General features: G+C 45.5%; 2 protein-coding genes across 7 annotated transcripts in view; both read left to right on the top strand.

Moving 5' to 3' along the window:
* The first annotated feature begins 15,780 nt into the window (after positions 1–15,780).
* bnc1 (basonuclin zinc finger protein 1) lies at positions 15,781–49,042 on the top strand. Of its 3 annotated transcripts, none has more exons than XM_084925992.1 (5): positions 15,781–15,914; positions 39,236–39,338; positions 41,416–41,651; positions 43,839–45,883; positions 46,899–49,042. In XM_084925992.1, the coding sequence occupies exons 3-5, from the start codon at positions 41,442–41,444 to the stop codon at positions 47,701–47,703; spliced, it is 3,060 nt and encodes a 1,019-aa protein (XP_084782118.1). In that variant the 5' UTR covers positions 15,781–15,914; positions 39,236–39,338; positions 41,416–41,441; the 3' UTR covers positions 47,704–49,042. The 3 variants fall into 3 exon arrangements, with proteins under 3 accessions (XP_084782118.1, XP_084782100.1, XP_084782110.1); XM_084925974.1 differs by lacking the exon at positions 15,781–15,914 and adding an exon at positions 31,208–31,617; XM_084925984.1 differs by lacking the exon at positions 15,781–15,914 and adding an exon at positions 31,625–33,651.
* Positions 49,043–67,327: 18,285 nt separating this feature from the next.
* The window catches only part of sh3gl3a (SH3-domain GRB2-like 3a), a 29,745-nt gene continuing 25,278 nt past the window's right edge, over positions 67,328–71,794 (top strand). For all 4 annotated transcript variants that reach the window (XM_084926045.1, XM_084926062.1, XM_084926054.1 and 1 more), the window contains exon 1: positions 67,328–67,554. In XM_084926045.1, coding sequence (XP_084782171.1) covers positions 67,510–67,554 — 45 coding nt within the window. In that variant the 5' untranslated portion in view covers positions 67,328–67,509. The remainder of the gene's footprint in view (positions 67,555–71,794) is intronic.

Here is a 71,794-nt window from a genome sequence, read left to right on the forward strand (position 1 = left end):
GCTGGGAAGAAACTGGTTTTGGTGTGCTAGTAAAAGCCGATGCACCACACATCATGGTGACGCATTGTATTTTGCACAGGCATGCGTTGGCAACAAAAACCTTGCTCCCAAAAATGGCAGAAGTATTAAAAACCGTGGTGGAATGTGTGAACTATGTGTGAAATAGTGCTCTGAGGCTCCGCATCTTCAGTGAGCTGTGTAAAGAAATGGGCTCTGAATTCGAGGTACTTCTGTACCATTCTAATGTTCGGTGGTTATCCCGGGGACACGCGTTTTAGCCATGCGTGTGGAATTAGCCCTGTTTTTGCAAGAGCACCAACACTGTCATGCAGATTGCTTCAAAAATCTTGAGTTCATTCTCATTTTAGCGTACATGGCTGATATATTCGCAGCTCTCAATCATCTCAATCAGCAGATGCAGGGTGGTGGAGTCAATATCATAGAAGCGGAAGAACACCTGAAGGCTTTTCAAAAAAAGCTGTATGGAAACAACGGACAGAGAACAACAACTTTGCAAACGTCCCCCTTCTGGACAACTGTGTAAGTAAGATCGAAGATGTGTCTGGAATCGGAGATATTTCTGTATCCACAGAACTGAAGCAAACAATTGCAACGCACTTAGATGAGCTTGCAAAGTCTCTCGACAGATATTTTCCTACAACAGTCATATCCAGCATGGGTGAGACAGCCGTTCACGTTTGCTGTTGAGACAGCAGATGTCAATGATGAATACCTTGACGAAATCATTGAAATTCAGCAGAACCAGGTTCAACAGCAACTCTTCAGAACAACAACACTCTCAACATTTTGGTGTCGTCAAATGGACGAGTATCCAGTTATTGCTAAGAAAGCTCTGGATTTTTTTATACCATTTGTTACAACATATCTTTGCGAGCAATCCTTTTCGAGGATGCTGGACATAAAAACGAAGAAAAGGAACAGACTTTGCTGTGAAAATGACATGAGAGTGGCACTTGCCAAGGTGAAGCCACGCATATCTGAACTGGTCTCTCAAAGGCAACAGCAGAAGTCACACTGATTTGCAGGTATGTAATTTGTTGTAAGTTCATGCATTGTGTTGGTTTTCTTCTTTGAACAAGGTGATGTTCATGCACGGCTCATTTTGTGCACCAGTGAAAAAAATCCTCTTTTATTTTTCACTAAAGAGGGGTTCGGCCAATGCGCATATGAAACAGGTGGGGTTCGGTACCTCCAACAAAGTTAAGAACCACGGCTTTATCTTCTCATAGAATTTGCTGGACATCGCCCCCTGCTGGCCATTAGAGGAATCGCAGCCCAGAGGTTGGTTATGTTACTTGCTCCCAACTGCTTAAATTCTTAGCTAGAATATTCACACTATTTTGATTATTTTTCCAGTTATTCAAATAAGTTTGAAATAATTAAACTGCTAAAAACAAATCTGTTTACATAACTTTTATACTGCAGTTACATTTCAAAACGTCGGACGCCTTCTGACTTTCTCTGTGTGTGATTGTTTTACATGTTAATGCAGCTCATATCACGGCCATTATCTCTGCTTTGTGGGTGCGGTGGCTGTGTTGCACCAGTTAAAGCTTCAGTATTGATTATTGTTATTATTGTTTTTATTGTTATTGATCCCTGCTGAAGTCCTGAAACCTGAAAAATGTCCCGCTGAAATGCAAAGACTGCACATCTCTGAGACTTGAGGAGGTTTCGCCCCAAAAGCAGAGCAGGTACTCACAGTGCCATTGTGTAAATAGATTTATGTAACCCTGAACATGAGTAATACAAGCACACACACACACACACACTGTAGGATTTTCACAGCAGTGTTCGAGATGTGGTGCTTTCATACTGATGAGTCAAATTTAACCCATAAAATTCACCTCAGCAAACTGGATCTGTGTGTTTGCAGGTGCAGCCTACTCTACTTTTATCTGGTGTTTTTCTGCTATTTTAGATTCAGCGTTCATCCTGAGATCAAACGCTCACACGAGCGTAGTCATACCGGGTTACAACGTCATCCTTTTTATGTCGCTCATCATTTTAGATGATGAAAACTCTGGAAACTTTAGTCTTAGTCATGAGGAGCCCTGTAAGCTTTATGAAATTAAAGTTCATCTTTATTCAAGGTCAAATGTGAGACCAGGTAAAAATCCAGCTGAGGCTGCAGGCTGAGGCCTCCAAGACTCTTCTGCTGTGTTAAAATAAATGTTTGCCGTCGTGTTCGTGTGCAATCAAACCGCTGATTCACTCCTCAGTTTTACTGTAACCGTGAATCAGCAGATTCCTTCATGGATGAGGACGATGTGAGCGCTCACATTTTAAGCACATGAATAGCAGGGTGCAGAATACAGGGCGTGACACGGGTGGATGATGGGGATGGGGTGAGATGGAGGCAGACGATCTCTAAAGGAAGCAGCAAAAAGAAGAGGAAGCTATAAAAGCGTGCAGGTGTTATGAAGGAGGAAATCATCCACAGAGACGTAAACAGTTCGTGTCTCAGGCTGTAAACGTGTTTATTTGAAGTTTTAACAAGCGAGTCTATGGGGACTGACTCACTGCTGGAGCCTCTGCTGGACGTTGGAGGAACTGCAGTTTGTGGTACTTTCTTTATGTTTCTTTCTTTTGGTTTATTTCTTGTAAATCCAGGTTTTCTGAGTTCAAAGGTCTCTGGCGTTTCCTCCATTAACACGTGTAGTACATAAGACAGTATGGGAACAATTATGTCCATGATGGAGCTGGCGGTCTGCACGAACGTGGTTAAAAAGCAAGTTTATCTCCGGCCTTAGTGTGCATCATCATCGTCATCAGCAGCAGCAGCAGCAGCAGCTCTCCCAGATGGACCTTCACAAAATGGGTATTGATTAACTCTTCTCAGAGTGGTGGTGATAATGTGACAAGCAGCAGTCATTTCCCACTGAAACATCACTTTGGTCCTCCAGTGAAGCCTTTATCATGAGAGTATCAGAGGCTTACTGGAAGCGTCTTCCGGCACTGGGGACCCGTCAGGCCAATGAGCCAGTGGATCAAATGACACTGTGGAAACCGTCTTAATGAGTCTGTCGTGGCTCCAGGAAGTGACCGTGACATGTCTTGATTGGAATAAGTGTAAGAAAGAAGCCGAGGGCCTGCGATGAACTTCAGGCTCACAGAAACGTAATGGACGTTTGCACGCAGGATGCATTCAACAAATACGATTTGTCGTGTTTATTAAGAACTATTGATCCTGCAGACAGACCGACAGTGAGTTTCTGAGATTGACCATTAAAATAAAAGGCACATAATATAAAATATTTCAAAATAAGATCATATAATTATATGTGCTGTGTTCAGATCGGAGCATTCAACTAATTCTGCTATTGAAAAAACCCTGTGGAAAGACCAAATTAAATAAAAATGTCTCTGTAATAGATTTTTGAAGTTTTCCGTTTTGAAAAATCAAACGAACATAAAAGCTACAACGCCAAAAACGCTGGTATCAAACGAAGCGTTTTCACCACCTTGTGTTTTTGTCTCTTTATTTTGAATTCATCACTCAGTTTACTTCCTGTTTTATTGTAAAGGTTAGTTCTCCATGTTTATCTTATTTATATTTAAACTGATAATATCCATCAGTGCACTGCAGTTCTGTTTCTGCACTACAAATACTACTGCTCTTATTGTTATATGTATTATGAATTCTTATTTATAAAGTCGTTCTGAATCAGACTGTGAGCAGAAGACACAAATAATGAACGCTGTGCTGTTGGATAATATAAAAATACACATCTGTAAACTAAATATGTATTTTATCTAAATAATGAAATACAGTTTAATAAATTACAATAACGAGCTGAATCACTAAGGTGCAGGCTGAAGCGTTGTGAGAGGCAACATTTTCACGGCTGCTTTCAAACAAGCAAACAGAAACTCGTCCTGGTTCTGCCAGATGGATTTGCAGCAGGTCAGGGGATCAAGGATGGAGATAACAATGTGCTATGAAGTGAAAGAAGTGAGTAGAGAATGTGGAAGGAGAACTGAGAGGCTGATGAATCTTCATTTTGAGTGAGCAGGATTGTTGATGGACGAGAGGGACAGCTCATTTCTGATGATGCGCCTCAGAGAGGAGGATCACGGGGCGCAGGGACGTTTCCATCGCTGCAGGCTATTTTCTGTCATTTCCTGTTGAGACAAAAGGTTCCAAACTTGTCGTGCAGAGCAAGGATGTGCTCAAACCACGTTTACTGAAAAAACTTTGGTCTCTGTTGGATGTTATCGCCTTAATTTCTATTAAATATCCCATTTATGGATGTGAAAGGGAGATTTTAATCTCTGGGGACTTCCTGGCTGGATAAAATAAAATGCTGCCAAATCTTTGCAAACGGTTACAAATTGTCCTGTTGTGCTTCTCGGTGAGCACGCTCAAACCACCAACAAGTCAAAGCAAATGAAGTATTTAGAAATCTGTCAAAGCATCCCTTCATATCCCAGCTCATTTGATATAATCACGCTCGGGGAGCCACCCTGCTGCAGACGGAGACAGTGCCACATCAGCACAGCATTCGTGTGTGCGTGTGTGCGCATCTCTGCATGTACATGCATGCGTCTCAGGTCTCTGTGTGTGCGTCTGTGCGCTCTAAATGCTGATTGATGTATCTCTGGCTTTGTCAGCCCTTTGGCATAGGTGGAACAGGTGTGACTCTGCCACAGAGCGCAGCTCAGACAAGCCATATCACGGCACAATGAGGTCATTGTGCAACACGCACATTCCTGCACAAGGCCCTCGGACTTTTACAGGCTGGAGGTAGCCATCTGTGTGTGTGTGTGTGTGTGTGTGTGTGTGTGTGTGTGTGTGTGTGTGTGTGTGTCGCTCCAGGTGAGGGGGATTTGGACGAGATTTGGTGTATGAAAGAGATGCGTGCTCACCAGCTGCATGTCCCTGCACACTCAAGGAAACCTCCGAGGCTCACACACACACACACACACACACACACACACACAAAGACAAGCCAAGTGACGATTCCTGAGTGTTGCAAAATCAGCGTCTTGTCTGAGAGAGTGGGCGTCGGGTTAAGTGGGGCTGGCTGGGTTTTTTCCGACCGTGTCACTGCTGTTCCCCATGCAGACCCCGGTCCATTAGAGCAGTATGGACGCTACTACGGCGATGAAGTCATCCGGAGTGACTCAGGCGGCTCAGTCAGTGGCATCTGTGTTTGTTTGGCTGACACTTCACAGTCCCGAGACATAGTGAACTCAACTCTTCCTCATATCCCCCCCACCGTCTGCCTGTCTGCATTTTTCCTGCATTCATCCTGGAGAAGGAGCACCATTTCTGAGGAGGTGGGCGACGTGAGCGGCGTCTGATGCAGGGCACTCTGTCTGAGTTCAGACATTTTTATAGATGTTGTTCAAGGAACTCTGAGCGATATTCCACAGAAATAGTTTGGAGGCGGCTTTCCCACTCCATGAAGGTCGTCACATTCATGCCTGTGCTGATGGTGTGGAGCCTCTGGTGGTTTAAAATGAGCCTGATGCTGAAACCCCAAAACATGCAGTTCCACTAATGCCCACTAGTCTTCAGCTAGTGGGTGGCATGACGGTGGCTCTGTCCATCTTTGATATATGGCTTGTGGTGGTGGCCGTTTATTAAAGCAGCAGAGATCAAGCTGATGAAACCTGTGTAGGTGTGACGCTGGATTTGAAAAACCTAATTACAGGAAGTACAACCAGAACGCCACGCCGTCACACCTGTGTTTGAGGAACACCTCAATCTATGACATGTGATCGGAGATCCCGTGGTGGCGGCTGTGTTTGCGTCAGTGTCAACAAGCAAAGCCGGAGTAATGAGCGCTTTTCTCCTGGGCAGAATAGCGGGATGTGTGTGTAAAACAGGGTACGGTTTAACCAGCCTCGACTTGCTGTGTGGTGACATGTCTGCACCGCACTGACTGGGAGGATCTGCTGTGTGTGTGTGGATCAGTGGGTGTAAGGCTGGAGGCTGACTGCTGGGCTATGCTTGAAAGACTTCTGGCATGTGCTGGTGCCTGCATTTTTCACCCTTGACTGGAAGCATATGCTGCTGCACAATCGAGACAGTGTTAGACGGGCTTGGCGTGAGGGACCCAGGCGGCTTCCTCCACATCTGGCAGCGCTTGGCCCTCCTTCCAGGTGAGTCACGTCCCACGGGAGGGTGGCTCCGCTGCGGTCCTCGGCCCCTCGGTGCCCAGGCATCTGGAGGTGTCTGGATCTGTCCCACAGTCACAGCTATCTCCACATGCTTTTCCAATTTCATCACCCCAACCTCCCCCTCCTCGTCCTCCTCCCCCACCACGGCCCCCAGCCACTCACTGACCCCTACTGTTCCCCGATTAGCTCCACCTCCAAACTTCAGGTGACACGGTTTTCCAATAGAAGATCTAAAGGGGCAACACATACAGGAAGTGTAGAGACAAGTAGGCAAAGAAAGCACAGCTCTGCTTTATTAGAACTTCAGTCCTTTCTCAAAGTTCAATAATTATTATATTACGTATTAAAATCAAGCTGCTTGTTGTTTAGACTTGGAGATGTGCTTAATTCCTTGAAATCTTACATTTCCATATAAATCAATGTGACCTTCATATTTCTCAGAATTTTCTCATTGTGAGTTAATTGAATAAATAAAAGAAAAATGCATGAAATGAAAATATGATTGTAGGCGATGGAGAAAGAACCTGAACTATAGAGATGCATAAAGAGATGGTTTGATCCTAAATACTATCAAATATTGTGGTTTTAATCATTACCACTTCATGAAGTATTCAAGTATAGTAGTATATTCGTATTAAATGTAAATATGATTGTTGGGTTTTTCTCTGTATGTATTATTCTAGAGTCTACCTTACAATATAAAGCACCTTGAGGCGCCTGTTGTTGTGATTTGGCGCTGTATGAATAAAACTGAATTGAATTGCTTTGCGGTAAATCCCTGCCCTCCCTCCTGAAGTAAGAATAAAACTGAACATGGATCAGAACGTCTTGATGTTAGTGGATGAGATCCAATATATGTTGTTGACACAGCACTGGATAAGGTTTTTATTGTGAAATGTGTAGAACGTACAAGTTTGCAGTATGTGGTGAGAACATTATAAGCAGTCGTGTGCATTGTTAATGTGACGTATCCAGTAGAGCTCAGGTGGTGTCGGAAGATGAAACAGAAGTAAAATGAAAGTGAATTCAAGAGAAAAATTAAAAGTAATAAAGAAATAGAAACTATAAAACCTCCAGGATTGTAAACTTGACTCATACTTAAACATTACTGTAACAGTGAAGGGAAAGCTTACATATTTATAGGTGAAAATTCTGGATTGATAGTTTCTGCCTGTCATGAACCATCCTGCCGGGTTGTTCACGAATGACGCTGCGCCATCGACCTTTCCTCTCTGACAGAAGCTTTCCTGTGCCCACAGCCAGCACATGAGCCTCTGTCGGAGATCCCCATGGCTCTATCGTTAGCCCCCTCGTTTTTTGAAATCGTTCATAGACGATGTGCTGCTTTATGTCCCTCTGTAATCCAACAGCCTTGATCTGACTAGAAAACGCAGAACGCCATGGCTCAGTTTGAAACGTGAAACTGATGATCACACAACCTGATAAACCTTCTGATGGTTTATGTGTTGGGGTTGAGCTTTATGTGTGTCACCTGATAGCCAGCTAACTATAATATATAAGATCATTTAAAATGAAAAACACATCTGAAAATAATGAATAATAGTTTGTTTCTTTTGAGCCCTGTGCCTTTGTTCCATGAGTCAGTCAAACACACGTTATTAAATATCTGTTTGGATATAATGTTATTGTTATTATTACTTGATTAAATGGACCCTATTCTATGCATTAATTCCACAGAATTAAGCTGAATAAAAGATAAAGAGGGACGACTTTGCAATCTTTCGAAATGTAAGAATTTGAGTTAGTTGTTGTTTTAAAGATGGATTTATTGGAGAGGCTCCGTGGTGGGGGTGCAAAAGGTCCAGATTTTAGTCCTCCTCGGCCTAAATGATAGACTGTGTGGAGAAGCAGAAGAGGATGGCTGGACGTATGGATATGAAATGCTGGCTGTCCCACAGCTCCCTGAGTCAATCTCCAGTCTGATTTATCAGCCGTCGGTCTCAGCAAACACGGTCTGGGAGTTACTGACACTGATGTCTGTTTGGAGCGTTGTCCAGTCCTGTTCCTTTAACTCTTAAATTAGCTCTATTACGAGGTCCCTTATGCCTTTTATTTCCTCTCTCTGATTATTAAATCCTTTCTCTCTGGATTGCATGAATTCATTTTTCTCTATCAAACTTTTCCCATTGAGATCAGAATGAAACCTTCATCACTGTCGTTTAAATTGCTTCCTAAAATGTTTTTTTTAAAGATCTTGATGATAACTTTGGGTTTTTAAAGCAGGACTGAAGGTACGGCGTGTATCATTGGACTTGTTTGGTGTTGTTTCCACTGAACGCTTCTCCCTGAAAGTAAATAAGAAAGTCACGCATGAAGAAGCGTGAGCATGCGTGCAAAAAGGAGGTAATAGGAGGTGGAGGGGGAACAGCTTCACCCCCGACCCTTAAACAGGAATGTCACAGGCAGCCGAGGTAATTATGTCCCCTAGCCTGATGGCGGTCGGGCGGTGGGGGTAGGTAGGGGGGCAGCTGTGTGTGCTTGCTGGTCTGAGGAGGAAGGGGGGGTCTGCTGATGTGTCAGAGCGGATTGATCATGACACAAACAGATGTATGTTGGTGGAAAACACGTCGATGTCCGTGTGGAGTGCGTCTATCTGATCATTAAAGAGACGAAAATAAACATCTTGCTCTGATTAACGGCGGCCGTCCCGGCGGACTCGTCAGCCGTGCCGTTACACGTGTGTGTGTACAGATCCTGGTTTTACATAAATGTGTTCCTGTTCGGAAACGGGTGAGCCATGTCACAGCTGTAGTGTGTGTGTGTGTGTGTGTGTGTGTGTGTCAGCCTGTGGGCCAATCATGTGGGCTGTTTTTCTTTTCTTAGGCATCTAAACAGAAAATGAATGTTTGTTTTTTGCTGTTAAAAAATATAAATTGCACGCAGAATCTCTGTCTTTCACTCTTATACACACACACACACACACACACACACACACACACACACACACACACACACAGAGTCTCCATAGAAAGGAATGCTGCTGGAGTCTCACATTTCACTAAAGAAGCAGAAAAGAGTGAGCGAGTGCCATCGAAATAGAGGAAAAGGGGGGGGAAAAGATCAAGTGGAGGCTCGTTTGAGTCCATGAGGTTTTGTGTGTGTGTGTGTGTGTGTGTGTGTGTGTGTGTGTGTGTGTCAGCTGAACATCATTTTAAAGCTGTAGTCCATGTGCGTCTGAATGCCATTATAGGACAAGCATCTGGAGGGCTAATGAAGCCGGTCTTTGATTCACTGTCACACACAGGGGTGAGCCTTGATTGGCAGAGGGGATGCCACAGTGTGTATGCGTGTGTGTGTGTGTGTGTGTGTGTGTGTGTGTGTGTGTGTGTGTGTGTGACGGTCTTTCTTCTTCACTGTCTTGTGCCATCTCTGAGGCGACCCGGTTTCTGGGTCCTGTGAGAGACCGTCGGCGTCTAATGGAGGGAGACTGGACGTGTAGCAACAGTAAACAATCCGGCGCGCCCTCCTGGGATTACCGCTGTCTCTTTGTCTGCACGTGTCGAGGCTGTGGAGCACGTTCAAGCTGACTTTTACTGAGAAAAAATAAGTGAAAATTGGCTGTGTCGAGTCCCGCGAACGCCTCCTGATATGGGTCTTGTTTACTGATAAGTTTATGTGAAGTCTTCAGTCCTACAACGGCAGCTTTCCTAATGAGGCACCTCTCCTCTCTTATGTTGAAATGATAGCCTCAGAGAAGATTTTCCGTGCTCGCACCGCGCGAGCATCGATCAGTCCGGGCTTGTAAAACAGCTTCCACAATCCAATTTTCCACCTTGCTGTATTCATTTCAAATTGCCTTACTGATGCCATCTTAGGTCAAGCAAACACCTATGATTCAGAGCTGTACAAATATTTTTACCTGACTGTGTCTGCTGTGTGTTTTGATAACTAAACTGAAACACTATCAGTCAGTTACTGTCCTCACAGAGCAAATGACAGGATCTGACACAATGCGGTCAAACGCTGATTGTTATTGTGATCATTTATATTTGGTGTTCTCGGGTCTTCTGAGGCAGCGAGAGCAGAAACAGGAGGAGGTGGGTTGCAAAGTGGCTTGCAAAGCAAAACAACTATAGGCTAAAGCAGCTTACATAGTGAACTCTGTGATGTTAGATACATGACAGCTACACTTTTATAGGAAATCTTCGCAGATTCAGCGTATCAAATCAAAACCATCTGACAAAGAAGCTGAAGAGTTACATCTTCTAGTTTAGATGGTTTAATCTAAGCTAGGCTTGTTTAGCATGTGGTTAAAATGTAACCTAACCATTGGCTGGAGAAAATTCAGAAGATAATGTTCAACTGACAAGAACCAGCAGCAGCTGTGAATCGTCCATTCAGCTAAAGATTGATCTGTCCACAGATGAATGTCATGGATGAAAACAAACATATCTAAAGCCTTTTATCTAAATCAGGACTGTCTGACATGTAGAGGATAAATGTGGCAGATATTTGAACCACGTTTTATTCGTGTCTGCCTCTGAGCTCGACACATGATGTGACGTCAGAATTGGCTGCGTCACCTGCAACACAGGTTAAACACAGTTTAAAGCGAGTCCACCAACACATCCCCACATTGATTCTTTAGCATCTCAGGGTGAATGTCATCCGTTCTTGATCTGGTGTTTGGATGAGGAACTTCCTGGTAGGACCTTGCCAACAGGGAGCTTCTAAACAACCCCAGCAATCTCTGCCAGTGTAATTCATACATTTCTCTGGAGTCTTCAGTCTCGTCTCTTCCAAATAGGACACTGTATTTGGCTTAGGAGCTTGTCAGAGTGCTCCCTCCACCTCCTGACAATGTCCCCAGCCCCCAGAACATGGCTTGAACCCAGCCCTCCTTTCCTTACTGAGTTGCTGAATGGCTTGCCAGAACGTCTTTGAGGCCTGCTGAAAGTCCTCCCAAACCTGAGGTTTTGTTTCCACAACAGCGGACAGGTATTGGCCTTCCAATACCTGTCCGCTGCTTCAGGAGACCGCTGGGCCAAACAAGCCTGGAAAGCTTCCTTCTTCAGCTTGATGGCCTCCCTCACCATTGGAGTCAACCAGAGGGTCCTCAGGTTGCCACCAGCAATGGAGGTTTTAAACACTGTGAGGTTAAAGAGCTCTGAAAGCCTCTTCTGGGAGCAATTTTCCATGGGAGACCCTACCAGATCCCAGGATCACAGGAACACATCAAAGTGGTAAATCATCAGAGGGAGATGTTGCATCAAAAATATAAAATAACTGACTCACAGTGAAAGTGGGAAAAAAGAACTCCGTCAGTAGATGTGAGATATCCGCACCATGATGAAACTAAACTCCAGCGGTTCTGATATTGATTTATTTGACATGGTATTCACAGTTTTTATAATAAACCGAGCGTAAGCCACCATTTCTGAACGCCGACCGTAACCGTCCCTGTCTCGGCCCCAGCAGACGGGACGAATGGTTCCATCGTCTCTTTGTGCCTTGGCAAGGCCACCGTTGCATGTTAGGGAGCCCTCAGGTGCTGCTGGGATCAGTGTCAAGACTCTGCTGCTACAAGTCCCAACACAGCCCTGACACAGCCGTGCCACAACACAGAGCCTGAGGTGATCTGTTTCTGTGCCTGTGCTTCCACACGCAGACTTTAAAGCTTTAACTGGAATCATCATCCCCCCTCGCAGCCAGGGAGACATGAGATGGATCACGACGCGTCGACGATCAGCAGCCCCGACCCCAAGAGAATCGGTAGCAGGTCTAAACATAATGTATGACGTTTAATTGAAATAAAATTGTGTGTATTGAATGTAATTTGTTCAAAAGTGACTCTGTCCGTCCCTCCAAACCACGAGCTGTTTTCACTGGCGTATTCACAAGCCCCCCCCCCCGTCGTCGTTGGCTGAGATTACAAAACTACACACACCCTCTAGATGTCGAGCTTCCAGGGAAGTTAATGACGCGTTACATTCTTCATATGCACGGCTTTATGTACAAAAGCCACAAGAAACTACCGGAAAATGATTTACAGCCTACTGGCATCGTCTTTACAAACCTGACAGCAGCACATTACATAAAGGACTAGATGTTTTATTGCTTTTATACATTGTGCACGTTTCACATGGTGAGACTTATACGCCACAGACTCAGCAGTTACTCGTAAGCTAAAAAGCAGCAGCAAAAAAAACACATTGTTTGGTTTTTGCTGACAGCTCCTCAAATATGGGTAAGTTTTAGAAAAAGACAAAGGCCAGGATTATCCTCGCGCAGGGGACGGGGAGAAGCGCCTCTACCTGAGCTGAGCGCTCGTAACTTTAGGCGTTTTATTTACCGAAGCCTCTCTGACTTATTTAAAAAATGCATCGGCTGCAGCACCATCGGCTTATGAACTCCACATTTGGTAGCCTCCATTTCTCTCGTGCTACCTCTGCCTACCCCCTTCTGCAGATGTGGACCCCGCTGGCCTTTGTACAATATGATAGCGTCATTGAAAGGAAACACGAGTTTCCTTTGAGGATTTTGCTCACGGTCATTGCAACGTCAGATATCAAACACTGGATTTTGAGCTCAGCATTTAAAAACATCAAGTTTATCTTTCTGGTATTTCCTTTATATACAGATAAATAATCTGGTGTACAATCATTCCACCCTGGAAAAGAACAGAGTCATCATTAAAATTAAAGAGCATATGTAGTTTTTGGGGTCTAATAAAAAGCATGAGGCACGTGTTAAATGTTGACGTGTTAGTGCGAGGTGTAATCAAAGCCATCAGGTTAAACAAACTTGGATATCGTTTGTGGTTCAGTGTGAGGAACTATTTTTGCCAAGTGCGTATTTCCCGGCTCGTGTCTGCCGCTGGCTAAAAGAGGGCGATGTTCTCTCTCATAGGTCAGAGCCAGAAGCAGCAGATCAGAGATGAGCAGAGGCAGGGGGGGGAGATGTAGTGGCGTGTTTGTTTGGACCAGACTTTGAGGAAAGTGGAAAGTCCAGTGGTGGTTAATTGGTGTGTTTAGGTCTGAGGTCATGAGGATGGCAACGGGAACACACCGCTCGGCCCTGAGCGGCAGATGGATATACAGCCACCGCAGAGATGCCGGTCGCTCTAATCACAGCTAAACACTGTGAAGACACGCACAGGCCCTCTCTTCTTCTTCTCCTCCTTCACTCCCTCCTCTTTCCCCGCCGTCCTCCCCCCTCTCTGAGCTCTCGCTGTGCCCAAAGCCCAGGGGAGGTCACAATGTGTCACAGCAGCAAAGGCCTCCATATGAACCTGTTGGTACGCCCCCCCTCCACCACCCCACCTCTCCTACCTCCAAAAACTCCCTGGAGACTTGCATGACCTCCGGGGCGGGGGATCAAGCGAGAGCAGGAGTGATGATGAAATGAGGATTATTTTTTCCAGAAGCCTTTGAGTTCATCCTTGAGCTGCTTTTAAATCTGTGCTGATATGTGAGACAAACTCAGAGGTGTCCCTGACGTCCAGCTGGCCTGCTGGCCGAGGCGTCGCCGGCCGGTCGCCCCCGCGTGACTGTGCATTTTTATCTTTGTCTTGTAATAATGTGTGTCAGACTGGGGTTGTTCCAATATGTCAGCCTGATTCACATCATAAAAATCCCGTCTATGTCTTCCACCTCTGTTATCACAGACACTATAAGTGTTTCCTGAGACGTGAGGCTCACACACGATTGGCTGTCCCGGGGTTTTTGTTTAATAAAGCCAATAACCGATTGAATAATTGAGGAAAAGTGCAAATATGCCAAACGCCCTGACCCCAGAGATGCACGTCAGCTTAAAGTATTAAACTGCCCGTTTTTTGCACACACCTGTATGTGACACATTGTTTGCCCTTAAACATGTTGCCCTGCCTCTCAGCAGCACCAAACACACTGGAGAGTCCACACATGAGCGCTAATCGCGGTACGAGCCGAATAACTGTGGTCTCTCTCTGTGGAGCTGCTGCGGCCTCGCACAGCCTCGTGTTCAGGTCTGACACAACACTGGACGTCATTATGAATCAGTGTAACGATGATGGAGCAGATACACCCTCAGAGTTGTTGCCAGCTGCTCTGATTTAATCAGTGACTGAAGCAGGAGACGTGTTGGAGTCGTCTTCTTCCATGTTGCAGACAGCTAGCAGCTACAACCGCCTCTGTCACCATCCACCTGTGAGAGGCCACGCCCCAAACTTTAAACACATGGGCTGCTGTTATAAAGGGTGAAGCTAGCAGCTTTTGTATCAGGCTGTAAACATGTTACTCTGAGTTCTCAGCTGCATAAACGGCTGCATATTAATAAAACACTATAAGTGCACACTGCCAATGCATGCAGAGCCATCCTCACCACATTCATTAACAAACTTGCTGGCAGCTCTGACGGATGGGCGGGGTCACTTGGAAACAAACAGCAGCCTACCAGAGGTGAGCCAGCTGAACAAGGCCCGCCCTCCGTGAAGGTTTGTGTGCATGCGACTGAAGCCACTCATTGTTAGTCCCCAGCCACAGTCTGATGTGATGACACTGGGAGAAAGCTTATGAAAGGTGCTGCTCCTGATTAAATTATTCCCTTTGTGATGTGCTCTCCAACCAGCCGCCTGCTAACAGCGTGTGGGAGTGTGTGACTGCTAATTTAGTTTCCACTGAGATCACATGGCTATCAGAAGTGGGGACAGAGATGTACATAACGCTTCCCCCTTCAAAAGCACCGATCTCCTCTTTGAAGGCAGCAGCACGTAAGGCTGCTGATCCACCGCAGTGGTCAGGGCCGATGTGATGGCACCAGCGGCCCACAGGGACCGTCTCAGTACCACACAGGGTTCCACTGATGGTCCCAAACAGCTACAATGCAAAATGAAGAAAATTTCTCTGTGACAGGCCCCAATTATTTTCTCAAAGTAGTAATTTTACCATTTGTGCTATTGCTTTCATACTGGCTGCTCTTTGTTTCAGGAAACCATGGAACGGAAACTTGGTCTCCAATACAACAGAGGAGAACGTGTGTGATGTTACCAAAGGGCCATTTTCATGCAAACTGTATAAAAACCAGGATGTTTTGGGAATTAAACCAACCAAACTGTGACATCGCCAAAGAAAACATTGTGAACAGGACAGTCCCACATTGGGACTCGGCTGAACTTTGTTTTTATGCAACTTCCAGGAAGGTGGATGCAAACATAACTTTTGGGAGACAGAGCTGCCACTTTGGCCCTGATGATTCTACAATATCAAACATCACCTCCTGTTGGACAAGTTGGACATTTTAATATGGGAGTCTATGGGGACTGAATTAGTGCTGGAACCTCTGCTGGGTGTTAATGGAACTGGTGGTGTTTGGTGTTTTATTTGTCAACAGGTTTTGACGCTCAGTTTCACATCATCAAAAACTGAAACAGCACAATTATGAGGTCAAACATGGTAACATGGCAAAAATATGGTTAAAAAAAAATACTAATTTGCATGCAGCGAATAAGAAGTTCACATCCCACTGTATAGTAAAGTGTACTAAAAACAATATTTAATATTTTTATGATGATTGTAAGAACTCATCATGATATGTGACAATTAAATATATTGTGGTATTTTATTTTTATAGCCCCAAGATACCTCAGAAACTATGGCCACCTGTAGTGAGTGCACACAGAGGCTGTCACTCAACTGCTTACTTCTGCTGTCAATGCCAGGTGAGGAGCATCCATGTGTTTTTACTCTCGAGGAGGCTGTAAAACTTTCTGAAAAGAGTCGATAAGTCAGTGAAGCTCACTTCTCACGGATAACAGCTAGACTGAGGTGAGTTGTTAAGGATATACTCAACTTTTCTGTCTGTTAATGCTGTTATCTCATATTATCTGCCGTTAGCCTTTGTTAGCTGCTGCTAGCTAGCTATGGTTGCTCTTAGCCTCTGTTAGCTGCTGCTAGCTATTGTTGCTGTTAGCCTCTGTTTGCTGCTGCTAGCTATTGTTGCTGTTAGCTTCTGTTTGCTGCTGCTAGCTATTGTTGCTGTTAGCCTCTGTTTGCTGCCGCTAGCTATTGGCGCTTGCCCTTAGCCCTCTGTTAGCTCCTGCTAGCTATTGGCAGTTGCTATTAGCCTCTGTTAGCTGCTGCTAGCTGTTGTTGCTGTTAGCCTCTGTTTGCTGCTGCTAGCTATTGGCGGTTGCTCTTAGGCTCTGTTAGCTGCTGCTAGCTATTGGCAGTTGCTGTTAGCCTTTGTTAGCTGCTACTAGCTATTGCTGCTGTTAGCCTCTGTTTGCTGCTGCTAGCTATTGGCGCTTGCCCTTAGCCCTCTGTTAGCTGATGCTAGCTATTGGCTGATGCTGTTAGCCTCTATTAGCTGCATTACCTACCTACTTTTTTTTAGGTGGATGCTAAATTGTTAGACAAAGACATTTTCTCTGTATTACTGTAGGGTCTTTACGTTACAATGTGAAGCACTTTGAGGCAACTGTTGTTGTGATGAGAATATAATCAATCTGTTTATCAGCAGGAAAGCGTAAAGTTTGCTTATACGGTTGCTTATAACCAGCTAATCAATGTAAATTTATGAGCACAACATTTTTTTTCTATTAAAAAAGCTGAACAAAATGACTACCTGCACCTTTAAAGAGAAATATTTGAAGGAATGTTGATGGTGCTGAGTCACTAACAACTCAGGGTTAGGCAGGTTCTGGACAACCACACAATGAAAACCAACTTCAATGCCAAAATCTTGAAATGTTTTCATCTGGATCTCCCATATCAGTGAATACAGTGTGCTGCTTTCCCACTTTAGTCCTTTGAGGGATGAAAGAGTAGCAGATGTCCCTGTATGATTCACTGCGCCCATGAATTTTCTCGGGAAGTATTTCGCCAGCGTGGTGGATGGGAATATGAGTGTTTGTGTTAGGGAGCGTAAGCAAGCTGGGACGAAGTTCAAAGGTCAAACAACGATGAAGGTTGTAGTCACAGAACTCTCACACACTGACTCACATTTTCACTCGCAGTGTATCTGCTTAGCTTCTGTCATCTGCCTACACAACCAGCTGATGCTGACAGCAAAGAGGACAGAATAGTAGTGACTAATGCAGAATAGTACCTGTGAGGCTGTTCAGAGATTGTTCAGGTCAAAGGTCAGAGAGGTCAGAGGCTCCTCTAAACAGCGGCAGGCCTGGAGCTGGCTCTGATTTTGCTTACAGGCACTAAAGTGAGAAAGACCCTCTGTCTGAAAAGCATTTTGAAGGCAGATCGCCTGTTAAAGGACCAGAGATGACTTTAAAGTGAATATTTGTCAGCTTGGAAACCCAAGAGCTGAATGACAAAGGTGAAAAGGCCAATATTTAGTTCAGTTTTGTTTATATGGCACCAAATCAGAGCAAGGCGCTTTATATTGCAAGCTAAAGACCCGACTGTTTATCATGAAGAACTCCACACAGAGTCCCGTCCAGAGGGCGGAGTCAAACTCTTCTTCTGCTGTGAGGCAACATGCTAACCACCACGCACCGTGCTGCCCACCTCTGTATACATATTAATATAAATATGCACAATAGGAATATAACGATTATGAACTTGATGTCTACAACGTTATTGTAGCCTGAGTAATAAAGTGTATTACGGTAACACATTGATTGAGTGGTGAGCGGGGCAAGGGGGCATTGTTGAGTAATAATCTCAGTCCCTGTAAATCTAAATGTCTGTCTGCTCAGACCTGGTTCATACAGACTGTTCTGCTTACTTGCACTCAGCCACAGTCTTGACCTCCATAGAATAAAGTCTGTCTACCCACCAAACTGGTCTGCTTCCATCTGACATCCTGAATCCTGTCTGTGTCGTCCCTCAGAACCACTGAGGGTTAAAAACAGTCCAGTCCACAGTGTGGCTGTTACGATAAAGTCAAACAGGAAAACAGGATCTGTGAAGTTTAGGATGGTTAGCTAGTGTTAGGCTAACATGGACACTTTACCAGACCTGAAACCAGACTGAGACCATAAACTGGAGGCCAGAGGAGTCGCCCCCTGCTGGCCTTTGTAAAGAATGCAGGTTTAAGGCACTTTACAGTTACAATTTTTAATCACTCCTTTAAATCGAACACCATCAGACGTGTCTTTATCCTGTCTTCCTTCTCTCATCCCAACCGGTCGCAGCAGATGGCCCCGCCCCTCCCTGAGCCTGGTTCTGCCGGAGGTTTCTCCTTCCCACTGTCGCCAAAGTGCTTGCTCATAGAGGGTCATATGATTGTTGGGTTTTTCTCTGTATGCATTATTGTAGGGTCGACCTTACAGTATGAAGCGCTTTGAGACGACTGTTGTTGTGATTTTGTCAATGAAACTGAATTGAACTGAACTAAAAGTTTTAACAACCTCAGGTTGCCTAGGCTACAGTGGCTCGCCTTTCTAAGTAATCATTATTTCAGATTTGGATTTGGTGGTATTACAAAACAAAAGTGCAATTCATCTAATTACCACAAACTAATTACCACACAGATGGAGTGAGCCAAGAGTTTTCCCACAGACTTCCAGATCGCCCCCTGCAGTCCGTCAGAAACAATACAGGTGTGAAGCTGCATCCACCTTTAACAGAGTGACCAACCTCAAACGTGGTTGGTCAGTACCAAGAAAGCTTCCAGCCACAAAGACCTTAGATACTTATATGCAGATATATTTGTACACATTAGCAGTGCAGTATTATCTGTAGCTTATATAAGTTGTAAAATCGCCGTCTTTCTGTGCATCAGCGTGCCTTACCACTTTTTCCTAACAGCAAACAATGCGTGGAACTCACTAATGAAAAAGTTGAATAATTCAGGAAAAATGATCATGTGCAGTTTTCGTGTCACCATTGGATCCCAAACAAAAGCTAGTAAGCTTTTGTTTTGTCTGTACTGTAGGTCACCGGATCTGCCCGACCTCACCACATGTGTGTCCTATAATCATTTCCTGTTTCTGGAGTTTCTCAAGTCCCTGCTTAGTACGGCTCAACGTGCCAACTATTACTACAGTTCTGGCTATTTACCACACGAGGTTCAAATGTTTGGCAAGCCACTTGTCCTGCCAGCTGTGCGTAACTCTGCTCTTTCTGCTTATGCAAACTTCATTTCCAAACAGCAGCTGTACTGAGACAGGAAGTGTGAATGCTGTGAGACGATGAACATAAATGGCAGCACTTGATAGGAAACCTAAACAAATGTGTCACATGTGAGGAAACCTTCACACGTAAAAATGGTATCAGGAGTTTACTGTCAGTAAAACGTAACCCGTCATCACAGTGACAGCGAGTGCTTCCAAATTTGCCTGTTTTTAGTCTCTCGATGACAGAAGTCGTCATTCTGGACATTTATGGAGCCTTTAGATGTCGTCCACTTATTTCAAACTTTTTTCTTCTTCTCTTCAGTTGATGTTCTGTTGGAGTTGGACAGCAAGCTGCTCAGATGTGTGAGCGACTGTCACTAAATAATAACTGGTAATAATTACGTTACGTTGTTTTCACATGTTGGTTACATTTAGATTGTGTGGACATTTACAGCGTCTTCCTGTTTCTACTGTCTTCTACTGTCTTTCCCTTATTATGGATACCGTTAGCCGTGATGCTCCTGACGGTTGTTTGACTAAATCATCATTTCAGTTTTGCGTTTGGAGCTAATCTGTGCAGGAACTCTCTAACTGCGGCTCCAGGAGCGTTTGTGCCCCTGGCTGGGAATAACCGGCTCACAAAGCTCCAACATTGATGTTTATTGTATAGATTGCAGACATCTGGGAAGAGTCCAGAACAGCTTCCAGTTGTGCCTCATCATCATCACCCTTGGAGCCCCCCACCCCCTCACATACCCATCATTCCTGACTCATGAAATATTGTCAATATGCATTCCTAAGTTACAACTGACTTCCTACTACCACGGGAAGCTTAGGCTGAAATTTGTCCAACGGTTTGCAGCCGACACCCACTTCCTGTTCTTCCTTCTCGTCCGATTTAGCCTTCAAAGTTTGGCTCAATTAACAGAAGCTTGTCAAACCTGGTAAGTGGAGATACTTGGCATGGGCTGAAATGGTGAAAAAGGTGAGGCGTCAGCGCTCGCTTGGCGTTTCTTCTCCATGTTGAGGAGCCGCAGGTTGGGTCTTGCACCCCGGCCCTGCAACTATCCTTTTTTTTCCTGGCCTGGTGAATGTGTCTCTGTGTCCTCCGTCCCCCTGCTGAGAGATTCCAGAGGCACCTCTCTTGGCCTCTCAGGGCTTCTGGGTCACTCGTTTGTCATTATGACCTTTGACCCCTGTAGTCCAGTGTGCCGGGAGGAATGTCGGAGATGTTTACCTTGGCTGAGACTGATGGTGTCCAGGTGGCTCTCTCTATCCCTCTCCTTGTATTTTCTCCTCTCTCTGCCGTCGGCTGCTGAGTGATGTGAAGGTAGAGCGCTGCCCGGCGTGATTCCCGTCACGGGCGACCCACCTGCCTGGATCTCTAGCTGAGCTCAGGCACATTTGTGGACGGACTCTTTAGGTTTGTGTCAGAAAGTATCGGGATGGTCTTGACTGGAAGGTAATGAGAGAGAGCGAGCTATTGATTGACCCCGTGTCTGGGTTTGGTCGGAGAACGCACTCGTCCAGAGCTCCACTTCCCAGAGTTCGCCATCAGACAGCCAGCTGAGTGGCGTGGCTAGACAGAGAGGGCATTCAGTAATAGGTAATGGACCCCCACTTCCAGCCCCCCCGCCCTCCACTTCACCGTAGTGCCATCTATCACTCTCGCACCGGACCTTCCCAGTGGCTCCTTGCTGGGTCCTCATCTACTGGAAACTCTTGGAAAGTTTCCTGCCCCCAGGCCCCCCCCCCGCTCCCCCTCCAGCCCCTCTAAAGAGCCCATTAAACAGTGTTGTAATGCAAACAGTGAGTCCGAAGAGAGCGAGGGCCAGGTGTCGGGTGCGGAGGGGATGAGCGTCTAATGCAGCCATTACGAGTGGCGGCTAGGGTGGGTGGATTATCATAAAAGCGTCTCCCCTCCCTCTAATGTGGACATGTCTGATCAATACCAGACTCCAGGGAGGGGGGGTGGAGGGATGGATGGACGGATGGATGAAGGATGAGAGGAGAGGGAGCAGCTTTATTTATTAGCTCTGTCGCCACAGCGCGGGATGGCAGCGATGGGAGGAGAGAGCACGAGCAGCGCCGCGCTGTTTTTAGTCATCTGATGCCATATCTGGGTCATGTGACAACTTGAATTGAAAGTGCAAACCAAAGCAAGCTATTCATTTATTAATGAGCATGAAATGATTTAAATCCCTGTGTTATGAGACTGCAGCTAAACTGATGATGCTGAATTCAGGCCCCGCGGTTCGACACGTAATTAAGAAATCGCAGCTTCATTCTGGGCTAAAACTATAAATGCTCCCATTTATTTGCATGTAATTGGTAAACAGAACAACAAACGACAGCTGTGAATATGCACTACAATTGTTATTAGTTATTATTGCTGTTTTCCACAGTTCATCATAAGAACGTATTAAACATTATATGTAAATATAATGTTGGCACACTGTGGGCCACAATCAGGTTGCAAAGCAGACGCATCTCATTGTTACTCAGTCAGACCAAAGTCTGATGATTTTGACTCAAAAAGAAAAACAATCACGCCCAACATGTAAAGTAATTTCATTACATGTAATTTTATTACATAGAAAACTGTAAAACTGGTCAAATTGATTTTACATAATTAGAATCTATTCAGTTTGCATCCAGCATGTTGTCCTTGTGCTGAGGGTGTCGGGGCTCGGACGTGTCTTTGCTGTTGATCTCCAGCTCGCAGCCCAGTGAAGGTTACACCTGCAGCTGGAATCAGACTCAGCACCTCCCATTCTGAGGTTTTGATGTCGATATGTACAATGCAATTTAAGCTCGTCAGGTTAAAACATTTGGAATTGTTGTGGAGGAGTGGCAGGTTTTTGATCAATGGTGTCGATAAATTGGGCACGGTGTCACACTGTGTGGTGTATGTAGCCCACGTTTTATCTTAAGTGGGCCGGAAGGTTTTGTTAATTTAAAGTTTTTTTTATTTATTTATTTTACTGATAAAAGCAGACATTTCTATAGTAGAATAAAAAGAAGTTTTCTGTCATTTAATTGTTTTACTTTGGTGTAGACGGCCATGGGGGAGGACTTGTAATGGTAAATGGCCTGTATTTGTATAGTGCTTTACTAGTCCCTAAGGACGCCACATCTGAAGCGTTTCTCCCGCAAAACGCTGCGTCCAGATGAACAGAATCAACTTTTGGAGATTTACTTTCCTGGATGATGGAGAATGCATCAAGATGCAGCTTTTGGTGTTTTTCATTGTTAGCTTAGACCGCGATGTTCTTGCTACAGTGCAACGTTCTGCTGCGAACATGAACAGACTAAAGTTGCCTCTCAAATGTTAACAGAGAGTCAGAGGCACTGACCTCCAAAGCAGGATGAGTTGACCTCCAAACTCAACTCGTCCTCCACATTGTGAGGATGCACTGGAGACCCACCCCAAATTCCCACAGGAAACAAAGGACACGTCACAAACGCCTTGGTACACAGCTCCAACTGTTCACCGTCTGTGCCCTGATCAGTCACATGTGCGTTACATGAACGAGGTCGTTGGTTTTCACGGTGCAGCTGATTTGAGATTGCTTTCAAATGGGTGTAGTCAAAGCTGACGACGTTTGGTGTTGGATTCTGGGTAAATTAACAGACTCATCCATTTTCAGACTTCCTATAAAAGAATTGATCTTCCAGTCTATGAATGTCAGTGATCTCCAGCCTCACGAGCACCATTTGACATCAAGTGTTACCTGCGATTATTTCACTGAAGAACACGTGCATGTCTGGAGGACGGCTGCTTGTCTCGTTGCTTTACAGCAGACTGTTTAATGGCTTTACCTGCAGGTGTGTCCCACATGTCTTCTGCGGGGATGTCCTCACATCATTTCAGTGGCAGTGTGAGCAGACAGCCAGCTGGTTCGCATCAGTTTTCCTCATACGAGCGTGACAGGTTTCCAGAAACAGCCTTCCCTCGGCAGCTCTCATCTACACCCAGCAACTGAGATGGATCCGTGTTGGAAGGCGTCCCGAACGCTGGGTGGAAACGAATGTTTAGCAATGATGGCTGTTTAACGGCTGCACAGAAAGTTGGACTGACAGATGGATGGCAGTTGCAGCTGAAGTGGGAATGCAGGATGAGTGTGTGGTTTCCAGCACTGACAGTTGTTGTACAACAGCAGATCAGAAGTGCTTCCTATTGAACTTCCCACAGATGATGAGTCCCAGATTGTGTATAAAGGAAGCCTGTTTGCATCTCGGCGATTGTTCTCAGTGCTGCTGCTGTAATTTTTAAAACGTGTTTATGCTCGCCGAGCTGCCAAAATCAACTCGATATTTAGCCCACTCGCTGTCCGGTGGTGCCACCAGCTCGATCGTAAGCTTTCCAAGATTAGAAATGGGTGAAAAAATAACAACCGTGTGCCTCAGAAAGCCTCCAGGGCAGCTCCAGCGCTCAAGTCTCCGCTGGGAGCGATGATCACCATTGTTCCAAACACACCTCCTCATTCGGTGCTGTGATGATGATGATGGTGAGCACTACCTTGACATGTCCAGAAGGGTTCACCGGGCTGGGATACAGTGAGCGAGAAGGCCTGAGCATCTGATTCCCATTATCTTCATCTTCATCCCAGCGTTCAGTGAGTCTTAATGCTCTGTGGATGGAAGCATTTCATCCTGCAGAGATCAGGCCTCTCCCTGAAGCTCGACTGCCCCAAAAGCAGAAAAACGAGGCTGTTAGGTCAGTGCAACCATGGGAGCAGATGAATGCAGGGACAGCGAGCTGCTCCACCATGCATCACTGTGTCACGAGAAAAGCAAGATGTGCGGCGTGTTCTTTACTTCAGCTCTGCGTCACGTCGCTGTTCAGCCTCGTGCTTCGGCGCAGTCAAACTGTTGAAATTTTTTATTTTATCATTTTGTTTTATATGTAAATATCACAAAGGATTAGATTTAACATTTATTAAAACGATAAACAGGTTGAATGAATATTTTTGATTGTTATTATGACATAAATGAGTTTAATATTTGATCTGTTTTTCACATATATATATTTGTAATGTTTGGTAACAGGTTATAAACCAGCTGCAGTATCAGTATTTACTCAGACACAGCAGTGAAGGAGCAGGGCTCCATCTGTTAGCGACACGCTCAATCCGTCACTGGATAAACGAAATCATGTCACAGAGCAGTGAGCTGGTGTCGGTAACAGGGCTGCGTGTATGTCGTCAGAGACAACTCTTAGTGCAGAATTACTGTTTAAAAAACATGCTGATGTTAAATAAATTGGTTTAAGGTTTTAGAGGAAGGCATCAACAAAATCACCTAAAATGGATTTATAATTTCAACAGTTAAATTTCACAAAGACGAGAGGAAAGTGCAGCGTTTGAAGGGGCTTGGGAGCTATTTTATATATTAAACGATATTTTGTAACCACTTTTAAATTTTAGATTTACATTTTGTCTGTGGGTGGGTGTAATTTACACAATACATGTTGTGTTTAAGTGTTTTGTGTATGAATCATTTTCAGATGAACAGGTGGAGCAGAAAATGTGCTTGAAAAAGTCCTTGCAGAAGAGCTCATTCAGTAGAAACACTTTGAGAAGGACGGCAGAGCTGTCAGTGGCACAAACTGTGCATGTGAGGTGATTCTGCATTAATGTTCATCAGGAGCTCCGTCCTCAGCTCAGTGTGAATAAACAGTATTGAATCATCAACAGTCAGAATTTTGAGAGCTGTTTTCCAGTTTCAGCCTGAGATCTGTTTGTGGAGCCAAAATCGTACCTCAAACCCATCAGCCGCCCGCTGAGGATCATTTTGGAACTTATTAGCATGGAACAGGAAGTCTTGGCACAGATATCCGCCGGCTAAACCGGAAGTCTGTCAAGCGCCGAGGCTAATTCAGCGACAAGCTAATGGGCTGCAAGATTGAGTGACCACAAACAAAACAGATTTAAAATTGCTCAATTTTATCTGCATAGCCAAGTAATGCTCACAGTGAAAGGCCTGCACACACCGGAAAGTCTGTCCGAATATTTTGTGTTGAAAATATTTTTCAGACTTTTTCTTTAATCAAGCCCAATTTTACCTTCTTTTTTTTTTTGCATGTGAATAACCGGATCTGACCAATCAGACCACTGCGTTTGGAAATAAGTGTACTGGATATACTATGATTTAAGCTCACACACAGAGTTCATCATTTTTTCTTGAATTCTTTGACTGTGGTGTACGTATATATGCATATATACCACATGACAAGTTTGCATCTGAAATTTCTGAATTTCACGTTGTTTATTTGCAACGCGCTTGTTGTGTGAAGGCCTTTATTCTAGTTTGACTGCAGATTATTTTAAATGCAGCGCTTATAGAAAAAATCCTGCCATCCAAATTTTAAATTGTAATAAGGATTCAAATTTGCATTATTAAGGGCGTGGCCTCTTTGACTGACAGGTGGATGGTGACACAGGCGGCTGTAGCTGCTAGCTTCGCCTGAGCTGGACCTCTGCACCGTGTTTGTGCTGTTGGAGCCTTTTGGAGCATTTTAATGACATCATGTGACCAATAATATGGCTGCTGTGAGGTCACTGTACTAACAGACCGTCCAAGGAGGCGGAGCTCCAGTTTTGATGAAATTGTGGGTGTTATTAATTGTCACGCCACCCTCTTGTACAAATAAAGGGACTTCTTGCAGCAGAAGTGGTTCAAACGTATCTGAGTGGGTGATGTCACAGTGGCCATGCTCATGTTTTATACACAGAGTTTGATCCTTTCTCAAACACGTTGTGTGCTTCAATATTTTACTCCATGAGGAAACGGGTGACGTCAGTGTGAAACACAGGAGCTGAAATATGTGCATGATTTTAATTAGTGACGGAGGAAACGGCGACGGGGACACACGGTCGGCTGAAAACGTGAAATTGGTCATCTGTGCACAGAGCTCTGTACCATCAGCATCGCTTCCATGTATATTTACATCCCCATCCTCCACACTTTACTCACAAACTAAAGAGAGAAGAATATATTAATAGTAAGCACTAATACTCTGTGGTCTTGTGTTAACGTTTCGAGTGCACTCAGTAGCTGGTGCTGCTTTCACTGCTGCTGTTTTATATAAAACCAATCTGTATGAAAGCCCCGCGCCTCCCACACACGTGAACAGCTCTGACCTCCCCTCATGCTGCATGGCGAAAGTGCTCTCCTCACTTTTTTCTTGTTACAGTGTTTTCCATCGCCTTCACACACACACACACACACACACACACACACACTGCTTCTCCACATCTGCAGCTGTAAGCAGATCACTCCAACATCTTCCATCTCCTCTCGCTTTAAAGCAGCTTTCTGCCTCTGTAATCCCGTGTGATTTACAGTCACCCCGTGAGCGTGTCTGTGCTGAATAATGCCACCGAACGACGGGCAGACCTCGGCCCGTTTGGCGTGGTGGTGGCCGGAGCCTGGTACGGGGAGTGTGCAGAGCACGGTGAGGTAATAGCTCCCCTCTTGGCCTTTCTTACTGTCAACTAAAGTGAGGAAAGGCAGGCCGACACTTGGATGACACACATGGCATGTATGCAAACACACACTGCTTGCTGTGTTGGGGCAGGTTCTGCGTGATATGGTAGTCGAGATGAGAGATAAGACAGCACACTTGGAAACAACGCTAACCAAGGACGAGCTCCAAGTGCATCTAAAGAGGGATATCAGTGCTGATTCAGCCGTGCAGTGATCCAGTTCTGCCGTCTCTCTGCTGTAATGGGACTAAACAGCGTTCACTGCGTGTTCCTCTAAGCACCAAAGAACCTTCAGCAGTAATGTCTTTGTTTAGAAATCATGACCCGTATACTCTCTGCTGTCTACACCCACCAAAGCAAGGAAGTGTGCAGCTAAAATTACTGCAGTTTTATGTAGAAGGCATCCTTCAGCGTCTGCGCCGTCGTGCTTTCTTAAAACTATCGTGCACGCATTTACTCTTCAGCGTGCAGCGCGGGGGTATTTCTGCCCAAATCTTTAATCCGACCGAGTCGTTTTCACTGCTTAAGCCAGGAAATAAAAGAAACAGATTTCAAAAGTTCCCTTTGACTTCTTTTGGTCTCCTGCTGCTGAGTTTGTCGCCCTTCACGGGGGGACTAGCATCTGATAGCACCACAGCTGTGACTCTGAGCCTCTCGCCGTGGAGCGATGCACATCTCTGGACTTTGCTGTGTTTATGATGTTTGGTTTTTTGGCCGTTGCACGCCACGTGGACGTTCACTTTCACCACATTCAAAGAGAAGGCAGACATCTTTACAGCTGATGGTGTAACGATGCTACGGGCCATAGGGAAGCCTTTTATGTAATGGCACAGTCATGGAAACAACAGGACGTTGTTGGAGTCCTAAAACATGTTGTAGGTTACCAGCTCCTTCTCTTTGCATTCATGTCCTGAGTCCATGTGAGATTTAGACTTTTTCCAGTTCGGCTTCATGTACGTCAGTAAATCCCCCGCCGGTGAACATGAAGCTTGTTGGACTTATTGCCTCTATTCTTCACGCAAAATTATAAAAGTGGCTCCAGTTTGTGGGGATTTTGTTGAAAAATATAAATATCACAAACTTTTTTCTTTCCTTTTGTGCAAAAATGCAAAATCAGCTCTTTGTTCATGGAACAGGAGTGATGCTATTTTCATGATTAGCCTGCAGAAACAACCAAAATGTGCACAGCTTTCAGGGTAAATGTTCATTTCATATTTGATTTACTTGCTCCGCTCATATTTTCGTTACTTTTGACTCAAATTAATATTTAAAAAGTGATCATCAGCCACCCTGCTCCCCGAGCCTGGTTCTCCTGGACGTTTCTTCTTGTTAAAAGGGAGTTTTTCCTCACCACTGTCACCAGGTGCCTTGTAATATTAAGCACTTTGGCTGCTGTAGTGATTTAAATTGAGCTGAACTCTCCTGCTGTTCCTGTAAATCAAAGACTGCCCTATTTCAGACGCTGTTTACACAAAAACAGGACGTTTGGACGCCTTCCCGGGGTCAGAGCAGCTGTGATTTTCTCTTTCAAAATCAAATCATTTGTCAGCCCCTCAGATTAATTATCTAATGTTCAGCCGGAGCTGCATTTCCCTCTTTGATGGGAGGCAAAACACTCAAAAGAAAGCGACTCCTGGAATCCCTCCTGGTGCCTCGTGTCGCGTTAAACAAAGGCCGGTGAGTGTGTGATCGGGTTTTTTGCAGGGTTTTTCTTGGCTCCAGCATGTAAAGAAAATGTAAAGGAGGGTGTAATGCTCTCCCAAAGCTGCTCATCTGCTGGAGCGCTCAGCCCCGTCCGCTCTCCCCTGCAGGAAGGCTAATGACAGACGTGTAAGTAGGCAGCGTGACCTGTTCTGCTGCACATGGAGTTTATTTGCTGCAGCTTCCACCTTCTGCCCCCGCGGCACAAATACGTCTGCGGCGCTCCGGCCCAGGGAGCAGCAGCGATCTGACAAGCGGCGCAGACCTAATCCAGGCCAGGTCTGCGGCTGTGTTTGCTATGCATCCCCTAGGTCTGGAATAAATACAAGGCCGGTAAGCAGATCTGCCTGCCTGGACGACCGCAGGGGGAGCGCAGGGCTTTCCAGCCTTACGATACATGCCTTGACGGGATGTCTCTTATCCATATATGTAACCTCATAACACTCTGCGCTTTCACGAATAAGAACGACTTTGATCTCCTGTGGAAAGTAATGCAGTTTTAATGTCCAACTTCAAGGGCCATTAGTTGCATTTTTATCAGTTAGCGAGGCCGCTTGGCGAATTTCTGAATGTCGAGTGGAGCGGGTGTTGCTCGCCTAGAGGTTAGGGAAGCAGGTTTGTGATTGGACGGATGTCAGGTTGAGCTCCTCGCTGGGAAGAATGTGGGTGGGGAAAGCGGATGAGTAAAACTCTTCCCTCCCTGCAGCGCTGCAGCTGAGCTACCTTTGAGTAAGGCAGTGAACTCCCACCCCTCTGCTGCTTCAGAGGGTCAGAAGAAGGAAAACGAGATTATTCGAGGAGAATGGCATCAAGAGCCGCTTCGCCGACGCTCTCTGCGCGAGTTCAATCTTAGAAAAAGGAAAAGAGTCAAAGCGAGCTTTCATGCTTTCAGTTTCAAACCCGTCAGGTGGTGCCGCCCCCTCCCCGCCCTCTGTCTCTGCACAGGTAGAGCAGACCAGGTGTGCCTGTTTAAACTTGCTGTGTAATTTGTGGATTAGCAGATGCCTCTAATGGCTAAAGTCAGCAGAGCGTTCCCTCTATGCAGAGAGGAGGAGGGGAAGAAAAGGAAAGGAAAAAAGGGCAGAAGCTGAAAAGTTACTCACACATCACTTGTCGAATTTCTCGCTCCTTCACTCTGTCAATGTTCCTGCGGTGTCAGCACTTTAAAAAAAGCTCCTTTTCCACTGTGTGTTCATCGTTTCACACGGAGCTGAGCAGAGGTACGTCAGCCTTCACGCTGCAGTCACAGGACCTGGACTTGTGCAGCTTCTGGCTAATTTGTGGGCCCAGGTGTGGCCCACGACACACCTGATGTTTGGCCCTTATCAGGTGGACCCGGGTGCAAAAAGGACCGAAAATCACTCATCCCCACATTTCCACAGATACGGAGACACAAAAAAGGACATTTCATGAAATAATTCTGTTTAGTTTAAAACATCTGTATTTAATGGATATTGTCCTGCAGGTGTCTGAGGTTTGCATCAGCATCATCATGTCACGTGACAGCGATGCGTACCACCTGTGCCGTCAGGTCAAGTTTCTACTGACGAGTTTTTATTGGTGCAGTTTTGCTTTTCCTCCCTCAGCCTCAGTTACCTGCACACATGAGACCAGGTGAGCATTTCACCTGTGACTGTCTGTCTCCGTTACCCCAGTTATTAATTAATAGTAATAATAAATCATCAGAGGTTCTTGGAGGTAGTTTTAAATTTAAATCAGATTATTTGAGCCATCAGCTGATGCTCACTGGGTCGATTAGACCTTAGAAAAAGGAAAAAAGAGGAAACTGATGTAAGAAGTGTTAAATATATGTAAAAAGGTGATTTCACTGTTGTTTATTTAGTAATTCCTCTGAGAATCACTGGCTGATGTCATTGGCTCACAGTCGGATACATGTTCATGAGAATATTTGCTCCTAAATGTTCCTACAGTGGCTGCTGGACATGGTTTAAATCTAGAGTTTACATGTTAAACTTGAGGTTACACATGTGTGTCTGCATCATACTGCAAATGTTTAGATTTTATTATGGTTTAAGAGCTGTGCTGTTTCCACTACACCTTTAGGAAACCTCACCTGACGTTTGGCCCATATAAAAGCAGCCACATTCTTTCAGTCCCACCAACATTTTGGCCCCAAATTTTCAAACTGTGAATAATCGCTGTGTGACTCTCCTCCCGCCCGCCTTCACACCTTTAGACAAAGCTTAGGTAATGATGTGTTTTTGTTATTCTTTTTGATTGCACAGCATCTCCTGAAAACAGAAAAGCGCTCGACTGTACCGCAGAGATCTGCCGCCCCCGGCCCGAGGTGCACGTCTTCCTCCCGGTAACACAGATTCGGTTTTCGCCATGTGCGGCGTCCCCCCCGTCTTCCCGAGTAACGCTCGGCACAGACACTTACGCATTCCTGACGGCACAAGGCATAACTTGTTACGGAGGCCGTTCACAGAGCTGCGTTAAGGTGAATCCAGACGAGCACAGTGGGCTGTGTGCAGCGAGAGGGGCAGCGTTGATTTAGAGCATTACTCAGACGGAGAGGGGAGAGAGGGGAGAGAGGGGAGAAAGGGAGAGTCTCCCCTGACTGCATTAGGAGAGCCTCCAGCCTTTGTGATTCCTTTTGATCAAATCTCTGTGAAAGATGAGTGTCATGCCCTCTTCCAGCCAGCTGTGAGGGGACTGCCCTGTGACTCTGAGGGGGGAGGCGTGTGTGTGTGTCTGTGTGTGTGTGCGCACATGTGTGAAAGAAAGGCATGCGCACCTCTGTGCGTGCACGTGTGAGTGTGTGTGTGTGTGTGTGTGTGGGATTGGGAGGGAGCAGCTCCTGAGGTGAGAATGCCGAGTAGGAGGATCTCATTCCAATCCCCTGTGCCCAGTTTCAACACACACACACACACACACACACACACACACACACTGAACATCTTGAGTAGTTTAGAGCGAGTCCGGCATTAGAGGAGAGAAAGCAGAGGAGGCGTGTGTGTGTCTGTGTGTGTGCAGTGAGAGTAAAAGCACAGGGACTTCTTCTTCTTCTCTCTGTTTTTTGTTCGAGTGTTGGCGGCTGTGTGTGTGTGTGTGTGTGTGTGTGAGGGAGAGGAGCACATGTGTGTCTGCTGTTGAAGGAGACGCTGCTGGGTGTGATGGCTCTTTCGCGTTAGTACTTGTGCGGACAGGAGAGTTGGAGGCAGTTGTTTTGTGGGACTCGCAGGGAATGGCAAACTCGGCGGTATCCCTGGAAACATCCGACTAATGACAATGGCTGAGGTAAGAGCGCTTCGCCGCCGTCCTCTGTGTGCCGCGGCTCGTCTCGCACATCATCAGGACGCGATTAACAAAGACGGGCTGGATGGAGTTGTGCCGACTGGGGCGACGGGCGCGTTGGGTTGTTGAATGTAGACGTTCAGCGTGTCCTGATCCTGTTACTGATCGGGCAAAAACAGAAAGGTGGTCTCGAGCTGATATTTAGGGTTTCTGTTATCACACGAGCTCTGTGTGGATAATTACACTTTACTCCTTCAAAGTAAAGAATTCATGCCAGAAAAACTTTGTTTAAACTCCTTTAATAAGTTTAAAAATGTGAAAATGAGCAGCTGTGCAGGCGGAGAGTTTAAATTCACATAAAGAGGATTTTAAAGTTTTTGAAACTTTCTTTCGTGGCATGTGTGCATCTCTGACTCGCTCTCAAACACTTTGATGGAGACGTTATGTTTATTCACTCCGGTCACCGACAATCCAAAGAGAAAACAACCCGGATGAGTCGAGTTCTGCACTTCATGAAACATGATTCACTTCTTTATTTCGCCGTTTCTTCCTCTTTGATAATATTCTGCATTCGCCTTTTTCTCTTCTTTGAATTTATTCTAAGGTGCTTGATCTCTGAGGCACTGAGAGGCCTGTTTGTGTGTCTGTGGGTTTGTTTGCAGAGTGGCGTGGCCTCTCGCTGCCTCTCGCTGCCTCTCGCTGCCGGCCGGGTCCTCGCGGCCGCAGCCTGTCGGAATGTAATTTAAGAGCCGCCTAATGTTTTGTTGCAGCCATCATGTAACAATTAGCTGAGCCGTCTGTGTGGCGGTGGCGGCGGCGGTGTCGGTAGCAGCTCTTCACGCCTGTGTGTGTGTGTGTGTGTGTAAACAGTTTAAACAGCGTGGGTTTATGCCCCGTTAGCGGTTTCACTTACACACTGGTGTGTGTGGAAAACGATAAGTGAGCGTGGAATAACTAACTGTTATCAGCTGAACTGTCTGACCTCATGTTTGAAATACGTTGACATAAATCAGCTGAGATTTGAGGACACAATCAGTCATACACAGAATAATAAAACAGCCTTTACGCCTCTCGAAGGTGCGAGGAGCAGATTTACAGCTGCGACGTTCTCGTTTTATTTTACAGCAGAATAAAAAAAGTGGAAGACAAATAAAAACTGTAAGAATGTAAATTCTTAGTAAATTACACTCATCGTGTTATTGTGTTTGCGTCCACACACTTTGTTCCTCTAACAGGTTGTTTTTCTGAGGAGGCCATTACGCCGAGGCAGCGATTGTTTGTGCGTGAGGCAGAAATGCGAGTCGATCGGCCCTCGGTGACTTTTCCTCTCGTCCTCTCTTTATCTCCACCTTTGTTTCCCTCTGTAGCTCCGCTGCTTTCTGCGGGTGTCTCTCTGCTCCCCTCCAGCGCTGCAGGGCAACAGACAACAATTCACAGCGAGTGCCCCGGCCTGTTTTTATAGGGCTGCACTTTGCTTTGTGTGTCTTTATATATAAATGTGTGTGTGTGTGTGTGTGTGTGTGTTCCAGCCTCATCAGCTTCATTAGCTTCACGAGGGTCCATCCGTGAGAGGATGAGGGGCGGGCGGGGGTATCTGTGTGTATCTGCTCCAGCCTTTTACCCCCTTCAGCGTCTCCTTGAGCTGCGATCCGCCCCTCGTGGCCCCCGTCCTGCCCCCCTAACACACACACACACACACACACACACACACACACACACACACCGCCCCGTGCTCTGCGCTGCCACCAAAAGGCTTGTGAGGATTTGTCAGCCAGATGTGACAAGATTGTCAAGAGGCGGCGAGGAGAGAGGGAGATCTGATATTAATCAGAGCGTAGCTGGGAGCCAAACTCCCTCAGACTCGGTGTACTAACATGTTCCCCTCATTTACTCGCTCTGCGAGCCAAACACTCCCTACGAGTTCCTAACGGGGAGCCACGAGCTCCAGGAAGCCAACCAAACTTTGGCTCGCCTCCTTCTCCTTCATCTCTTTGTCTGCAAAGAGGCCGCTCTTCTCCTCCTCTCATGGATCTGCAGGTAAAGATCTTTTTTTTGTCTGCTCCAGTGTTCAAACATGCGCTGCATTCATGTGTGTGATTGATTGCTGGATGAGTTTGAAATAACGAGTGTTTCACGCTGTCTTTGGGCTGTATGGAGTCCTAATAGGCTCAAACGCAGCCTGTCACTACTTGCACTCGCCCGGGCTTTTCCCGGGTTTGTCTCCTCCTGCTCGGGACCGGCCGCCGTCTTCCACAAACACTCTGCTTTCATTTAAGGGAATTTTAAAAGCTGTGCTGATGTGCAGTCCACCCTGTGAGGAGGCTGGACGGTCCGACAGCTGAGGGTTTGTTTAAAGTTCACATTTTTGATTGTTCTGGGTGATTTTGTTTTTTTAATTTCTTATTGTCAGCTGCTTCCTCGGAGCAGGGAGACGAAATCAGAAGCTCGCGTATCCTAACCTCACTGTAACTAACGCTTGTCATCAATAAAGACTCCTGGCTGTCTCACACACACACACACACACACACACTGTGTCCGTGGTGAGGTCAGGTGAAGCTGCAGGTTTTGGTGCTGTGTTGGTTTCACTGGTGGGAGATAAGCGAGCGGTACCAGGAGCACGGTCCTCCCTCCGAATTCCTGACTGATACTGTGTGTGTTGGCTTCTATCAAATATTCATTACTGTGTGTGTGTGTGTGTGTGTGTGTGTGTGTGTGTGTGTGTGTGTGTGTGTGTGTGTGATTTTTATTAAACATGCATGGATGCTGCTGGTTAATTTCAAAGTAAAACTTCACAGTTTTCTGAATGAACAGAGTCGCGTTGGTCTCAGTTTTTACTGACCAAACTGCTGCTGTGTCATTTTTCTCCTTCATAACTTTAACGTCTGAGAGATAAAATTATATTTGAGCATTTCTGCAGTTTTGTGAGCGTTTTCTGTTTGAAGGAAAATGTCGTGTTTGGAGAGAAATTCTTACTTCGTCTGAAAATCCAAACTGCAAAATTTAATGATGTAAAAAATTCTCATGCCATCGATATGTGGATCAGATTTTTTCTGCTCGGATAAACAACATCAGTCATTTTAATTTGAAATAAAAATCCAGTGACTGTGTTTCGTATTAAACGGCATTATTAATTTTATGAAGAGATCAGTTATAAACCAAACAACAGGTTTGAGGAGGATTTACTCGAGCAGTGTTTTTACATTTTATCTCTCATAATGAATAAGTGTCAGTAAATAGTGTTTTCTGAATAAACTGCTTCGTGTTTTGGATGTTTGTTGGCGCTCGTGATAAATCCTGAAAATAAGAGTAATAAATGGTCTTTCTTTGATTTGTTGTTTCCAGCGTGAAGAGGAGAAATACGTTCTGGCAGCTCTCGGTGGGCTCAGGGATGTTTTCGCCAAGAATTTATCAGTTTACACAAAAAAAGTAAAGCTGAGGGATATCTGTGCCGAATCGCAGACGATTTCTTCATGCACACTTCCTGTTTTTATCCCCTCTGTGTAATCGTCGCGTTAACTGATTAATGGCTGACAGTAAAATGTGGTGCCTCGCACCGTCAGTCTCTCCCTTTTCCTCGCGGCTCTTTGGCAGCAGTCAGAGTCGAGCGAGCTGCTGCTAATTGATTAGTTTTCCAGCGCATTAGTCCAATGTGTCCCCGTCCATCCCCGCACGGCCCACGTCCAAGCAGCTGTTCGCTCCCGCGAGTCTCCGAGGACGCGGACATATTTTAAAGAGTTTATTTTAAACGCCAGAGAGGACGATGTCATTTTCTTTCTCTTTGTGTGTGTGGCTGCAGCAGTGGACGCACACATCATGTTCCAGCTTCTTCTTTTCTCTCTGCGCCTGGCCTTGAAGCCGTGTTTGTGTTTTATTCCACGTCTTTTTAAGACGCGGTGGAGCGAGAAAGCAGATCTGATCACCAGGAAGCAGCTGTGTTTAAAGCTTTTAATAATTCTCATAAAAGTGTCAGTCTTTGTAACGGCGGCGCAATAACGTGCGCAGGTTAACCTGAAGCCAGTAAAATCCAGTGAACCCCGCTGCTGAGCGTGGAGAGATTTCACATCGTCAGAGTATGGATGCTGTTTTATGGCATACTTACCTCCACCTCCTCCTGCTTCTTCTTCTTCTTCTTCTCTCGCTTTTGTCTTGTCCTGCCCTCACCTCCTCTCCCTCCACGGCCTCCATCCCACACACGGCCTCAAACTAAATGCTGAAACAAACCGGAGAGACGGCGTCAGAATCAGAACGTGCACGCCACGAGGCTCCATCTGTTTTCACGTTAAAGATGGAAGCGCAAACGTGTCATACGAATGTATACAGAGAGAACCAAGGCTGCATCGCTTCCTTTGATTCTGCATCATTCATGCAGCTGTTTGTTTAATCAGCAGAGCTGAGGTGTCATCACACGACCTCGGGATACCTGAGATGTGGAGCAAAGCTCTGAGAGTGGAAGTGGGTTTTTCTGTGAATGAGAGGAACTCGCATTAAAGTGTTCACGGTCGCTCACCCGGTGCAGTGAAATGAATGCGTCCCCTCCTGACGACAGCGCGCTTTCGTTTGGTCGTTTATTCGATGCCCCGTGCTGTCACGGTGCTAATCGAAGACGTGTAACGTGGCGGAGGAGGCGGAGGCGGGGGGTTACACTGTTGTACATCGGCGATATAAAGAAAGTGACACCGTGTTAACTTTAGCTTGAAGAAGTCTGACGGGGACGCATCATTTTGTGCAATTAGTCTTCTTGTCAGCGGCGTCATTGATGCGTGCGAGCAGCTGCCGCTTTGTTGTGACAACAGCAAAGAGAAAGGGATGGTTGCGGCGGCGGGGAGGGGGGCGGAGAGTTGGTGGGTTCTTCTCGGTCACTGAGAGCGGCGGTAGCAGTGGCCTGCCCCGCGCTGCCATATTTCCTCCTCCACCTCTTCTTCTTCTTCTCAGGAACTCATGAAGTGACTCGCTAATTAAGATAAACGACTCCAAGCACCGGAATGTGTGTGTGTGTGTGTGTGTGTGTGTGTGTGTGTGTGTGTGTGTGCGTGTGTGTGTGTGTGTGTGTGTGTGTGTGTGTGCGTGTGTGTGTGTGTGTGTGTGTGTGTGTGTGTGTGAGATTGAGATGTATATTAGGGGGGGCAGCAGCAGGAGGTGTGTGTGCACCCACAGCGAGACGGGATTAGACTAATTGGGCCGTGTTGGGTCTCGGCGCTCTGTAATGATGGGATTATGTTGCTGAGAGATGAGCAAAGGGGTTTTCACACCTCGCCGCTGTCCCGAGGAGGCCGCCGTGGTCCTCGGGAGGTAAAACCCAACATAAGAGGCCGGCGGAGAGGGTGCAGACAGGGTGGCAGATAGGCGTCACGGGGCCGGGGGCCGGAGGCCGGAGCTGCCACCCCGCGCTCAGGTAGCTGCCACCACCTTCACCTCGGGTCCGTTTATTCGTCCTAACGATGCGAGGTTACCGCGAGGTGAAGGACGAGCCCAGCCTCGAGCGTAGAACTGACTAAACGAGGAGGAGGAGGCTCCTTACCCATCCGCCCACGCTCTTCCTCCTCGTGGAGAGGGACCGGGCTCTGGTGGAGATGAGCATGCTGCTCATGTATACTAAACCCCTGCTGATCATGCATTATAGATGCGGAGGGAGAGAGGTGGCGGAGCGCAGCCACCCCAAGGTTTTCAGCGTGTAGCGCTAACAACAGCGGCTTTGATCATAAATCTGATGATGCTCCTTCGTTCAGATATGACTCTTTTTTTTTTTAGAGAGAGCAGGAAGTGGAGTCATTTTTAGTGTAGGGCTCCTCTCTGCAGGTCGCTGCACAGTCAGCAGCTCCTCAGAAACTTGACTCATTATTGTCGTCATCACTTCCTGCATCTTCATCCCATTAGCTGAGGAGGTAATGGACAGAGCCCTCTGAACCCTCTGTGTGTGTGTGTGTGTGTGTGTGTGTGTGTGTGTGTGTGTGTGTGTGTGTGCGTGCGCGCACGCCTCAGGCTGTCATTGATTGGTTTTGTAGTCCAGGTGTGTCCGACCTGCCCGGCAGCCCTGCACACACACACACACACACGTGCTAACGGGGCAAACCACGAAGTGATGGGGGAGAAATCACCAAAGGCAGTTGTGCTCCTTCTTTCAGTTTCCACGGGCGACTTGACGATTGTACATTTTTTATGTAGCTTTGTAAGGAGAGCGAAGCTACAACTGCACACACACGCACACACACACGCACACACACGCACACACACTCTCAGCACTTCTTTTTTTCCTTGACTGCGTACTGAGGTGGAGGTTGTGGAAGTTTGTTGTCGGGGTTCCAGATTCAGATCACGTTTGCAAATTTTCTTTTATTTAATGAAATTTTTTTGACACCCAAAATGATCTTCATGTGTTTTATGGAAACACTGACGGATTTTTAAGGCTGGACATAAATTACTCTAATTACAATTAATTACTTTTCCTGCACAAACACAAAAACGTGTTAAACAGCATGTTTGTGACTCTGCTGATCTGCTAACCACATTATGAAAAGAAGTGAACTTCATCATAAACCATCAGCCAATCATTCAAATCAATAAAGACTAGAATAAAAACATCATACGAACAGCTAAACAATCGTCGAGCTGGTTTGCAGCACAGGAGGAGTTTGCTGCTAAATCGACTTGACGTGATCCTAAAATTAATTTTAAAAAACAGAAGAAGGTTTTATATATATGTGGCACATTAACATGTGCTATTAACATGTGAATTTAATGTGACACTAAGCACAAGAAGGCTGCTGGAGAGCACCACAGCTCTCAGGTGCAGCGCTCACCTGGTTTCCTCTGCAGCCACCGCATCGCTGCATGGACAAAACCAAAACACTGCACAAATAAATACTTTATGATTATTGTTGTTATTGATGTTATTATTGCCACCTGAAGGTCAGCAGAGAGGAGGAGACTGAGGGTGACTGACTCGCTGCTTACCTGGAATCTAAAAATAATACAAATGTAACAATAATCATTTTATTCACTTGTGTCAGTTTTTCCTTCATCTTTCTTCTCATTAAAAAAAATTTGCATTCACTGTAATTTTAAATGTTTCATTTTCACAGTTTTGATAATTTTGCTGATTTTTCGTTTTTGACACTTTGATTATTTTTACTGCCTTCAACACCAAATATAAATGCAGCGCGCTGACGCTTATTATCAGTCAAAGCTGCCATTAAGTGCCTGCCTGTTAATTCATTAGGAACTTTAAAATGTGTTAAATGCTTTTTAAAACCTGCAGCTGATCATCTCCACGCTCTGCTGCTCAGATCTGCTTTGGTTTTTCTACCAGTCATTTTAACCCCACACAGGTGTTAAATTACTGGTGATTTTCTGTAAGAAATACATGAAATATTTTTCATTTAGTAATTTATAAAATTACAGAGAGGCCTTGACATCAGTCGTGTCAGGTCTTGATGTCAGGAATTTGGCGTTTCCGTTTCTTCCCACGTTTAATGTGACTAAATGTGTGAAAGGCCTCTGCAGTGTTTTAATGAAAGGAAAACCGTTCAAAACACAGGAAAAGAAAACCTGCAGTTTATCCGATTTTATCTGCTTTCATTTTAAAGAATTGTGTGTGTGTGTGTGTGTGTGTGTGTGTTGACAGGCTATCTGCTGCACTTTGGTGAACTGTAACTGTGACAGCTTCAAGCCGGGGAAGCTGAAGAGGAGGCAGTGTGAAAACTGCAAGCATGGCTGGGTGGCTCACGGTAAGACGAGAGTTTATCGTTATTATCAGTCAGAAATCTTTGATTTAAAAAGCTTTCACACTGGAATCTGAATCTATTTATCTGTGTGCCAAAGGAATCAAATTTCTAGTTTGCTGACAGACTCGCAAATAAAACCATTAAAATGGAATCAAGAAAGTAGCTTCCTGTTTTTAGTTTTATTATTTTTCAGATTAACTGTAAGTGAAACGTGCAGCTGTGTCCTGTGAGACGATAAGATGTGAGCTGTGTTTAAAAATTAAATAAAGAAGAGCAGAGCACTGTTGAAGTTCAGACACAGTCGGAGGCTTTGAGCATCAGATGGATGCTGTAGTCAGGGAGATTCTACGACCACGCGGCGTTTAAATTTAAACAGAGATGCAACATGAAGTGTGGCTGCAGAGCTGCACAGTGTTGTTCACATGGACGTGTTTAAAGTTAGAAAAGACTCTGACAGTGAGCGCAGCGATGACACTGTCGCCTTCACAGCAGACCCAGGTTAAACATCAGGAATCGTCACAGAGAGAAAACCTGCGTGTTTAACGTAATCGAGTAACCCGCGGCGCCCGACGACATGTTTGGCCCTCTGCCTTTGTTGGTGTGCGTGAATCCTGAACTTCATGTTTGCTGACTCAGGAGAAAAAGTGTTGATTTTAATGATGACACAGAACCCTGAGCTCCTCCCTGCAGTACATCCCAGTTTACTCCCAGCAGACACCAGCTGAGACATCCCAGTTTACTCCCAGCAGACACCAGCTGAGACATCCCAGTTTACTCCCAGCTGGTGTCTGTCATTCTTCCTCACATAAATAAGACGTTTCCAGAACCCTGCAGACACAATCGGTCTATTTAAAAGAAAATCGCAAACAGAAAATCAAAAATAATTCATTTTTCTTGACTGAGGATTTTATTCACTAAATATTATTTATGCAGCTTTTTTTTTTTTAAGTAAAAGCACGAAGTAAAAAAAATCAAAACATTTTTTGAGTTCTCACAAAGGCCAGAAAAGTGTGATTTAAGTACTTAGAGTAACGCCTGGAGTCACCTGAAGGCTTTTTGACAATCACTCATCACTTTATTGTGATACCGTCTGAAAATCTGGAGAACTGGAGCTTTTGGATTTAGGTGAACCGAAGCTTTAAAAGTCCTTTAGAGTCATCGCTCTGTGGCGTAAACACAGAGGATGATGGTGGACTAACAGGGTGACCGCAGCGGGATTTTAATGATCGCTGAAGCTCTGGAAGTCAGAGTTTTCCCGTAATTATTCTAATGTGTCCAACACTCCGCATGAATCACCATCATTTTGTGTTCTGATGATTATTTCTGCAACACAGACTTGAATGCTGCGTTATTCGCTCCAGTTAACATCGTCCAGTAATACCCACTCTGTCATACACACAATATAGAGCACGAAGTTAGAAGCCATATTTCTAAAGGACAAAAAAGAGTTAAAATAAAAAGTGAATGACATAAAAATAAATAACTAAAGAAGTTCAGTAAATAAAAATCTAAATAAAATGTAATAATACCGAATAAAAATAAGCAAAATTAAGGTATTATAATAAAAAAAGCTAAATTAAAATTTAGTTAAATAAAACTAAAATTAGAAATTATATATTTCTTTAAACGAAATAAATAAAATGGTAAATAGAAAGAATAAAAAGTAAATTTAAAAAGTAGTAAAACGATCTAACAGGAAATTGCTCAGTGAATGAAAATAACAAATAATAATAATAATAAAGATTAAGTTGCTGAGCAAACTGAAGTGCAGTGAACAGATTTTATTTGTTGTCCAATATTTAATCACATAACTAATGAAGATTATTGTTTATTTATTTTTCATTCTTTTTCTTTTGTTCCTGTTTTTATTTGATTTGTTACATTTAGGCCCAAAGATCGATCAAAAATAGATTATTAAACGCTTGAACTCAATTTAATAATGCAAGCGGAGTGAGAGAGCGGACAGGAATGTGAAATGTGAACATGCAGCAGCACAAACACGCATGCAGCACCCAGGCGGAGCTGAACTCTGTGATCTCAGATTAATCTAATCTGCTCAAACGTGACCCCTGTGTTTCAGCCCTGAGCAAGCTGAAGGTGCACCACATGTACCAGAGCAGCCAGGTGGAGATCGTCCACTCCAATGTGGTGTTCGACATCTGCAGCCTGATGCTGTACGGCACGCAGGCCATCCCCATCCGCCTCAAGATCCTCCTGGACCGCCTGTTCTCCGTCCTGAAGCAGGAGGAGGTGATCCAGATCCTGAACGCGCTCGACTGGACGCTGCAGGACTACATACGAGGATACGTGCTGCAGGTGAGCGCTTAGGACTGAAGAAGCCTCGGCTGGTGTGCGCGACATTTTTTAGCGCGACACGTTAGCGTTCAGCAACGGTCTGCGGCACAATGCCACCTGCATGTGTGGCTCATCAGTTTGAATATAACAGTAAGTTTGCACATTAAAAAATGTGTGCCTGATGCACCTGTGGACACCTCATGAGTGACAAATTTAAGGACACCTGTGCTGCATCTGGCTGCAGCTGGAGAAGCTCTAGAAAGGCTCTGTGAGTGAGAAAGAGGCCTTCTGTCGTCAGTGTTCATTCAGTTTAAGACTTCAGTTTAGCTGCCTCCAGGGTTTATCCTAAGCTAAGCTCAGTGCTCTTCTACAAAGGAAAGTTCTATAAAAATTAATTTAATAATCTTACAAAAGAAATCAGGATGGGGGACGTTGTTTTACTGCTGATAGCCACAGACTCTCCTTACAGTCGTATTCTGAGTGTATCAGCCTGTAAACGTGTTATCTTCTGCTGGAGCCGTTTAACATGGGAGTCTATGGAGAGCGACTCCCCGAGACTGGAGCCTCTAGTGGATGTTAGAGGAAGTGCAGGCTGATGTCTGACTGTTCACTTATTTCACAACAATCTGTGCATTTCTTTGTTAATCGTAACCATTTGATAAGCACAGACATGTGATCTCTCTCCCCAACCAATCACAGCAGATGGCCCCGCCCCTCCCTGAGCCTGGTTCTGCTGGAGGTTTCTTCCTGTTAAAAGGGAGTTTTTCCTTCCCACTGTCACCAAAGTGCTTGCTCATAGGGGGTCATATGATTCTTGGGTTTTCTCTGTATCTATTATTGTAGGGTCTAGCTTACATTATTGTTGTGTATAAATAAAGTTGAATTGAATTGAATGTTATGTAGCTGGTAGAAATGTTAATTTAATTAGTTTAATTAGAAAGCTGTTGGATTCAGTTTTGTTGTGGCCAAAATCTCTTTCGGGGACTCCTGAAATAATCATCTACAACTTTGTGTACTGCATGTTTTTTGAGTGCATGGAGGAGATGAGCGTCTGTGAGACAAGAACGATTATTTCTGACATTATTGGACATGCATTACGACACAATATCAATGCATATTTCTAAATATCACGCCTTCATTTCCTCCTGTTTTTCCAGCATTTTGTGGACTCGGGTTGTGTTCAGACTCAGTTTTTTGGCCGCCGCAGTGACGAAAAACAAAGTTAAAACACTTTCCTGGATAGACGTGTGAGCGGGACACCTGAGAAACACCACCACAGCCCGCGAGTACATGAAGGGAGAGACTGAAGGAATTTCTGAGGAAGGCAAGGGAGGAGGGGGAGTCAGAAAATCATGGTTGACGCCAGGCAGGAAAGGGCGGGGGGGTGCCACGGCAAAGCGATGCCACGAGCCGGTACCCCGCCAAGGCGGTACCACTGGGCTCGGGGAGGTCTCCGAACTGCCCGCTACATTTGTAAACATTATGTCTTTTGCTCCAGATTTCCTCTCAAGCCGGCGCCAAGCCGGCCGGGTCCGAGGCTGCAGGCGCCGTGTCAGGCGCGCACACAGATCTCACTTCGATTAGTACATCATCAAGTATTCAAGCTGGGCTGCGTTTAATTCATGTTAGCTCATCTAATGGCGAACGTAGAGTCAGAATCCTCGACAGGCACCCAATGAATGCTCTGTGATGAAATATTAATCGCGGTTATGGCACGGAGCCGCTCCTCACTTTCAAAGACCCCCAAACTCACATGTGATTACAGCCGGGCTGAGGCAGAGAGGACCCGCTTGATCAATGCACGGCGCCTTCTGCTCCCCCGCCCTCGCCGCAGATATGTGTGTGTGGTATGTTGTGCACGTATTTATTTGCGCTCGCCTTTGGGAGTGTGCGCGTGCGTGTGTGCGTCCTGCCGATGCAGAGCAGGCACATCCACATGATTTAAATGAAGAGAAATGACCTGCGAGATGAAGCGCTGCGTGTCTGCGTAATGAGCTTTCTCGGGGTTCTGCGCTGCCCGCTCGCATTAACACTCCATCTGATTCCTTTATTTAGCCGCCCTGCCAATCTGCTTTATAAGGTGTGTCGTGCAGCCCACTGTGTGAATATGTATGAGCAAACCAGCAGACACTTTTAATGCCGATGATGAAACCGCTCTCTCCTTTCTTTCTCCTACTTCCTCTGCCCTCTCCTCTCTTCTCTCTGCAGGATGTCGCGGGGAAGGTGTTGGACCGCTGGGCGATCATGACGTTCGAGGAGGAGATCGCCACGCTGCAGCAGTTCCTGCGTTTCGGGGAGACCAAATCCATCGTGGAGCTGATGGCTCTGCAGGACAAAGAGGGCCAGGCAGTGCTGGTTCCCAGCACCCGCACCAACTCCGACATCCGCACGTTCATCGAGCGAAACACCCCCCGCACGGCTGCCAACCTCTCTGCGTCCAAGACCGATAAGCTGAGCGGCAACAGCATGCACCACTTCGAGAACTTCATCAACAGCATGGCCTTCATGCTGCCGTTCCAGCTGCTCGGCTCTGTCCCGGCGCCGTTCCTGGGCTCGCACACGGGGGCGATGCAACAGCAGCACCAGCAACATCAGCAGCACCAGCCGCTGTGCCGCGGGCCGATGGAGCAGCAGGGCCAGCGGCAGGACGTTCAGGGGCGGGACGGTCTGCTCAGGGACAATCACCCCTCTCTGTCGCACCCGTCGGAGAGCACGCTGCTCAGCTCCGGCGCCATCTCGTTCTCAGCTGACCTCGACCGAAGTGGAGACAAGCCGACGGACGGCCTCTCCGCCAGCACGAAGATCGAGGCCGAGGACTTCTCCACCAGTGACAATTACTCAGACGGGCCCTCCACACCGTGCACGCCGTCCATCAGCTCCGACGTCACCCAGATGTCACCGGAGAGCAAACTGCGCTCATTGGACAGAAACGGGAGCGGTGGTGGCGTCTCGGGAGGCATCGCCGGAGGAGGCTCTCTGAAGAAGGGTCGTGTGTTTTGCAACGCCTGCGAGAAGACGTTCTATGACAAAGGCACGCTGAAAATCCACTACAACGCAGTGCACCTCAAGATCAAGCACAAGTGCACCATCGAGGGCTGCAACATGGTGTTCAGCTCGCTGCGCAGCCGCAATCGCCACAGTGCCAACCCAAACCCACGCCTCCATATGCCCATGAACCGCAACAACCGGGACAAAGACCTGCGGAGCAACTTGTCCGCTGATGAGAGCTCTGAAGGAGAGAAGAGGCCTGAATACGGCACCCCCATCTCCATCTGCTCTGCAGAGAGCCAAAAATCGGTGTCCAGCTACATGGTGAGCCACATGGACTCTGGCTCCAAGCTCCACAGCAGCTCGTTCCCCAGCATGGGCCAAAGCGGCATCCTCTTCCCCAACTTAAAAACAGTCCAGCCAGTCCTGCCTTTCTACAGAAGCCTGGTAACCCCGGCTGAGCTCGCCAACACCCCGGGAACGCTACCCTCGCTTCCTCTGCTGTCCTCCTCTGTGCCCGTCAAACCCATCACAGCCCCCGAGCCCTGCACGACTGACCCGATACCAAAGAAAAAGTCTCGCAAGTCCAGCATGCCAATAAAGATAGAAAAGGAAATGGTGGAGCGAGACGAGCAGGATAAGGAGAGCAGCTCCGAGGATGAGGCTCCCTTACACGGCAGGGACAAGGACGAGTGCGACGGTAACAAAGAGGAAGGACGTCTGTGCACAAGACAAGCTGGGGAGGAGAAGGAAGCCAGAGAAGCGTACCAGGGCAAAGACATGGAGAGAGAGCAAAGTTTGGAGAGAGAAATGACAGAGAGGGAGGACAAAGACGACGGCTCGAGGCTAGCCGAGACCGGCGTCATCACCTGCGCGTCCTCCCCCTTCGAAAACAGGCTGATGGACAATCACTGTGACGACAGCTCGCTCTGCCAGGACCCAGAGAGGGAGGACCGCGAGCACGCCCTCAACAAGATGTCAGAACTCAAGTGGGACGACGGCGAGCACAGGCTGACGAATGGCAGCGGCTTCCAGCTCATAGAGAGGGAGGCGTCCGATGGCTGCGGAGATGACTACGGAGACTCGGGGTTATCTCACCTCGATCCCGACGCCGTCCTGCCGCACCACTGTGAGATCTGCAGCAAGAACTTCAAAAACCCCTACAGCGTCAAGATGCACTACCAAAACGTCCACCTGAAGGAGATGCACATGTGCACGGTGGACGGCTGCAACGCCGCCTTCCCCTCCCGCAGGAGCAGAGACAGGTGAGAGGAGCTCGATTTCTGCACGTTTGAGTATTTATAAACAACAGTAACTTAAAGTCACGACTCGAAAGTCCAGCCTGCATGTCTGTGCAGCACCACGTCAGGTTTCTGTATTCATGAATCTGTAGGAAACATTAAAAACTGCATCTGTTTGCACTGACGGTGCAGCTGCAGCTGAAAGTGCATCTGCTTTAGCAAACTGTTGCCTCGAGCCTCGTCAATCAAAAACAGAGTCGGGGTTTGGCGCTCACAGGGTAAAGACTGTACGTGTGTGATGACAGCCTGTTGTCATGCTGGCTGCGTCTCACAGATACAAATCGATCCATTTGTACTTATATAGCACCAAATCACAACAGCAGTCGCCTCAAGGCTCATTATAGTGTAAAACATCAATAGACAATCAGATGACCCCCTATGAGCTAGCATTTGGTGACAGTGGAGAGGGAAAACTCCCTAACAGGAAAAAATCTCGCCTGCTCAGATTCAAGCTCTCGCTCTCAGCATCACCATAGCAACAGAACAGCAGTGTGACCTCTGTGGGAGTTTTTCTTCCCCGGTGTCGCCTACTGCTCCCTCGTAGTCATCACTGACTGTTGGGTCTTTCCTGGATAAAGTGATCGTTGCTGTGTTGTGTTGTTTTGGTGCTGAATTGAACTGAACTTCCATCAGCTAATAGCAATTCTACATTTCTGAAGGTTTGTACCCAAACCACAGCAGAGGGCTAAAAACGCTGTCCTGTGTTAATGTTTGTGGAAAACAGCCACCGTGTCACCTGAAATCTTGTCACCTTGTTTTGATTATATTGTTAAAAACACTGAAGACACTTTTTATCCGAACCTTCCAGAAGTGATCCAAACTGGGATACCCTTCTCTCTGTCAGTGCGATGTGCGCTCGGATGCAGACGCACTCTTTGTGCAGCTGCAATAACAATAAATGTTTCTGATGAAATTTTGAGGTAAACCGCTGTAAGCTGACTGAAACACTCACAGTGTAATTTGTGTTTTTCACCCGCAGACACAGCGCCAATCTGAACCTGCACCACAAGCTGCTGACCAAAGACTCCTTCAGCCCGGCCAACGCCCTCTACTCTCACGCCTCCCTTTGTCGAGACAGAGACTCTGCCGGGCTGGAGTACTGCCAAGAGCAGCGGGACCGAGACCCGCCCCACCGGGATCCGAGCGGCCAGACCTCCGTCATCTTCCGAGGGCACAACCGCATGGGTCTGGTCTTCCCGATGAGCAAAATGTCCACGGCTCTGGACAGCGCTGAGGCGTCTCCGGTGGGAGAGACTCAGGGATTGGGAGGTGGGGAAGGCGGCGTAAGTGGGGAGGATGGGGCAGTCCTGGACCTGAGCACCTCATCCTCTGCCCCGCCTCGTGGCAGCGCTCAGTCTTCCTGGGACTCAGACGGAGCCGGGAGCGAGGAAGGGGAGGGGGCCGAGGAAGACGAGGAGGAGGCGCTCCCCGTGGAGGACAGCGATGAAAGCTGCGATGGGATCGGCGTGGGCAGGCCCGGGGGCGACGAGCTTGCACTCGAAGGGGGGAGGACCCTGGGCTGTGGCGAGGGAGGACAAGGAGGGCTTCAGGGAGGTGGGGGTGGATCTCCAATAACGTGCCACGTCTGCCAAAAGGTCTACAGCAACAAGGGCACATTCAGAGCCCATTACAAGACTGTCCATCTGAGACTTCTTCACAAGTGTAAAGTCCCCGGCTGCGACACGTCGTTCTCCTCCGTACGGAGCAGGAACAGGCACAGCCAGAACCCGAACCTCCACAGGAACCTGGCTGTTAGCTCGGGTTCCCCCATGGAACAGGAGTAGGGCTCTGACCTCAAAGGCCAACGTTTACTTTGTCCAAGTTGTTCTTTTGTTGTTTTTCCTGGGCGCGTAATAAAGAAGGCTCACCCGTTAGCACTTTCGAAACATCACGCCGTCATTCATCCGTTACTTTAGGCGAGAAAGGGACGAGCAGACAGGAAACCAAATTCATTTAAAACAACCAAAACCTGCACAGGTCAGCCAGTTGGTTTCAGCGTCGTGCTGATTTATTTTGGTTTTCCTTTGAGCCCTTTAAAAAAAAATCATCCGTGTGGACTAAAGTTTTCCTTGTGTTGTCGAATCCTGCAAGTGTTTTTTTCTCTTCCAGTGTTTCTGTCGTCGGACGTCCACGTCTGCCCCGTGAAGCCGTAGTGAAGTAACTCCTACACTCGTCGTTTCACTCGTTCCAGCAAAACAGTCTCTGTTGAAAAGCTATTGTGTTGTGAGGTAGAACAATAAGTTATTGTACGGTGTTTCTATGATCTGTCTTCACTGTTCTCTTTGTTGCAAACTGCTAATGTTGACCAAAGATTTTTTCTCAGTTCACAGTTGTGTGTGTGTGTGTGTGTGTGTGTGTGTGTGTGTGCGCGCGCGTGTGTTTGTGTGTACGGACCCTTCGTGTTGTGGGAGGGGTTATGCAGTATTAAGAGGTCCGCCCGGTCTTCGCCTTCATCGTTTTTAACAGCAGTATTCAGGCGTGGGCGTGGCCTAAAACAGTAAAATATATAGAAAATGTTGACTGAAAGGGTGAAATCCTGTTTTTTGTTGGTGTTTTTGTAAAGAAATGTTCTCACGCAGCCAGACTTGATGTGGTTTCTTGCAGTAACCTCACCGACTGGACAAACGGCAGAAAGATGCCACCTCTGGAGGCAGGAAGGATGTACTGTGAAAGAGTCAAACACTGAGAAATAATCAAGAAAAAATGCAGTTTCTGAATCTGGCCCTTTGCCCTGAGCACAACTTACACGAAGAGCCGGAAACAAAATGTTTGAGCTGTAGATTCTGTGAATAATTTGTTCTGAAAGACACCAAAAGAAAAGAAGCTGTGTAAAATGGAAGAATTTCACCACTAACATTACGTTTCTTTACGTGAACATAAACACTGTGTTGTACATTCCTGATTTGGTTTACTGTTCTGGTTTTGCTCGGTATTCTGCATATTTCCTTTCAGTCTGTATTTAAACGCGATGGCTCAGATTTAAGGTCGCGCTCGTTTGTTGTTTGGATTCGTTCATATTAAAAAAAGAGCAAAAACCGAGACATGTGGATAGATGTTCATGTTTCTTTTGAATTAATGTTACAATATTCATTCAGTTAAATAAAAAGCCATATGTTTGCAAGACTCCCGTCACTTATTTTGAATTCCTGCATTAAAAGCATGTCGGTCTGTACGCTGCACAAAATGTCTGTGAAGGTTCTCAGTCATCCAGGTCATCGTAGTCTAAGGAGCTTGCAAAGAAAAGCGTCTGGACTTCTCTAAGTTCCTTGAAGACGTTTCACCTCTCATCCGAGAAGCTTCTTCAGTTCTAAGGTCAAATGGTGGAGAGTCCCAGATTTAAACCTAGTGGGAGTTTCCCCCCAAACAGGGACAAAAGGACCCCCTGCACAAGCTTTTCATCAGGTCACTGAAAACTACTGTTAACGAAACAAAAGATTCAGAGCATCAGGACACTCTCAAAAGTCCCAGAAATATTTCTGTGTCATGCAGTGATGCAACTCCGGAGTTGCAGCTTGTTAGCTAGCTGCTCCACATCGACTGCCGTCTGCGACGTCCTTCGGTCATGACGGGAAATCTCTGAAGAAATAGTTGCAAACTTTATAGTAATAACCAGGAACAAGTAATTAACTGTAAATTATGTTAATTCATGTAATATTATAAAATCAGAAGAAAAAACTGATTCAGTGTGACTTTTTTTCTGCATTAAATCTCAGCTAAATATAACATTATAGCGCGTAGCTGCAAAATCGCCAGTGTTACACTGACACTACAAACGTGTCTGTGTGTGTCCACTGTTGGATACGTGCTGATTTTCTAACACTGGAAAATAACTAGAAATGCTGGTAGTTTGTGGACACATGTAGACTCTGCTCTACTGGCGATTTTGCAGTGTGTGATTTGTAAACATTCAAAGATTGAAAGAGCTGTCCTGTGGCTATGAATACAAAGTGAGAGCGCACACTGGACCAGACTCATGAAGCCTGATTTCTCCTGCTGACTGTTGGCGTCTGTGTGATGTCACAGCTCAGCTGGGAGACTGAAATAATCAGAAAAAGGTTTAAAATATAACAGCAGCAGAAGAATCAGTGAAAAATGTTCTAAGGCTAAATGGTGAATTATACAAAATAAAGTTTTTTCAAATCATGACAACAGTCGACTTTAGATGCGCTGTACACTAAAGATGGTTTTTATACAGCGCTTTTCTACTCTGAGTACTCAAAGTGCTTCATCCCCTTTCATCATTCACACAAAAAAGTGTTTTCTGTCTACCATTCACACACAACCGGGGGTTCAGACGACCCCCTGTGAGCAAGCACCGGCAACAGTGGGAAGAGAAACCTCCGGCAGAGCAAGGCTCTTGTTTTGCTTCTCCTGTGTGAAGCATCCTTGGTTTTCTTGAAAGGTGCCATAACAATTTAACAAATTATTATTGTTATTGTTATTATTATTAATACAGACAGTATCAGTCTATAATGTTTACACAAACTAACAGGAACAGCTACTTAATTTCATAATTTACGTTTCAATTGAATCAATTAATTTAAGCTAATTAAAACACCTGATCTGATGCACTTACCTGTCCAGCTGTCCACCAGCTCAGGTACCTCAGGAGGATTCAGCCTGCGGTGAGACAGCGCCCCGACCCACAGACTCTCCCTGACTCTTTATTCCTATTTTTATTAAATCAAACATTTTGCATCCCAGCGGTCGGGTCTTTGTTTGTGAGAGAAGAAGTTCAAATGTGCTTGAATATGATTCATTTACGTATTTGTTGTTGTTGTAATTCACAGTTACAGTAGGATTGTTCTTTCTCCACCTTGGTGTCAGATGGATGACTGTATATGTAAACTCTTATTATATCATTCAGCACACAGCAGCATACTGTGAGATAGCAGCGGGGAAAGGACAGAGAACTGTGTGACGCGCTGAGATTTGACTAATTACAAGGAACATGAATATTAAATGTGTTTATATGTATAAAAACAGACACGTCTAAACATAAAAACTGCATTAATACCATGAAAGGGTCAGTTAGAAACACGCACAGTGACCCGTGTTTTAACAGCAGATTTCTGCACATGCAGGACGGAGAAGCTCCTGTTACGCAAACAGTGGGAAATATATTTGAGTTTGAACTTTTCCTAAGCAAGCACACGCGTCCTCATGCTCGTGCACTGAATCATTCGAACATCACTGACAGTCATCTGTCCTCTGAAGCTCTTAAAATCAACGTATCACTGAAATTTCTTAAAGCCTGAAATTCTGTTATTACTGAAGCCACAATGAAGAAAACTGGTAAGCAGAAAATAACGAAGCCCAGTTCCAAAACATTGGTGAGCTGTGTAGAGTGCAAATAAAAACAGAAATCAATGACTTGCAAATGTCATAAACATATATTTTATTTATAATAGAAAATATATGAAATGTTTCAACTGGGAAATTTTACTATGAGCTCATTTTCAATTTAATGTAACATGTCTCAGAAATGTTGTTATGGAGCAACAAACAGCTAGAAAATAAACCCTGTATCATAGAAACAGCTGGAGGAACAGGTCACATGACCTCGTGTAAAAGGAGCGTCTTATAGAGGCGGAGCTTCTCTGAGGTAAAGACGGACAAATGCCTGATTGACGTGTGAGGATGTTTGGTGATAGCAGCTGTATTTCAGTGTAAGGAAGGTTTAGTCCACCATGTTTGAAGCTGAGCTGACTGTTAGTCAGTAGGTCTGCATGTCCACGTGTTCCTCCTTCAGCTTTGCCACCATGTTTCTGTGGCCGACCTTGTTTGTGTTTTCCAGGCGATGCCCATCCTGGAGCGATCCGAGCACATGGCCGAGCCGCACTTTGTCTGTGTTTAGAGCTCTCTACTCGACTGACTTTTGGCCAGATGTGTCATATTTTCGGAGGCATCCATTGCGAAAGCTTTTAATCTTGTGCCACCTTTCACCATGTGCCAGCATTTCAAACCATAGAGGAGAGCGCCGCAGTTTACAGTCTGACCTTTGTTCTAAGGCTGTATTGCACGATATGAACTGTACGTGGATAAACTGTACAGCTGTGAATTCTTTGCTTGTCAGCTTCCAAAACATTTTACTTGGTTTGCAAGCAGAAGCCAGTCTGTCAGCTCTGCATCATCTCCAGCAACCAGAGGTATCGTATGAACCCACCAACGCCAAACGTGTCAGAGCGTGTTGGGCTCCAAACCTGCGCTCTTTACCGCCAGGTCAGAGACACCTCGCTGGCTCACTGGTTACCTTCAGTAATGAGCTCACCTGGTTTCACATCACCTGTAACAGGTGGAGCACCTACCCTTGGTCCAGTATCAGTGCTAATTTCCTTTTTGGTTCCCCTTCATTCATTTCTTCCTTTTTATGAAAGACACCTTCTTCCTTTCACTCAGCTGTGAGTGCAGATAAACCAGGGGTGACAGGTGCTTTCAGTCTGTGGGACATGTGCCGTCCTGCTGGCTTGCATAACAAACTTGGGGTCTTTCTGCGTTAGCCCTGTGATTGACTGTTGACCCGTTCAGGTTTACCCCCACCTTCCACCCTCTGCCAGCCCGTCCAGCACCCTGAGCAGAAGATGGATGGTCTGGTCCTCTTTCTTTAACGAAGCACACTCTGAAAATGTCACATTAAATAAGTAAAACAGTCTCAGATGTTCGTTTTTTGCACGGCTCTCTGCTGAGAGCTCAGTGATGACTTTCTCCCATAATTTAAAAAAAACAAATCTTTTTACTGGTGATCTGGTTTCTGTGTACGTCCTGTGGTGTAGCTGTGGATGCTGTGGGTGATGTTACTCAGTGTAAAGCTGATGATGATTCAGACAGTTCACACTCTTGTGATGTGAGACACTATTAAGGAGAAAATACAGCTGTGCTCAACTGGACTCTTAAGCAGGCCGGTAGTGGCCCCCGGGCCATATGTTTGACACCCCTGAACTAAACCATCTCTGTAACGGAGACGAGGACTCGCTGGATGATTTAATGATGTCAGCAAATGCTTTTGGCTGTTTTCTTTAAAACAACAAGGCTTTAGAAGTGATATGAGGCAGGTTATCTTTCCATCGGGCCTTGCTCACAGGTCAGGGAGGGGCGTGGCCTGCAACATGACTGGGCTCAGGTCAGCCTCGGCTTGACCCTTTCACTGCTACGCCACCCAGACTTGGCGAGCAAACAAAGCAAACACGAACTGCTGTAGACGCACACACACAGGTGACGGGAACACGACAGGTTTTGTGTTGAAGTTGATTAATAGGTTTGATATCTCTGTGATTTTTGCTTCTTTTGGATGATAACACGGGGGAGACACTGAAACTGCAGTCAGCACTGATTAACATTTACATTCCTGCAAAATGGCACGCTCTCCACTGTCCAAAAAGAAGCTCTCAGAGTTATTGAAGAGGTGAATTAATCACTGTATTCCCGCTGCGCAAAGGTAAAGGGCAGGGATGGAAATGGACGGGGACAGTGGAAGCATCGTTGGACTTGCATTAAAAAAGCGAGGAGGACAAATCTGTTACGCAACATGCCAAAGTATTGCACTATTACAGAGGGCTGAAAGCCTTGCATAACTCAACAATCCAACCCACCCGTCACATTTACTGTACATTAGTGAGCCTGCAGAGCCGTTCCTCATCACTTAGGAGCTGAAAAACCCAGTTCTGACAAGTGGCCCCCATCCTTTTTCTCTGGCACATTGCAGAAATCTAGTACCACTCAGAGAGGGCACAGTGGGTTATTTCAGTCCCTCCTGTGTGCTGCATGTAGGCGACAATATCCAGCAGAGAAGCTGGTTGATCTGTAGAGGTGGAGCACTCGCTCAGCTTCCTCCACAGAGTCGTATCTGTATCCGGAACAGCTTGCATCTTTGGGGCTATTTTTAAGAAGCAGTGGACGCTTTCAGAAGCTGTTCGCTGGTAAATTTGGAACAGATCGAGGAGACTACTGAGCTGCAGAGGTTTGCTGTGTTTAGGACTGATAGTCGAGACAAACATGAGCTGCTGCTTGCTTCATCTCTGAGCTCAGTAAACACTTTCCTGCTAAGTTTATGGTCTCAGTCTGACTGAACCAAACACGATGTCCCTTGTACATCGATGAACATTGTACATTTGTTTTGCCCACTAGGGGTCACTGCAACAAACAGCAAGCACAGAATTATTGCGGAAACTCAGAAGCAGAGTCAGGAATGATGTGGCAGACCCCGACGTATGACTCGTGAGACAAGATTTAATCTTAAACACAGACTTTATCGGTGGCGACAGATGGAGTAAACCATAACAGAGCAGAACAGGAGCAAACTGAGTGAAAAACAGGACTAGAAGGATACAAAGCAACAGAAGAAAACAACGTGAATCAAGATGCAACCAAGAACAGAAGCAAACTGAGGGTTTAAATACACAAGAAAAGTTCAGGGGAGGATGGAGACACCTGGTGAAACACAGCTAAACTAAATCTACCTGATGAGACAAGAGGAAGAGAAACTGAACATAAGGCTCACAGGAAGTAACAGACATACAAACCTGACCTAAACAGGGGAGCACAGAGACTGAAACAAAGATCACCAACAGGTTGAAGAGAGAGACCGGACAGCTCATCTAAGCCAGCTTTTATATCCTGGACAACGCAGGTGAGCCTCATTAGCTCACAATGCTTCCATGCAGCATGTCAGGCTTTCTTGAGGGAGTTGACAGGGGAGACAGAAAGAAATCACAAAAGAAGGTGAAAGTAGAATACACACAGAGGATATATATCAGTGACCATCTCACTAATGCAATAAAAGAACCAAACCGAAACATCATGAACTCGTGAAGCTCACTGGGATGAAGAACATTAGCATTCATTTGGAGCTGTGTTCCTGTCTGATATTTACTCTAATCCGTCTGTTTTGGTGCATCGTCTCTGACTCTTCAGCCTCTAAATTCCAGGCCGAGTTCAGAGAGGATTTTCTTTACATGAGTCTTTTCAGTGAAAATGACTCCCTGCTGCTGCAGAAAAAGGCTGATACAGCAGCGAGGCTCAACCAGACAGCAAAGCGGTGAAAATAATGATGCAAAGGAGCCTCAGAGAGCAGCTGAGCCGAGGTAAAAACTCACTGTGTATTAGTCTAAGTGGCAAACTTTCCACAACACATCTTTTAAAAATATATTTATTACCTAAAAAGACAGAAACCTAAGCACACTCATGTTAAAAAGTAAGAGAGAAAATGTCTCAATCCAATCACTTAATCCTTAAAGCATTCTTGTAAAAACAAAAGCGTCCTGTTCATGCCCAAGTCTGAAAAGTTGATTTTACACAATGATGTTTTTAGAAAACATGAGCTGAGCGCTCGCCACGCCGGGCTCCTTTTTTGTGTCTTTATTTTCTCACATCTCAGTGAAACTGTCCTCTGTTGTACCCAGAGAACATGACCGTCGTCCAGTGGCTTAATTATATTATACTCATGTAAATGACATTTAAAGCTAAGACTCAGATTACATCTGAATCAGCACCGAGGAAGGTTAGCTTGGGTCTGAACCCCACTGAGTGTCCTCACTGTTGTGAGGAGGCACAGAAACCTGCAGCCGTCCAGCAGCTGCAGAGATTTTGGAGAAAAGGTGGTCAACAGTTTCTGAATGCTGAGATTTTTTTCTGACTTTGGTAAATGTTAAATTTAAAATTTTTGTATTTCAATAAATTTTTGAAATACTGCTTCTCATATAAATGCATTCAATTTAATCATGTTAAATTAATAACAGCAATATCCTTTATGTTCACATGAACCGAGTCTTATAAAACCCCATCCTCTTCCTCGTCACCTCAAGCCTCTTCCCCTGAAATGAAGTCAGGGCTGCAACTCACGAAAACGTTGTCATTTATTCCCAGTAATGCTGCTGTTACTGATTGTCAGAGGAGTGGATATTGTCTCCAGACAGCTACACAGCAACAACAGCTGGTTATAAGCTAACATTATGCTAGCTAATGCTAGTTAGTCTAGTAAAAATCAGTCTTTACCTCTAATAAACAGTTTGATCACGTTCTCATATTGTATGAGTTTTTAACCGAGCGTCAGCGACTGACAAAGAAAGTTTAACCAGTGCCAGCTAACAGCAGCTCTAACAGCAGCTAACAGCAGCTAACAGCAGCTCTAACAGCAGCTAACAGCAGCTCTAACAGCAGCTCTAACAGCAGCTAACAGCAGCTCTAACAGCAGCTCTAACAGCAGCTAACAGCAGCTCTAACAGCAGCTCTAACAGCAGCTAACAGCAGCTCTAACAGCAGCTCTAACAGCAGCTAACAGCAGCTCTAACAGCAGCTAACAGCAGCTAACAGCAGCTCTAACAGCAGCTAACAGCAGATGTAGCGTACTGACAGCCTACACTCACTGCAGATGAAGGGCAGCCAGATTTGTACAGTAGCTCGGTTACATACAGAACTCAGCTGACTCAAATCTACAATCTACTGACATCTAGTGATGAGAATTTACACGCTGCAAGTTTAAATACCTGCTTTTATTTTTAGTGACAGTTTTTATTAATTAATTTGTTTTTATTATTTTAATAATTTTTTTTAATGTTTTTGTTGTTGTTTTTCAAACTTGTTTCTTGTAACTTAATGGTTGTTAGTGGTTTTTAATTCGTCTTAAGCCTGTAATGACATCTCAGTTGATGTTGATGTTCAGATGTGTCACATGCATCTGTTTAGAGGACTGGATGTTGCATATGTCAGTAACACAAGCAGACTTTTTCCCCATGACTGTTTTCTTTTTCAGACATCATTACTTTAGCATGTGGAGTGTGATTTAGACAGACGTTAACCTGCAGACTCACAATGTGAAAACCTTCATCGTGTCAGAGGAGTTCTTGTTTTTGCTCTTCGTGAGAAAACTTGAGCACTTTTCTGTCCCGGCTTTGCTGCGAGCTGCCAGCACCTGGGAAGCGTTGGATATGTTGCAAGCTACTGTGAGAATCCCAAACAGTGAAACTGAGCCCTCTGAGCAACACTGCTGCTGATCCCCCACATGTTCCAGAGAGAGGGGTCTTTCTGGGGCACTGACACCGGATCCCACCTCTCGGTCCTGGGACAGGGATCGGGGCCAGTGGGGGGTTGTGGTGGAACTGGAGGGTAAGGCAGGGACGGGGAAGGGTGGGGGGGGGGTGAGAGAATGGATTGTCCACGGGTGCTTGGGAAGCAGAGGAATATGAGGGGGTATTACCGCCCAGCACAGCGGCCAGATGGACAGCAGATGACTTTTTGTTCTTCCAAACACTCTGCAGGCTGGGGGAGGAAGAGGAGGAAGAGGAAGATGAGCTGGGCAGGAGGGAGGGGGAAGAGGAGAAAGGCTTAAGTGAAAGTTTTGGTTTTACAGGGCAGCTTTTTTTCCCTCTCTGGATCATAAAATGTTCATCAAATCCATTTGTGTGTCCCAACATGTGGTGCTGTGAAAGAAATCCCCCACTCTCCATTGTTATTGAATCCTTCATCTTAACTGTGAGGTTTGACTCATGTTTACCGGCCTCTGAATCTCAGGACCGGTCCGATAAAACACGGCCCGACTCACAAATTAGAACCTGGTCACCGTCAAACAGCGAGGACACCATCACAAGAGGGAGAGCTGCTGCCAGTCTGCCCTCTGCTGCTGTGAACCACATCTGTACTGAGTCTGCATCACATCTGTACCAGCGCCTCAGCAGGTCTGTGCTGCCCCCTGGTGGTCCAGAAAACCAGTCACAGCTTTTTCCAGTCACCTCAGTAGGTGTTTAAGAAATGTTTATCCTGATCTGGAGCCTGTGCAGTATCCAAATATATGGTGACGTGTACACCATCTGAGGTACAACAGTGCAAACGCAACACGGCTGCTTTGTTCTGTGTGATGCAAAGTGAGAAAAAGCCGCCTGCGAGTGTCTGTTTACAGGGCTGATCTACCTGGAAGCAACGACGTCTCAGTCAGTAAATATCAGGACATTATAAAAGCTCTGGAGGCAGTTAGTCCAGGGTCTAAATGTTCAACCTATGATGATAGCTTAAAGTTTTTGGTGTTTTTGTATTTCTATCGTAAGCTCGTGTGTATTATTAGGATTATTTCTTGTGGTTGTGTGTTTATTAGAGGTCTTTAGAACGATGTTTAGAATCCCCAGATACGTCCCCATCAAAAGTTTAAGACCACTTGAAAAATGACAAAAAATCATATTTTGCATGCTTGGATTTTAACAAGTTTCCAAATCGAGCTTCAACATGCAACAAGAAGAAGCAGGTGTGAGACACAACATTATATTAAACATGCAGTTTATTACAGGTTTTCTGATGGCTTTAACCCTAACTGTGATTCTTATAGCACAATTCCTAAAACTATTAATACTTATAGCAAAACCACTCACTGAGTTTGCAAAACTAAAAGCACAAACACTGCTTTGCACTCAGTTTGCAATTTTGTAACACACACTTTGCAAAACTGTAGGCACAATTCACTGCACAACACTCTTTTTGCAGAACTTTAAACACAACTCACTGCTTACACTCAATTACCAAATTTCCAACACACTCCTAGCAAAATTATACACATGTATGGCTATCATTAACACTATTTTGCCAACTGTCTGGCACACTTTCACATGTGAAAACTGTTTTAGATAATTAGTCCACTTTGCAATCAGCACTATAAACAGGCCACAGGTAAGCTGTCTATGTGGAGTACAATGGAAGGAGCAGTAAGAGTGAGAAGAGTGAGAATCAGAGGAGGCCGAGGGAGAGGACGTGGAGGTGAAGAAGTTGGAGGAAGAGGACGTGGAGGTGAAGAAGCAAGAGGGTTAGAGGAAGTTAGAGGAAGAGGACAAGGAGGAGCAAGAAGAGGATGAGGAGGGGAAAGAGGAAGGGTAAGAAGAGTAAGAAACAGAATAACTGATGACATCAGAGCTACAATAGTGGACCATGTCATCAACCATGGGATGACCCTGAGGGAAGCTGGCCAACGGGTTCAGCCTAAACTGAGCCGCTACACTGTGGCAAGCATCATTAGGACATTTCGAAATGAGAATCGGTGAGTACTTTGTAGCACTGCCGTACTCTAATGAGAAACACAACAGTACCATACATGCAAAAATACTGAAATTGTTACTTTACAGAATTGCTAGACGTCCAGATGTTGGGGGCAGAGGCAGAATGTTCACTCCAGAGCAAGAGACCCATATAGTGAACATGGTGATTGCCAATAATGCAATAAGACTGCGCGAAATACAGCAGCGCATAATTGATAATGACACCATCTTTCAAAATATACACAGTGCAAGCATTTCTGCACTAAGTCGTGTACTTGGGCACCACAGAATAAGAATGAAGCAAATTTACAGAGTTCCTTTGGAGAGAAACACAGAACGTGTAAAGCAACTGCGATATGACTATGTGCAGGTAAGCTAGTGTCATTGGTTCTGAATTTGGAAGTGCATACTGTAGTGCTGTGCATGGGCCTGCTGTGCTGAATTTGTTTTGTCTTGTCCAGAGAGTGATGGAACTAGAAGCAGATGCAATGGGACATGAGCTACTTTTTGTAGATGAGGCCGGTTTTAACCTCAGTAAAACCAGGAGACGTGGCAGGAACATTATTGGACACCGTGCCATCATCAATGTCCCAGGACAACGTGGTGGCAACATAACCATGTGTGCAGCTATAAGCCAAAATGGTGTTGTTCACCATCATGCAACCATAGGCCCATACAACACTGCACACATTATTGCATTCCTGGACACCTTGCATGACATGCTCACTGTTCAGAGACCAGAGCAGACCCGATATGTCATCATATGGGACAATGTTAGTTTCCATAGGGCTGCTTTGGTCCGCAACTGGTTTACAGACCACCCATCCTTCATGGCACTCAACCTCCCTCCATACTCTCCATTCTTAAATCCCATCGAGGAGTTCTTCTCTGCCTGGCGCTGGAAAGTGTACGACCGTCATCCTCATCAACAGGTAGCCCTTTTACAGGCAATGGAGGAGGCATGTGGAGATATTGACCAGGCATCATGTCAGGCCTGGATACGGCATTCAAGGAGATATTTTCCCCGGTGCCTTGGACTGGAGGATATCGCATGCGATGTGGACGAAATTTTGTGGCCGGACCCAGAAAGACGACATGATGTAGGCTGATTGTCTTTTTTTTTTTCCTTTTTTTTTTTGTGAAATTCCTATTTTGTGTTCTGACTTTGTCTTGGTTTTGATGAGTGTGAATAAACACCAATACTTGAAGTTTGGATCCTTGTATGTTTACATGACACTATGACAAAAGTGTGACCTCAAATTGACATCTGTACACAGAGAAAGCAAAAGCCAGATGTGTTTTGTATTCATACCATCAGTGTGCAGTTGGCGCATTGTGTGCTTAGTAGATGATGGCTTGTGTGCACTGTTTGATACAAAATCACAATTGTTATGAAGGTGTGAAGAGTTAATCTAGCTGTGTTCGCTTTTGCAAGAGAACTACAATGTTTTGATAATTGGGTGACAGGTTTTCTTATTTGTGTGTAGAGTTTTGCAAAAATAGCCAATAGTTACAAAAAATGTGCTTAAGCAATCAGAAAAAACTGTAAACAGCTGTTTTACAGCTGATCAAAGGTTTAGGACCGCATGCCTTTAAAAGGACAAATCTGTGCAGAAATGTGGATTCATTGTGATTTTCTGTCAGGTAGTCGCACTCATGACGTTCTGATGGCAAAGGCAAGAAAACATTCCCTTTGTGAACGTGGTCGGGTTGTTGAACTGCATAAGCAGGGTCTCTCGCTGAGGTGGGACACAGTGAGACGGTCATTTGGAATTTCTTAACTCATCCTGAGGGTTATGGAACAAAAAGTCAAGTGGAAGACACAAAAAATGTCACCAGCACTGAGCCGGAGGATCCAATTAGCTGCCCGTGGAGACGATCCTTCGACCTAAATTAAGGCCGTCACTGGTGCCCGCTGCAGCGCCATAACCATCAGACGGCATCTGAGACTGAAGGGCTTCAAAAACGAGAAACGTCTTCAAAGGCTTTGTCTCCTTGAAAGCCACCAAACTGACCGTTTGGACTTTGCTAGAGAGCGCCAAACACAGGACATTCAGGCGCCGGTGATGTCAGGTATCTATTTGAATTTCTCAGTGAGAGCTGGTTCCTTTCCGCTTCACTCACGTTTCCAACTCGTCCGCTGATGTTTCAAACCTTCCTTTGCCGTTTATCTCGTATGTTCTGTTCACTGCACTCAGTTCTTGGAGGCTCGTTTGTTTTATCAGCTGCCTGAGCTCTCAGAGGACTTCAGATAGGTCCGCAGGCCTTCCTCGGGTCTTTTTTTAAGACTCAACCTGTCGAGAGTCAAATCTGAACGAGTAAGGCTCGTCAAGATCATAAGTTTTAAGCACCTTAAACCAGATGATCCTCCTGGATCGCCCTTCCTGGTCCCACTTGATTTGTCAGGTAACTTTATCTGTACCTGTAGGTAGATTTGTTCTGCAGTCGTGAGTCATTCATCCACACATGAACACTCTCAGTACAGCCACAACACACAACAATAACACATGCAAAACTATAATATGTCCATCTGAGTAACGGCTGCTGCTATTTTTAAAGCTTGTTGTTTTAGATTTTGGGAGCAGAAACCTCCAGAAGGACGAAACTGAAACTCGCTGTGCAGCGCTGAGTGCACACTGAGTGACTGAGTGAGTTTTTTAGATAAATATCCAAACACCAAAAGAAAAGATCAATCGGACGAAGGAAGATAAAATCAAATCATCGTGGTTTTATCAACGTGGAAACGAGAGAGGCTTCTCGAGCACGAGCGCTGCTGCTTCCTGCACACAGCGTCAGGCTTTGCTTCAACACTAAGCTTTGAATCAATAACTGTTCCAAAATATTTATAACACTGAATACAGCCTGACGCGTGATAAAAGAGAGCGCGTTTCCTAAAATCAACGTTCATATCAGGATCATTTTAGCTACTTGTTAAAGTAACAGAATCCATGTGTTTTATTTTATTTTGTCACAAATGTTTACAGTTTTTGTCTCCACAGCTTCTAGTGGTGAACTTCAGTGTGGACACCACCCAGATGTTCTCTGACAGCTATGGAGACCCCGGTTTGGGATGTGACATCACGTACTGGAACACAGGATGGAGATAGAAACGACTGGAGAATACGTTTCAGAGTGTCTCTGCAGAAACCTGAAGGCTTCGACGGTGAGATGAAAGTTTCAACATTCATTTATTTCCCAGAATAATCTCAGATTTTTAAGTTCGGGGATGTGACTGCTTTGCTACACGTCCACCAGGACAGGAGTTCAGAGTTTTCCCCTGGAATCAGTCCAGTTACAGTACTGTGAAAATATTACATATAAAAATTGAGAGCTACTCTCACAGCAGCACAACATTATCCATATTAATCTTTAAAATTATTGATTAAGTAGGATCGTTTTTCACAGTATTTATCTCGCTGCATGTAAGTAAAGTCAGCCTAGAGAGGCGAGCTTGCCGGCTTGTATACGAGTCAAACATATGCTTTAGCAGTAACATTAATAACAGACCAAACAGTACTGCAGCATGGTCGTGTACTGGTGGACATAATACAGTAAACTACAGTAAAAATGTATTTTAATGAACTCAGATGATCCCTTCAGACTCTCGCGTCTTATTGTTGTCACACCTGTCCCACTACGCTGTGCCGCCTGTGTCGCAGGTACTGCATGGTTCAATAGTTTTATGCAGTTTTCATCAGTGTGTGGGACACATGAATGCAGCTCTGGTTTTCTTCAGCTGTGCATTGTGTGGGACACTGGTGCATTCATATGCTCCACACATGACATCAGTTTTTACATGAACACTGAATCTCACGTTGGTGGTAAGCAAAGCTCCACACAGACATTAGAAACCATCAAACTGTTTACACAGTGCACCTGAAATCATCATTACAACACTACACATGGAAGCTGAACATTAACAGTCCCAGAAGTGTGCCAGTATAAAATATAAACCATAATAATTATGCACATCTCCAGCCCCAGCATCTATTTATAAATAGTGTTAGTTCTGTAGTGTATAATGTGACTCTCACTGTCCTGCTCCATGATGCTGATCGGGTGCTGCTGTGTGGAACTGCATTCAGGGTTTTTCCATAAATCCTTTGCTAAGGATTTGATTCTTTGGGCTGAGGAAAGAAAATCTTCTCGGGGTATTGAAGTGTTTCGTCTCTCTGCAGGTGTGGCGTGTGAGCGCTGCGGTGACGAGCAGTATTCACATGATGAACAGAGGCATAGGTGTGGGAGTAAATCGGGGGGATTTCTCACTCCGTTTGGATCCCTCGATCATTCCGAGCTCTCTGGTGACCTCCGGGATCATTCTCACCCTCGGGGTTGTTGCTGTGTTCATAATGTATCTGTTGTTATCTTTTCTGGAGCTTCTGTCTTACCTTCAGCTTCCTGCACAAACCCACTAATAATTGAGCCTCTTTAGGCTTTCCTATATTTGGCAGCAGCTTTACCCTCTGCATCTCCTGCACTCTGGCTAACCTGCTTCAGATCTACCGTGGGGTCCTGGGTAAAGAAGCTGAATCAGCCGCTGGCTGTGGTGACCGTTGTTTCTGGGATCCAGTCGGCCATCTTCGTGTGATGGCTGATCTTAAACCCATCGTTACCTACAAAGGGCCTCACACACAGTCTGAGATAGACTCCCTTGAGTTCTTGTAGCCACAAAACCAGCAACATTTTCTTGGGCTTGATTTGTTCCCTGTCTGCTCTCAAAAGCTGCCAGACTTGTATAAAAATGCCACTTTAGTCACCATCAGCATGTTTTCAGTCACCTTAGCCCCACCTTGTCTCACTCTGAAGTACAAGCCACCAGTTGCAGTAGCAACTACAACGTTCTTGGCCTGGCCATCACTGAGTACACTGGGAAGCATTGTGAGCAGAAGGGCACTGCTGTGGTGCAGTCATGAGCCGTTATCAGCTAATGCTAGTTAGTCTGGTTATCCAGCTGCACCTGCACACTGCATGGATGCATCACACATATTGCTCATCAGAACTGGAGCCCAGACTCCTCAGGTTGACTGACAATAAACTGATTAGATTTAAAAACATTTTCTCTATAATATAGAGAACAAACAGTTTGTGTATCAGGCTGTAAACATGTTTATTTCTGCTGTATAATTTTAACATGAGAATCTGTGGGGCTGACTCACTGCTGCCTCTGCTGGACGTTAGAGGAACTGCAGGGGAAATCGTTTTTCAGCTGTGACGCTCGCTGTGACTTTCTGATGAACAGAATTTGAAGTATAGTTAAAGTGACAAAGACCAAGACAGTTTGAGTTTATGTAGTAAGTGTCTGGGTGCTGTTCTCTCGTCTCCTGCTGCGTGTGCTCTGGTGGTCTTACCTGTAAAGATTTCAGTTTCATTATAACTGTGAATAGGTTCAAATGGGCTTTAATTATTGTATTTCCCTTCATAACTCACAGACCACCTAAAATACACTAGGAACACAAACACGTGCAGTAACAGTACAGCTAACAGGACTACAATACTCACTGTAAGGCAACAAGTAACTGAAGTCTTTATAAAAGGATTTCTGTCAGGAAATAAGCAGGAGACAAAAGAACACAAGAGCCAATCACCGATGAGGAAAGGAAGTGACACGTAGATAAAGCAGGCAACTTCACTGCACATTAATAATATTACATATACTCGTTTTGTTAATCAGTTTCTTCTCTTTGTCCATTAAGCGTGACGTTACACAGCGTTTTGCTGCATGGAATTGGCAGGATTTGCTTCTCTTTTCCACAGTTTTCAGAATAACATCATTAATAACGTGACAGTGTAAAATCTGGTACTGAAACATACAATAAGCTATCTTTAAATTTAACTTTTCACATTTCAAAGTACTTTATATCGACGTGTTACTGTAATCTAAACTTCCAGCTGATAAACAGAGGACAGGCTGAGGCTCGTTCCTCTCCGTAGCAGCAGGTGGCGCTGTTCAGACGTCTGTACGAGCCTCAAAGAGTTTGCACCGACTCTTAATATTTCATATTTGGACAAAACTTCTAACATCTGGCTCCACGTGCAGTTATTTAAATAACTTCAGAGGCGTTGTGTATTTGTAGTCACGTCCGTTTCTGTTTCACAGACTTTTCTACAAATAAAAAAGCAGAGCGTGCGTGGATTGAAATGTTGAACTGAAAGTGAAACGCGTCGCTGTCTCAGATCTATAAGCTGTTTGAACACGCAGAGCGTGATTCACTCGAATCCCACACAGGAAATACAGGTTGTGCAGAGAGAGCCGCTGATGGAGAACAGGGATCCGCGTGGGAACCTCAGGAGGCGCAACTGAACTGAGCAAAGACGCTTATTTACATGATTTACGATGACGTGTGAGTCACAGACACGTGCGTGGGACTGAATAAATAAATATATCGAGTACATGAACGCTTCATCCTGTTTACGAACAGGGTGACATCATCAGTTCTCCCCGCTCTCACCCAATGGTCTTTGAGAAGTGGCGACATCTCTGAGAGTCAGGAAACCCTCTCTCCCGGAAAATAAAGCGACAGTACGTGAATGTAACTTCCGGTCCTTTCTTTCCAAAATAATACCCGCACCCCCGCGCCTCAGCGTGAGTGTGACAAAACATTTCACACTCAGTATTAAATAATTATAATAAAAATTCAATTAAAAATATTTTGTGATTTTTTTTTTTCAATAAAGGTATGACGTAATCACCTCGAGTTTATTTCTTTTATATTTATTCTCCTTCGCCCAGACCCTTCATTTTCTTTTTAAAAATGTATTGTTATAGATATATTTATAGTCGTAATATGCTACTGCTAAGAGGTACTTTTTCGTTTTCAGAAATGTGGAACTTCAAATGTCACTGAGAACCACATATATGCCTATAAAATGTGTTTTTAAGCCAATTTTTTCCAACAGAAACAGCTGCTCAGCAGGGCTGGACCGGTAATCTGGCATTTTCCCGGTGACCTGATGGGTCATTTACCCACCGACCCAACACACACTGACAGCATCCATTCGCTCCTTTACAATACCGACACTGCCCAATCAAATCCCTGAACTCCTCCCCTCATGCAACTTGTAAAAGAGAGTTTACCTTGTAGGAAGTGGTGAAAAGGTGAAAATGTGTCAACAAAATGTGTCAAATTTAGCACCAGCAGAGAAAAAGTGCAGGAGGCGGGACAACAGCAGAGTGAGGAAGAGGCAGAGGAAGGTGAAAATAATGTGTTAAGAACATAGACAGAGGGACTAAGTGATCCTTAGGACTTTCTATTCAGGTGCTGTGGAGAGCATCCTCACACAGAACATCACATCCTGGGATTAGCTGTGTTCAGGACCAAAAAGCTCTTCACAGAGTGATGTGTGCTGCAGAGCGCTGCTGCTCAAGTCAAAGTCAACTTTATTGTCATCTCTGCTGTACACAGTACAGTATATATAGAGACCAGATGAAGAGGCTCCAGTTACATTCAGTGCAAAAGACAAGCAATAAATATAAGAAGAGTAAGAAATAAATATACACTTTAAGACTAAGGTAAAAGGATCAATAACAGCATCTCCCTTCCCTTCAGGACATTTACACCAGGAGATGTTGGTCCAGAGCAGCTCCCATCCCAGTAACTTTTTTTTGCAATCAGGTGGAAGGTTCCACACCATCGGGGCAAAAACAGAGAGTGAAGAGGAGCTTCTATCCTCAGGCCATTCGAGCCAGGACATGCCCCCACTCCCCTCATAGCATCACCATAAGGGTCTGGAACTGGATTTTATATCATATTCTTGTTACATTGCAGAACTTTCACTGTCATAATTCATATCATGTCTGATTTATTATACGTCACGCGCTGCTACACTGATAATGCTGCTTCACTATGCTTATATTACTCTGCTCAGTCTGTTACTTTGGTAGTTTTGGTTACTTTTGGTCTAGCATTGCTCTGTCAGCACATTGCTGTGCCAATGTGGCACAAAGCACTTTAACATTCCATTTCCACAATGTACACTTTCAGTTTTTTTATTTAAAATTTCCGATTTTTGATTTAGATTTACTTATTGTTTATAATGTTTTGCAGTGTCAGGACACATTTCACTGTGTGTTGTACTTGTATGACAAGTGGCAAATAAAGAATCTTGGAATAATCAAGGATTCACGTAAAATGCATGACCACTTTGACCAGGAGCCACTCCTAACAGCTAAAGTGTGCAACAAAGAAGGAACCAAGCAACAACTGAACCCACCGAGAAACAATTTCAATATCAGGAATCAAACAAAATGAAAAATACACATGCACACATCATATTCTCCCCCTCATATACATTTTTTTATATCCAAGTCCAGCCCTGCTGCTCAGTGATGTCATGCATTAATTATTATTTATCTTTTTAAATCCTCGGAGACCTTTATTTTGAAGCAGTTTCCGGTTGGGCCGGTCTCCCGCCGTTAGAGCTTCACTGAGCTCGGGGTCATGCTGCAATCTTAACGGAGTCTGACTGATGAGTGCGGAGCTGTGGTGTCGGCTGCTTCGTTCTTGAGCCCAGCCTCCGTCGGCCGTGTGTTGAGTCGTTTTACCGGAGTATTTTGTGCGGGGTTGAAGCCGTTCGTCCAGGATGTCTGTGGCCGGGCTGAAGAAGCAGTTCCACAAAGCCAGTCAGGTATGGAGGCGCCCGACAACAGCAGTTCGGATGCGGACCCTGATCTCCGCTTTAACATCAAACCGTGAACGGAATCAGGCTTCGGTTGGTCTGAAAACACGACAAGTCTGAGTTGTTATCGCTTAAAAATCGAGGGTTTCAAAACGTGTTTGCAGGGTGTGGATGGAGCGTTACTTTTCCACACAGATAAGTTGTTTTTATCGGAGATAACGTCACACCAAACACTGCTGGGAAAATCTGATGATTGAATCTAATTTCACACACACACAAATAGATTCATCTTAAGCCACAGTTATGGACTTTTTATCAACTTATGTAATCCGGTGAATAATTCGTCTTCATTGTTGTTGCCATATAAGTTCTTGTGAAACGTCAGACTTTGCTGTTTCCACAGTAAAACCAACAGGAAACACTAACAGAGAAGTACACGTAACTGTTTTTATTATGAATGTTTTGGGAGGCTTTAGGTCGACGTCTGGTTTGATTTTATCCCCTGAAAGGAAATCACACATGAAGCCCGTTTTTAAGGCATCTTGGCGATGTTTGTGTGACTGAGGCACCAGCCAGATGTTTCGCACCTGCCACAGCTGCACCACACAGTCATTTAAAGGCCGGTGGAGCAGTCTTTATCAGGTGGATTTCACTCCCGGGCTGTACGGTTTGTGTTATCTGGGTGAAGCTCCATTAGACTCAAATACCTTTTAACGTTACATGATAAAAATACCATTGAACCAGTGGAGGGACCTGCTATTCCCACTGCCACCAAAATACACTGTGGTTTGTGGGCGGCTGTGAGTAACATCTAACATTTGGACAACTTGGAAACAGCTCGCAGACTGTTGGTGTCAGTGAACCTTCATCTTCACCAGCGCCGCTTTGGAGCTGCAGGTATCACCCTGTGGTGGAGATCTGTCATCAACGCGAGCGTCTTCCTTTTAAGACGTTTATATACGTTTTAAACCACTTCGTTCTTGTTTTAACCTTGAGGATGTTATCTCTGCCGTTCTCTGATTTGCCTTTTCAGTTTCCATTCAGCTTACCGTTGTGTGTGTGTTTCTGTGAATGGCGTAAGCTGTTTTTAATCACGTCCCCTGAATAGTTTCCAGGTTGTTTTTTGGTTAAACGTGTTTCAGATCTGCTCTCAGGCTCAGTGGGGCAGTAAAATAAACTGATTTGATTTGTCATAGGAAGCGGGACTTGTGTGTTGGTTTTAGTCTATTTTTATTGTGTGTTATGTCTTCACAATGCATCGTGGCAGCAGGAAGACGCAGAGTGTAGCCCGCGGGTTGCATCAGAGGCCTTTGCTGCGGTTATCGAGGCAACTTCAGGTTGAACCCTGTTTGTGAAGGTGGGTCACATCTAACTGGGATAAATTGCCACGGTAACTGATGCTGCAGACCCAACCTGCTCCGAAACACTTACGTTTGAGATGAGCGCTCGATAGGTATGAAGTCACCACTGACTGACCAATACAATCTCTGGAAAATAGCGTCAGAATTCCTGAAAGTTCCATGTGACCTCAGAGAGTACGGAGCATCAGTAAGATAAAGACTCTGAGTCACAACTTTATTGCTGATTCTATTTTTTACGGCCCTGTAAGCGCTGCTATCTGATCCCACGCCTGTTTGTATTTGTGGACTCACAGTCGCCACTTTCTCTGCTTTTACTTCCTGCTTCAAACAAACTTCACGCAGCAGATTGGGAAACCCTCAGGAGACTTATGAACCTGATAACCATCTACGTGTGACCACTTAGCCTGATCGATGATGAAGGGGAAGATATCCTGGATCCCGTCAAAGTCGCTTAATAGTGCAGACTTGCAGATGAACCTAAACTAAAACGTTAGGCGCTTGGTGTGTTAGTCTTCTTTAGAGCCGTCGTTTCCAAAATGAACCTCGTGTTTCATTTAGTAAGACCGTAAACTCATCAGCAGGGCGTGTAATGAGCTCAGAGACCACGTGAGCAGCAGGCTCGTCTTCTCATAGACTGTAATCAGATTTCTTTTATAACCAGAGGAGTCGCCCCCTGCTGGCCATTAGAAAAAATGCCTAGAGCTGCATGGATTGAAATGTTGAAATGCGTAGAAGATGAAGTGTTAATCTTAGGTGCTGCAGCCCTTTCACCATCGACTGAGGAGGTGGCGTTGTGTCTGTCTCTGTAAGTCTGCAGATGTGGAGTGTGAATAACAAACAGCTGGCTGATACAGCTCTCACTGCCAGCTCTGGGGTTTGGAGCTGTGAACACACCACACAGAAAACGCACCACATTCTCCAATCGCATTTTTATCTTCACCAAACTTGAACATGTACCCCTTTACTCCTTGAAGGGGGAGTGGGAGTTCCCCTTGAAGCTCTTCTCTGAACTGAGGCGTTTCCGTCATATTTCAGGCTGTTTACAGAACAAGACGACTGGGTTTGCGTCAGACGTCAGTGAGGGCGCTCTCTGCCAGTCCAGCCGCCCTCAGAAAAACACAGAAACTGCTCAGTGTCATCAAATGGTCATGAAACCAAGACTTTATTGAGATATACTGAGGTGTCATGTGGGTACTGGGAAGGTCGTCTTTAAGGGGGAAAGAGTTCAAGAAAATACATAAAGGCAGGGGTGGGCAACTCCAGGCCTCGAGGGCCGGTGTCCCGCAGGTTTTAGATCCTGGGTCAGCACACCTGATTAGTTCATTGCCAGGCCTCTGGAGAACTTCAAGACATGTTGAAGAGGTCATTCAGCCATTAAATCAGCTGTGTTGGATCAAGGACACATCTGAAACCTGCAGACACAGGACCTCGAGGCCTGGAGTTGCCCACACCTGCATTTAGGTTTCGAGTGATGATGGTGGATTGCTCTCTCAGGGTTGGAGGACAGGCAGTTTATGTATCGTGGGATCTTGTTCAAGAATGGTGTTAAGGTGGCGCGTGTGGTGACTGGCAGGATGGTGCTGGTCCACCTTAACAGGTTTAATTTACCCATAATTCACTGCACCAGTATCCTGCTTCAGATAGTCGAGCTCTACAGGGCTCTAAGCTGCAGCCACACTGGAAGCGGTTCATTCGCCGTGCGTCGATTTGATGCTGATGGGTGGTCACTAGTGGAGATTCCTGGCTCTGGTTGCCTAGGTAACCAACTAATGCATTTACTACCAGGTCATGTGTTAATCATCGGGTTCCTTCACTCTCATTGGGAGTGTGTTCACCGTGCTGACAGCTGCTCTGAGTGTTTGTCTCCACACATGCTGCTGTGCTTCGTGTACGGACACCTCGCTCTGGCCTCGTCCGCTCCGGGCTCGTCTGCTCTGGCCTCGTCTGCTCTGGCCTCGTCCGCTCCGGGCTCGTCCGCTCCGGTCCTTCAGAGAGAAGAGGCTTCTCCTGCAGCCTTTCCAAACAGACATACTTGTTCAGTCTTTTTCTGCTTGTGCTGTCATGAACTTCAACCTTTAACCGAGGCCCGTCGAGTCTCAGATGGACCTCTGGGGTTTCTCTAAGCGTCTCACAGTCTGAGCTTGGGATGAATTTGCTGGGACATATTTTCCACACCTGAATGCTCCAGACCTGACTCTGCTGTTCAGGTGACTCCACGGAGGCAGCTTATTCAAATCTGACAGAATAAAACTTTTAGGATTGCAGCTGTGATTAACGAACGCTTCCAGATTGAACGCTGCATACCTCGGCCTCCGCCCTGCAGTGTCTCCTGCCTCATGAAGTAGCTTCAGTTATGTGAGTGGTGAGAGCGCTGATGCTGAGCTTAGAACGACGCGCGGCTGAATCACAGATCAGGTTCTCTGTTTAATCACGGTGTCCTCTCACCGCAGGCTGTATGAATGCTGTCGTGTCTGTGAAATTATTCCCACGTGCACAAGCTGAAAGTCAACCTGCCACTTCCTGTTTGTGCATCAGTGTGCGGTGCTTGACGTTATAGATTGTGTTTTATTTTAAACACACGTGAAAGATAAACTCGAGGTCGACTTGGTTTCCACTTTCACTTATTTTCCGACGTGAGAAAAAGATGCAGACTGAGTGAAACCCGATGAATGCTCAGTGTTCCCTACCTGTGTGTTTTTCCAGGTACCTTTGATCTGTTTGTTTGAGTGCTGCACTGATAACAGTAAAAATCAATGCAAAGCATTTCAGAGCTTCTCTAACGCTGGCGTCACCCGCTGTGGTTTCCTGCTGCTGGAACACAGCGACACAGACTGATAGCGGCGCTCGTCAGCGTCGGCCTCTCCTGCACAGAAAAAACAAATCAGACG

Source organism: Perissodus microlepis, chromosome 1, assembly GCF_051167445.1.
Source record: "Perissodus microlepis isolate ML-2025 ecotype Zambia chromosome 1, ASM5116744v1, whole genome shotgun sequence".
NCBI classification, from domain to species: Eukaryota; Metazoa; Chordata; class Actinopteri; order Cichliformes; family Cichlidae; genus Perissodus; species Perissodus microlepis.

What these genes read in the sequence shown, in the direction of transcription:
- bnc1 (XM_084925974.1), top strand. An exon ending in TACGAGGATACGTGCTGCAG is followed by an intron (nt 41,652 to 43,838) that starts GTGAGCGCTTAG and finishes TTCTCTCTGCAG; the next exon opens with GATGTCGCGGGGAAGGTGTT. An exon ending in TCCCGCAGGAGCAGAGACAG is followed by an intron (nt 45,884 to 46,898) that starts GTGAGAGGAGCT and finishes TTTCACCCGCAG; the next exon opens with ACACAGCGCCAATCTGAACC.